This window comes from Panthera uncia (assembly GCF_023721935.1).
Source record: "Panthera uncia isolate 11264 chromosome C1 unlocalized genomic scaffold, Puncia_PCG_1.0 HiC_scaffold_4, whole genome shotgun sequence".
Taxonomy (NCBI): Eukaryota; Metazoa; Chordata; class Mammalia; order Carnivora; family Felidae; genus Panthera; species Panthera uncia.
In genome coordinates, this window is record NW_026057585.1 from 78,390,518 (window position 1) to 78,460,386 (window position 69,869).

At 48.6% G+C, this 69,869-nt stretch overlaps 3 protein-coding genes across 5 annotated transcripts; 2 read left to right on the forward strand and 1 right to left on the reverse strand.

The window, feature by feature from the left end:
- Positions 1-11,604: 11,604 nt before the first annotated feature.
- On the forward strand, positions 11,605-53,069 carry DLGAP3 (DLG associated protein 3). Its single transcript, XM_049618732.1, has 11 exons — positions 11,605-11,700; positions 12,985-14,142; positions 18,783-18,988; positions 19,302-19,374; positions 30,021-30,234; positions 30,518-30,831; positions 31,163-31,248; positions 49,248-49,732; positions 50,668-50,759; positions 50,991-51,134; positions 51,863-53,069. Exons 2-11 carry the CDS (start codon positions 13,036-13,038, stop codon positions 52,079-52,081), a joined length of 2,940 nt encoding a protein of 979 aa, XP_049474689.1. The 5' UTR covers positions 11,605-11,700; positions 12,985-13,035; the 3' UTR covers positions 52,082-53,069.
- A 4,475-nt stretch (positions 53,070-57,544) lies between these two features.
- Positions 57,545-61,530, forward strand: SMIM12 (small integral membrane protein 12). Of its 3 annotated transcripts, XM_049618754.1 has the most exons (3): positions 57,545-57,677; positions 57,835-57,904; positions 60,599-61,530. In XM_049618754.1, the coding sequence occupies exon 3, from the start codon at positions 60,604-60,606 to the stop codon at positions 60,880-60,882; it is 279 nt and encodes a 92-aa protein (XP_049474711.1). In that variant the 5' UTR covers positions 57,545-57,677; positions 57,835-57,904; positions 60,599-60,603; the 3' UTR covers positions 60,883-61,530. The 3 variants fall into 3 exon arrangements, with proteins under 3 accessions (XP_049474711.1, XP_049474709.1, XP_049474712.1); XM_049618752.1 differs by lacking the exon at positions 57,835-57,904 and having other exon boundaries at positions 57,548-57,677; XM_049618755.1 differs by lacking the exons at positions 57,545-57,677; positions 57,835-57,904 and adding an exon at positions 57,947-58,342.
- A 1,777-nt stretch (positions 61,531-63,307) lies between these two features.
- On the reverse strand, positions 63,308-64,581 carry LOC125913557 (heterogeneous nuclear ribonucleoprotein A1-like). Its single transcript, XM_049618743.1, has one exon. It carries the CDS (start codon positions 64,518-64,520, stop codon positions 63,558-63,560), a length of 963 nt encoding a protein of 320 aa, XP_049474700.1. The 5' UTR covers positions 64,521-64,581; the 3' UTR covers positions 63,308-63,557.
- Positions 64,582-69,869: the final 5,288 nt, after the last annotated feature.

Genomic DNA, 69,869 nt, shown 5'->3' on the forward strand with positions numbered 1-69,869 from the left:
TGAGTGGTTCCCCCAGGCTGTGATGTGAATTCAGGTATGTGGGGACATCCAGGGAAAAGGGACCCGTTTTCCAGAGGACGGAGGGGGGGGGTTGGTGGGGGTGGTAGGAGAGGAATCTCTCGGAGTCTCAACTTTGGCTGTTTTCCTCTCTCCCAAGAGACACGGGGAATCGCGCCGGTGTAGCAGAGTGCGGGACTGAGGTTAGACCTCAGGCGGGGCTGGTTGGCGGCCGGCGGGAAGGGACTGAGACTCGAGGCGTGGGGCAAGCCGGGAGGAGGGCCGGCGAGAAAGGGGAGAAGTGGGAGTGGTGGGCCAGCCCCGCCCCGTGCCGCTCCCCGAACTGGGGTAGGGCCGGTTAAGGCCTACAGCCCTCTTTGAGCTGCTCCCCCAGACCTCCAGGCTCGCGCCCGCGTTGCCTCATCCCCCCCGAGGCCAGTGCTAGAGCCCCCTGCAGGCTCTAGGTGTCTGGGGGCCTTCTGCCAATCTCCTCTCCATCTGGACTAGGGGCGGGGGCGCTGTCGCCGCTCCCCTCCCACCTGGGCTCCCAGCTTGGGGGTTGGGCCGAAGCTGCCGCCAGAGCCGCCCACCTGCCCGCGGTGTCATGGCAACGACTCTGCCCACGTGGACGAAGAGGAAAGGGAGAAGAGAGGAGGTATCACGACAGACGTGAGGATGGGAGGAGGCTCCTCAGGGTCCTATGTGCTGGAGCCCCCACCCTGCCCGTGGTTTGGCCCTAGCTGCTTTCACCCCAGGGCCCCCAGGGCAGGGTGGGGCTTGAGCTCCAGTCCTGGCCTCTGAGTGCCCGTGCCCTTGGGTGTCCTGAGTAATGCTGATGACCTTGGCCTCCTGTGCTGGGGGTCTCCCTGGCAGCGTCCTGGGGGAGATGGGGCCGGGCCGTGGCATGTGCAGATCTCTCCTCACCCCACCCGACAAGTCGGGGATGGTGCCTGGGGCTGAGGGGATGAGAGCCCGACCTACTTCTCCATTTTCTCACTATTTTTCAAAAGGAAAATGACCCACTTTTCAGCCAATGGGACTGGGGCCTGCTCCCAGGCTGATTCCGTGAGCCCCCCTGCCCAGGCCTCTGCCCCATTCTCAGCCTCTTAGCCACGTGCTGAACCCACTTCCTGAGGGAAGCAGGTGCACCTGTGTGGAGGGGTCCTTCCCTGCCATCTGCATCAGGCTGTGGAGGGGCCTGCTCTGAATGAGGCAGGGGTGTGCTAGTCCCCTACCGATGGTAGGATCAGCCCCACTTTGGGCGGACCCCATTGGCAGCCACAGTCCTGGGCAGTTTGAGTGTCTGTCTGCTATCCCCATGCACTCCCAGGATGCATCTGTGGAGGGGAAGGGAGGGGTTGGGGGCGGGGGCGCAATCCTCTCACTCTGTATCAATGGATGGTGGTAGGCTTTCTTCTCAAGCATGGAAAGGAAGAGCCTGTGGCCCTTGAGAACCATGTCTGTCTGTCTGTCTGTCTGTCTGCCGGCCTGCTAGAGCTCCTCCCCGAGAGCACTCCTGGAGGGTTCTGTCCATCTCTTTCTTCCCAAGCTCCTCCCCCTCTCTAGGATATTGGTCTGGGCCTCAGAGCCCCCTCCCTCCCTCAGCTATATTGGCCTGGGCTGGCTTGGGGGGGTGATTAGGGATTTAATTATTTAGTTTCTCCAGCTCAATAGATTAATTCCATCCATCACAGGCAGGCTGAGCCTTCTCCCCCTTTCAGGACTGCCTGGCCAACCCCAGAGGGAGGGAGCATCATTGCTCACCTGGGCCTAGTACTGGATCTGGGAACAATGGATAAAGTTCTTGTTGGGGGAGGATTTGGTGTACGACATTGAGCAGATGTGGGTGCCTGAGTGATGTGAAATGAACATGTATATTTGTTGTTTGGGGATAAACATGTGAATGAACATGTATGTGAGGTTTGTATCTGGGCAGCTTCTCTGTGTAGAAGCATCAATGTCCATTGGATAAAAATGCAGATGTGTGAACCCTTGTGGGAACAAGTTTGTGTGTATTTGTGCACATTATGTAGATGATGCCTATATATATGACAAATGCCACGTGAATTGTGTTGGATGATATGCATGGCTGTGTAATCTGACTCTGGATGAGCACATATGTTAAACTGTGAATAAGCAGCCTTGGCAACATGTGCCCATGTGCGAGGGAGGGATAGCAGGGATGGAGGTTTTCTGAGGCTGAGTGATGAGTCAGGACACACTGGGAGTCCACTTGGTGGCCTCATCAAATCCATTTGGTCAGAGAGACATGCTACTTTTGACCTGCTTGGGCTTGGTCTCCTAGTGGTTGAGAATGTTGGGCCTGGACTCAGACCAGATTTCAGTTCCTCTTCCTCCACCCTTGTGACCTTGGGCAATTTTCTTTATATTTTTCAATGAGCCTCAGTCCCTCATCTGTAAAATGGGAGTAAAAATGGTACCCACCGCAAAGGAGAGTTTGCGAGGATTGCATAAAGACGTGCATCAAAAGCACTTGACACAATGCCTGCTCCGTTGTAGGCATTCACAGAGCTGCACCTTGGACTTCAGAGTTGAAAGGCAGCAGAAGTTGTCTGTCTGAAATGTGTTCAGTGCTTGAATCCATTCTATAGCATCCCTCCAAAGTGGCCCTCCAACTTCTGCTAACACGCTTCGCTAGACAGAACATGCCCCGTTCTTCAGGAAACCCACATCACCCTGGTCCAGCTCTGCCTGCTGGGGAGTTCTGATCCAGCTGCAGGCAGTCATTTCCCTGCTGCCACCTTCTGTCTCTCCTCTACGCCCCGTGCCCCAGCTGAGGGGTACTACTTCTTGATGGCTCAATCACTTATTGAGCGTCTATTATATGCCAGGTCTTGTCCATACAGAAACAGATCAGATGAATCCTGGTTTCCAAGGAGCTCACAGGCCACAAACAAATATTTACCCTATTGGGTTGAAGTATGGGGCCTAAGAGGAGATAGCAACTGCTGTGTCCTGGGATTGATGGGGAGGGCACGCGTAAGTAAGGTTTCTTGGAAGAATGGATACCATTCTTCAGAGGGCAGAGCTGGGAGGGCAGGCCTTCCATATGGAGGGATCTCACAGTCTGTACTGTTTCCTCTCCCCATGCTGTCTCCCACTGTGGTTGTGGCTCCTGCTAAGCCTAGAAGTCCAGAGAGGAGAGCAGAGGCTAAGGTACCCTGGAGGCTGGGACAGGATCAGGCAGTGGTAAGGGGTGGGAGGTGTTACCACGTGAACTCTGACAGTCAGCCAACCAACCAGCCTTCATGGGGGCCCTGTGTGTGACTCCCCTGTAGGAGAAACCCAGAGGAGGAGACAGGTCTTGATGCAGGCAGCCCCCGTCCAAGCTGACACAGAGAGCTTACAGGACAGTGTGTTAACTCAGGAGGCAGACCTAAATTCTGGACTCCATGAGGAGACCAGACATCTGGGCCAGATGGTAGGAAAGGCCATGGGCCTAGCCTGCCTGAGAAGCTGCTGCCCAGTGGACCCCTGCCATGGGCTTGGGATCCTACCTGTTGTTCTCTAATGGCTCTGGCAGGGTGAAGTCTGGCAGCATCATGGAGGCCAGAGCAGCAGCAGCCCAAATTTTATCAAACACCTACAAATGGCAGAAGGTGCTGGGGTGCTAAAGTCAAAAGAAGCCACCATATGGAGACATAAGTGTCAGCTGCCTTGGTTAGATCAGCTTGTTTACTCATTGCCACAACCTTAGGAGGTAGGTATTATCCCTATTTTACAGATGAGCAAATTGAGACTCAGACAGATAAGCAAGTTTTTCAGCATCATGCAGGCAGGCTGCAATATAATGGTTTGAGGCAGATGACTGTCTTTCCAATACCCAGCAACAAGGTCACTGGGCTTTCCCTTTCAGATCCCTGGCGTTGGAAGAGAGACCACCAGCCCTGGCTTCAGGGTTTGGTGGTTCTGCAAATCAAGGGCCTCTAGTCTCAAATGCCACTATCTTTGACCGCTGGGGCTGCTCTGCTGTCTTCAGCATGCTCAAGGTGTAGGAAGTCTTCCAAAGGAGCTCAGGCAAACAGAAAGTCCTGGGTGAAACATGAAATAAATGAGTTTCCAGAGCACCCATTTCTGATCCAAACCTGAGTCAGGTATGGCTACAGCCTCTGCCCAAGGCCATTTGAGAATGGTCTTAGAGACCCTGCTTCCAGACCTCACACACTTTAGTGGTTTCTCCCTCGTTATCAATAGGATTGATGGACAGTTTGCCTGTATTATCTTAATCCTTGTGACAATGCGATGAGAAAGGAACTATTTTTGCCCCCATTTGGAAGTTGAGGTGAAGAGAGCTCAAGAGAGATGAAGGGCCTCCCTTAAGCCCACATGTCTAGTAAGTGGTGGACCTGGGACATGAACCCAAATAGTTTAACTCAAGACCCACAGTCTCTCTGACTAGCTGTGTCTGACCAGGGTCCTCTAGGAGTCTTGTCCTAAGAGTCCTGCCTTACAGCAGTGGGCAAGCATGACTTCCCCCAAAGGAGGCTTCTGGAGATCTTCAGGAGGGGGAACATGGACATGACAAGGCAGAAGAGCCTGAGAATGGGTTCACTTGGCAGGAAGGGAGGAGCAGGCCAAAAGCAGTTGGCCATGGCTGCAATTAGGAAGGAGGAGGGGGTGGTGGAGATCAGGCTGAATTGTGTCCCACAGGGCCTTTGGCAGCCCTGGAGAAGGAGGAAAACTGAACTTCGCTCTCTTTGTGTCTCTTGGCTATATGGCCCCAGCTGGGAGAGGAGCTGGAACCCAGAGAGTCTGAATAAAGAGACCTACTTGGTGTGGGTGGTGGACCCTGAGCCCTGAGATTCCCTCCTCAGAGTCTCATTCTTTTCTGCAGTGTGGGGAGAGTCATTTTCCCCACTCTTTCTTCCTCTTTCTCCCAAATGCCTTCCTTGAACTGTGCAAAGGGGCACATCTGGAGAGACCCAGATGCAGCTAGAAAAAAACCCATCTGTATCTGCCCAGTTGAGAGGGGCTAGATAGGTATGGTGAGCAGGGCTGGGTTTGGAGGCTGGACTTCTAATACTACATCCTTCAGGGGCTCTCTAAAGCTTTTAGATGGAAAGGAGTGGAGGTCCTTTCTCTGGGCTATTGGGCACAGGAGTAGAGTGGATGAGGGTAGCAAGTGAAGACTTTCATTCATACAGATACACAGATATATATGTCTATATTTGTATATCTATATATTTAGTTTATTTTTTGAGAGAGTTAGTTTATTTATAGGGAGAGAGAATGAGTGGGGGAGGGCCAGAGAGGCGGGTGGGGGGGTAGAGAATCCCAAGCAGGCTCTGTGCACTGTCAGCACAGAGCCCAGTGGGCTCCGATGTGGGGCTTGAACTCACAAACCGTGAGATCATGACCTGAGCCGAAATCAAGAGTTGGACACTTAACCAACTGAGCCACCCAGGTGCCCCCATGAAGGTATTTTTTTGAGCATCTGTTAATGTCAGGCATTGTTCGAGACACCCAGAATACTGCAGCACATGAAACAGACAAAGTCCATGCCGTCCTGCAGCTTATGTTCTACTATCAGGAGACATACTATAAACATGTAACAGATAAAGAAAATAATCTCAAAGAACAATAAGTGCTATGAAGGCAATGAAGCAGGCTGATGTAGAGCATACCTGGGGGATGGGGCTCAACTTTAGTTAGTGAGTGGTCAGGGAAGGACTCTCTGAGCTGAGACCTGAAAGATGAGGCAGAGGAAGCCATGGGAATATCTGGGGCAGAGCGTTCCAACAGAGAGAACATCAAGTGCAAAGCCCCCTGAGGTGGGATTTTCAAAGAGATTATAGGTAGTGTGGGTTATTCACAGACTGAGCACTGTCCAATGGGTCAGGAGATGGATTTAGACTTGCCTCTACCTAAATGTCTCGAGTGTTTTGGGGCAGTAAGCCTGTTTTCTGTAAAATTCCTACCCTAACCCCCCAGGAAGACTTGATTAAATAAAGCAATAAAGGGGAATGAAAAAGACCCCAAGCCTTCCTCCTAATATTCTGTTCCTCCTTCCTTCTCCATTTTCTGGGGGCAGTAAGTGTAGGAAGTTTTTCTCTGGGGTCCTAAGGGCTGGTGGTAGGATTGAGAGAGGTCAGGGACAAGGGCACCAGCCCAGCTACAAGAGATGCTGCCAAAGGCAGCTGGGCAAAGCCAAATGTTGAAATGGTCAAGGGGGCTCAGGCAGAACTGGATGCAGGAGGAGGCAGACAGCTGGGGGAGGAACGCCTACCCATGTACACAGGAGTATGGGCTACAGGTCATTGGCTGTGTGTTAAGGCTCCCCAGTAGTGAGCCCCCGCCACGTATGCTGCTGTTAAGACAGGGGGTGGTAGAGGACCGGACAGGAAAACTGAGGCAGAATCCTGGCCATGCTGGTTAAGTTGACACAGGGAAAGGGGATGGGTAGACAAAGCCTGAAACTTGCAGAAGCCCAGGACTACAGCAGCAAAATGAGTTCCAGGCCTTGCTTGTGGCAAGCTCTGTTGTGTTGGAACTGGTATGGGGATGACCTCATAGGTTCCAGGGTGAGGGGACTAGATAGGGCTGATCCCCAGCAAGAGAGCAACTGTACCCCTTTGCTGCCATCTGGACCATTGTGTCCAGCGTGTAGCTCTCCCAGACAGCTTCGTGGGGGGAGGCATGAATCAGTTAACATTTGATTTTTGAAATCTTTATCTTTGCTTTGCCCAAGGCATCGCTTTGTGTCTACCTCTGAGACATTGGCTTTTGCCAAACACGTCTGGCTCCCTGGTGCCCAGGTGTGGACAGCCTTGACTAAGAACTGCTTTTTTCCCAGCAGAATACCTTTGGTCTTATATGGTTGTCCTGGAGAGATTAAGTGACCCACCCAAGGTCACACTGTAAACCAATAGAGGAAGTTAAAAAAAAATTGAAAGGACAGATAATGAGAGCTACTTTTATTAAGTATTCTGTACGGTACAAGGGCTTTAAAGACTGCACTTTGTTAACCATCACATCACTATTACCTTTCTGATGGTTCTATTATTATTGCCATTTTACAGATGAGAGGCTAAGACCTGCCCAAGGACACACAGCAAGTGAGTAAGTGGAAAGGGACTTGAACCTAGAAAGTCTGACAACAGAGTCTGCACCCATAACTGCTTTGATCCAGGGAGTTTGTGAGTTGCCTGGGTCTCAGAAAATGAAAAGCAACTGATTTGGCTGGGCAGGGCCCTGGGGGAAAGAAAAAGAAAACACTCTGACTCTTTCCTCTGCAGCCCTTTTCCTTCCTCCATTTTCCATTCTTTTTCTGGAAGGTAATTGCTTGGGGCAGTGACAACCTCCTGGCGAATTACACAGCTGGTTTCCCAGTGAGATTTGTAACAACAACCCCGCCAGCCTGGCGGCCCGCAGCAAGTTCCGGTTTAAGAAACTAATTGCTGGATTGTGTAGTTGGTGCTAAATTGGGTAATTTCTTGGTGACGGCATGTGTGCCAGTTCTTCCATTCCCAGATAGATTCGAGCTGCATCAGAGAATTTGTCATACACGGCACCCTCCCAGACTCCTCCACTCTCCACTTCCCGAGCTAGCACAGGCAATTGCAAAAGTGGCTGTTTCCCTGGGCCCAGAGGTTCATCACCTGAGCAGCTCTCTGTGTCCTGGGATAGTAGGGAGGTGACTTCATGCAGTAAAATGGGGAACATACCACCAGCACCTACAATTGCCATAGGGCTTCAGGGAGCTTCCTTTACTCTGTACTTATCTGACCTTGGACTTGGAACAAACTCAGCACTCACCTTTGGGGAAAAGGCTAAACCATATACCACACTCTGGTTTGCTCTGGAGTGTGTGGGTACGTGTGAGGTTTTTGTTTGTTTGTTTTCTTCTTCTTTTGACAAATTCACTTTCATTACTGTGTTTACTTCAGAATGGCTTTTAATAAGGGTGTCTTCTCTGGGCTGACAGCACAGGTGGGAGGAAAGCTAAGGTGTTGGGGTGAGGCAACACTGAGTTTGACTTTGGGTTTTACCACCAACTCTGTGACCCAGGACAGATCAGTTAGCCTCTCCCAGCCTCAGTTTCTTTTTCTGTGAAATGGAAGTGGGGAGGATAGTACCTATCCCTTGGAATAATTGTGGAAATTAAATAAGATGTCATAAGTGAAATGCTCACATTCACTCAACAAACACCTGCCATATGCCAAGCATCATTCTAGGGGTGGGGGTGGGGGGTGAATAAGATGGATGAAATTTCTACACTCACATGGAGCTTACAGTGTAGTGGGAGAGACAGACAATCTCCAAATCACACACATTGAAAATGGTAATGATATAAGAGCTATACAGGTACCTAATGCCTTGAGAGCAAACAGCAGGGAGATCTGACCTAGTCGGGGAGGCCAGAGAAAGCTGCCCCGAGGAAGTAACAACGGGGCTGAGATCTGAAGGGTGTGTAGGAGTTAACAAGGCAGAGGTGGGCGGGAAGAGCTTTCTGGACAGGGGGAACAGGTCCCTGATGGGATCATGGGATTGCAAAAAGACTGGCCTGGTTGGAGCAGAGAAAGCAAGGGGGAGCATGTTGTGAGAGGGTGTTGGAAACGTAGGAAGGGCCGGACCCTGCAGGCCTTGTTGGACAGGTTATGGTGTTTTATCTTAAGAACATCAATAAGCCAATAAAGAGGTTTAAGCAGAAAAGTGACAATATCAGATTTCTGTTTCCAAGTGACCATTTGGATTGGAAGCTGGGTAGGAAAGGAAGCAGGGAGACCAGTTAGATTTTTCAGATGCTCAGGCAAGAGATGGTGTTCTGAGTTAGCTGGATTGGTTAGTGGTGCTTTCTACTTACAAATACAGAAAACCTGGCCAACGATGGTTTAAATAAAGAAGAGTTTATTTCTTACCACATTTAGGCCCAGAGGAAGGCAGACGGCTTATGTTGGTTCCATGGCTCAATGACTCCAGGACTAGCATTTCTGGGATTCTCTAGGCCTTTCTCTCATGGTGGCAAGACAGCCCGCCTTAGCTCCAGGCTTCATGGTTGTATTCAAGCCTAGAAGAAAGGGAGGAAGGATGGTACTAGCAAGCTCCACCCCTTTTATCACAAAGGCAGAATATTTTCCAGAAACCATCAGAGTTTTATGTATGTATCATTAGCCAAAAGTGAATCCTGTAGCCTCTAGTTACAGGTGCTGGGAAGGGGGAAGGGAGGTTGAGAGTGAGTTTTAGCTAGGCAGCCAACCATTGTTGGTGGATATGGAAATAGTGGGCAGATCTATTTTTAGGAAGCAAAATCCGTAGGTCTTGGTGATAGATGGAATTATTAGTCCCCTCCTTGCTTGTTTTGCCTCTCTATGGATTAGTATATAAGGTGACAGCAGGAGAATGTGATGGTAAAGCATACCATATAAGAGGAAGCCTGTATAATCCAATCTACATCAATGATGTCTTTTCTTTAGGAAATCCATAAATTGGGTATCTCCTTCCCTCAGCAGTTTGCATTTGATCATAGTTTAGTATTTGGACATTGGGGATTTTGCAAATTCAGAATAAAGGCTTCACATGAGGGATTACATTGTGTAATCTTTTAGAGTTCATAAAATGGTTTCATATACATTTTATCATTTGATATTAAGATCCTGGGAGATAGATGAGTGGGCATCATCTGGTCACTTTTCTAGTGTCACACACCTTCTGGTCTGAGAGCTTGTACTTTTTCCACTACCCAGTGCTACCCTATAGGACATGGGTAGTTTGTCTGAAGAGAAGCCCATCTCCCCTGAGACAGAGCTGGGAGAACATGGACTGATGCTAAAGGGACTGAAGTTTGATAATCTTGATGGAGGTTCAGAGGCTTCGCAGCAGCACCTGTGTGAGGCGGGGCCAAGGAGTAGGGGGAGCTTGGGAACATCTACCCTTGGGAAGCTCAGCATGACACTCCTTGATGTGACCACAAACAAAGCAAATGAGATGGTCTGAGCTTTTGCCAAAGTGGACTTTTGTGCTGTGAGTCTCAAACGTGGGTCCTGCCTGGGCAAGAGGAGGAGGATCATGATGTGGATGAAGGACCAGGCTATCAAAATTTCTTTCCAAAGCAAAGAGATGCTTCCAAGAGCTTTTCCAACAACTGCTTGTGAGGCCTCTTGGTCTGAAGTCACTTCTGCTTCCCCAGAGAAGGGCAGTGGAGAAGAATTGTTATCTAGAGCCAAGCAGTTGATATCTGTGAGGTCACCCCAGGTTCTCTCCAGGAAAGGTAACCAACAGCTTCTCCAGTCCAGGCCACAGGGTGGGCCAGGGGCTGGGCATGTCTCACCCTCTCCTCTGTGGAAGATTTCCAGGAGACTCCACCATTGTCTCCATTGTCTCACATTCCTCAGGGTCAGGAAGTTCTTCCTGATGTCTGACTGTGTCTCTTCCACTACTATTAATCATGCCTGCAAAGCTAGCTCTTCTTCCTGACATCCCTATGTCTAATAATGGCATCATTAGTCTTCCAGTCACGGCTGCTGCAAACTTCAGAGTTGTCTTCCTTCCTGACTCTCTCTCTCTCTCTCCCACCTCATCCCAGTATTTGCCAAACCCTAAATGTCTGCTGGAACTCCCACAGCCCACCCCTAAGAATTCCTTATTTGCCCACCTCTTCTGCCTTTGTGCCTCCTGTTTCCTCCTCTGGGAATTCTCTCTCCCCCACCACTTTGTCTTCAGAACACACAGCCATCTTGTTCTCCATCCCAAACACATCGTTCTCTGGGAAGCCTCCTCACTCTCCCTCTATTAAATCTGTTCCTGTCTTCATCTGAACTAGCATAATGTTTTGCTACCCCTTTCTAGTCCAGTCATTTATTCATCTACTTGGTGAACAATTTATTAAGCACCTGCTCTGGACAAAGCCCTGAGTGAGGTGTTGGAGATTCAGAGATAAATAGATATGGTTCCTACACTGCAAAAGACCACTTTCTAGTTAGGAGGACAGAAACTGAAACAGACAATTTCAATGCAGTATTATGTTTCTTTCATGGGGGAACCCAGGGTGTTATGAAAGCCCAATAGAGAGATATAACCCAGAATAAGAGTACAGAAAGTCTTTAAGGGACGGTGAAGCTTCATCTGGATAAGTGTTAGCCAAGAGAAAGGGTTGAAGGGAGTAGATGGAAGGAGATCTAGGAGGAGGGTACAGCTTGTGCAAAAATATAGCGACCTAAAATAACCCTGTCATGTGGGATTGGTCCCTTGTTAGACTATAAGCCTCTCAATGACAGAGACCACACTTAAATCACCTCTACACACTTCTTACTTAGAGTCTTACTTATGGTAGCTGCTCAACAAATATTTGTGGAATGGAGTTATATTTGAGGGCAATGGAGGAAAAAAAAAAAAAAAAAGCAGTGGCTTAGCACCATGGACAGATCACACAGACACCTGCAGTTGGAGGTAGTCCAACCTGTAAGCTCATTTGCATGTATTTGCATAATGAAGCCAACTTCATTTCCCGGGGGTCCAAAGGCTCTGCATCATGGGGGATCTAATCAGTCCTGGTTTGGGGGGGGGGGTTGGGAAGGGAAACTGTCAAGGCCAGAGGCTGGTCCTCTGAGGACTCTGGGAGAATCTCTTTCTTCCTTTGCTCACTACTCTTCTTTTCCATCAGGAGCCAGTGGTCCTGAGCCTTCTGAAGTTAGAATTCTGTTTGGTGGTGGGGATCCTGACACCAAGGATGGGAAACCCCGGATGGTGAGTTGTAGGAGTCTGGGAGATGAGGAGTAGATTGAGGTTCTGAAATCAGAATGACTTGAGTTATTCTGGATGCAACCTGAAACAGTGGATATGGAGAGGTGGTGGTGGGGAGGAATGGAGGATGGGTCTCGGAGGTGCTGCTGTCTGGAGTCTTTGAGGCTGTCATCCCCTCCTAGTCAGCAGATGGCCCAGGAGCCTGGTCTAGGATGAGGGAGGGCGCCGTCTGCCAGCTCCTCAGTCCCTGTCCCTCCTGCTGACACCCCCTCCTGCTGTAGCTCCTGTCCTGGCAGCTCTGGAGTCCTGATTGGAGGCAGTTCTTGCTGAGAGCTGACCTCTCTGTCCTGTAGCCTTGGCAAGCCTGGGATGGGGGCCAGGGGCACTGGTTCCAACGCTTTCTCTCCACCACCTCCCTGCCCTTCCAGCCTACTGTTCCTGGGAGGAGGAACTCCTGAGTTCCAATCCCAGTTTAGGATTTAGATGCTGCCTTGTACAACCAACGTTCTTCCTCTTTATGGTTTCTCCTCCCGGTGTGACTCCCCTACAGTGGAATGGGAGTGGCCAATGGGAGTGAGAGGCAAAAGGGGAAATTTCACTGGGGAACACTTGGAACCCAGAAGAAGAGGCAGTCATCTTAGGTTATTCCTTCCTGTCTCAGCCCTGGAGTGGGTGGGTGGGGGGGTGTGGGAGGGAGGAGAATGAGCCTGCAGCCAGATGGAAGGAACAGGGTGTGGAAAGAAGGGGAGGGGGTGGGTATGTAGATGCAGGTCCAGCGTTCTCTTTGGTTGCTGCTGCTAGAGGCCATGACCCTGAGACCTGGCTCCTGGAAGCAGTGGGTGTGGGTAGGGCTGGGGCAGAGGTGTGGCTCTGGATCAATTTGCCTACAGCCAGTTTGTTGAAAGCTAGTTCACCTAATGACTGGTTTTATATATATATATATATATATATATATATATATATATTCTGTTTGGGTATCCTTTTATTTTGGGTACCCTAAGGATTTTTAGAAACTCATTTGGCTGAGGGTATTTTATCTTGTGAATAAGTATTTATCGAATTTGCAGCATTTGACGAATGATGGCATTATTTTGTGCCCTTGTGAGTGTCTTTGTCTAGTATGACTGTTTTAAGGAATTTGAAGCTCATTTGTGGAAAGATAGTACAATTAATTACAATAAATTGATATGCATTACCTAAAGGGATACTGGAATACCTAATAATAGATAGTTTTAGGTGAAGTGGCCTGTTGTTCATTCCAAATCCTTTTTCTCTTTATTTTCCCAGGAGGTTCCTGGGGCCTGGCCCCCAACACTATGAAGAACACTTGCTGAGGCCATGAGGGGTTACCATGGCGACCGCGGTAGCCATCCCCGCCCAGCCCGCTTTGCCGACCAGCAGCATATGGACGTGGGCCCAGCTGCCAGGGCCCCGTACCTGCTGGGCTCCGGGGAGGCCTTCTCCACCGAGCCCCGCTTCTGTGCCCCGAGAGCTGGCCTGGGACACCTTTCTCCTGAAGGGCCCCTGAGCCTGAGTGAAGGGCCATCAGTAGGCCCTGAGGGAGGGCCAGGGGGGGCCGGGGTTGGTGGGGGGAGCAGCACCTTCCCCAGGATGTACCCCGGCCAGGGCCCCTTTGACACTTGTGAAGACTGTGTGGGCCACCCTCAGGGCAAGGGTGCCCCCCGCCTGCCTTCTACACTCCTGGACCAGTTTGAAAAGCAGTTGCCAGTTCAACAAGATGGCTTCCACACACTCCCATACCAGCGAGGTCCAGCAGGGGCCGGGCCCGGGTCAGGGCCAGCGTCTGGCACTGCCCCGGAGGCCCGCAGCGAGAGCCCCAGCCGTATCCGGCACCTGGTTCACTCTGTGCAGAAGCTCTTCGCCAAGTCCCACTCTTTGGAGGCCCCAGGGAAGCGGGACTATAATGGGCCCAAGGCTGAGGGAAGAGGTGGCTCCGGAGGAGACAGCTACCCCGGCCCGGGCTCTGGAGGCCCCCACACCTCCCACCACCACCATCACCACCACCACCACCACCACCACCAGTCCCGGCACGGCAAGAGGAGCAAGAGCAAGGACCGCAAGGGGGACGGGCGGCACCAGTCCAAGGCCGCTGGCTGGTGGAGCTCTGATGACAACTTGGACAGCGATAGCGGCTTCCTAGCGGGTGGGCGGCCCCCTGGGGAGCCTGGTGGTCCCTTCTGCCTGGAGGCTCCAGATGGGTCCTACCGGGACTTGAGCTTCAAGGGGCGCTCGGGCGGGTCGGAAGGCCGCTGTCTCGCCTGCACTGGCATGTCCATGTCACTGGATGGACAATCGGTCAAGCGAAGTGCCTGGCACACCATGATGGTCAGCCAGGGCCGGGATGGATACCCAGGGGCTGGGCCAGGCAAGGGACTCCTGGGTCCGGAGGCCAAGGCCAAAGCCAGGACTTATCACTATCTGCAGGTGAGGCTTTGGTGGGGGTGGGGAACAGGGTCCTCAGTCCTCATTGAGGTTGTCACCCGGGGAGCTATCAAAGGGGTTGGATGGGAGTCAATTGTCCCCATGATGGAAGCCTGGAGGCAGGGAGGTTCTGCCTGGCCTCACTGTGTCACCTCGAGCCCCTTTTGGGATCTCGGTTTCCCCATTTGTACAACGAAGAGGCCCTTCTATTCTGACATTATATGTCACTGCCAGGAAGACTTCCCTTCGACCTGCTGTTTGGACAAGCTGTGCTGGCCTCTGTCTCATGAGCTCGGAGGCAGAATGAGGTTGAGGGTAGGCAGTGGACAGGATAGTGTGGTACTCCCTGGCAGTTGCTTCCCTTGAGATTAGAGGTCAGCAGTTGGAAAGCAGTTCTCCTGCCCCCAGGCCTTCTCCAGACCTCTTTTCTGCTCAGATCTGGGTGGTCCAGATACTGTTTGAATATGAAGGTCAGTTATTTCCAGAATGTGCCTGTGCTGGGGTTTGTCATTCTGGGGTGCCTGCAGTAGGACACCACAAGGCTGTGGAAGAGCCTTGGGAGCCTGTCCTGTGGGTTTTCCTAGGCTGGGGACACACTGAAGTCTGAGGCCCAGATACAACACCAGGGCAGGGCTTCTAGGGAGTGGATTGTGCCCATGATAGTTGGCATGCTGTCTCCATCCTGTCTCACCACTTGTGTGGTCTCTGCAGGTGAGGCGAGGAGTTCTGACTCCTCCTTATGGAGCCCTTATCCATCCCACACTGTCCCCTCTCCATCTTCTCACTGAGGTGGGATCAGGTTCTTCTCACCATCTTCTCTCTCAACCTTCCTTTTCTCTGCCTCAGGACCCTCTCCCATACCCCTCATACCCCTGGTTTGCTTTTTTTTTTTTTTTTTAATTTCATTTATTTTATAATCTCTATGCCCAACATGGGGCTTGAACTCATGACCCTGAGATCAAGAGTCACATGTTTTTCCTACTGAGCCAGCCAGCCAACCCCCCCACCCCACCCCACCCTGGGCTTACTTTCTTGAGGCCTCCCATGGGTTTAGGAGGAAAAGTCATTACAAGGTCTGGAAGTCCAGCAGACTTAGAGTTATCCCCCAAACCCACATTCCACGTGTTTAATCCACAGTCATTCATTCAGTGAGCTTTCCTGGGTGCTGTGGATATAAAGAGGAAGACACAGACGCTGCTTGTGAGGAGCCCACAGGGTCGAGGTGGGATTGACAAGGAAGCAGGTAGAATAGAGTGATGAGGCTGTGATAGCACAGAGCCCCAGGCACCGTGGGGGCACAGAGGGGGCACCTCACCCACCTGGGGTGGTGGTGGCCAGGGGACTGCTCAGAGCAGCTTCGGGGGAGGATGGCCCCTGAGCTGAATCCTGGTGGAGCTGGAGTTGGTTGAATGCAGAAGAGGATTAAGGGTCTTCCAGGAAGAGGCTACAGCTTGTTCAAAGGTACAGAGAATTGACCTTGCATGTGTCTTTTGGGTGTCCCTGGCCTTGCTGGTAAGTTCTTCACACATTAGGGCTCTTCTGGGTGGAGAACTTACAAGAGCTCAAGGGAAAGCAAGAAGGAGGGGTAGACAGTAGGGAAGGTTAGAAACTTCTCAGATTCAGGACTTCTGGGTTGTCCTTGAATTGCCCCTTTCCTGGGTAGAGAGGTCCTCTAAGTTGGGATTTGAAGGGTCCAACAGAAAGGGCCAAGGAGGGAACACCAGCCCTTCTTCTGCTATAACTGAGCCCTGGCTGTCCCTGGAGCTTCACTGCCACTCCGCTGCCTCCTGCTGCTTCTCCAGGGCTGCCCTGACCTCTCTGGGGGCTTCCTTTTTAACATGCACCTCACAGTGTCCTGCAGAGGAGCGAGGAGCTGCAGTGGCTGTGGAGTGGGAGCCCTGCAGTGTGGCAGAGAGTGCCCTGGCTATCCCATCTGCTGGCCTGTCTCTCTCTGCTTGCTTGTGGCTCCTCTCTGTAGAGTGCAGAGACGGGAATGATTCCTTGGGGCCTGGGGTTCTAAGACATCTGAGGATTGCAAAGTCAGAGCCTGTTTGGGGGAGAACTAACAGATTGCAGGGACCTTGCACAAAAGCAAGGGAAGCTGGCCCCATCAGACCAGGTGTCTTTGTTGGATCCTTAACCCTTTTGTTGGGACCCTATTTCTCCCACTGGACCTCAGCTCTCCCTCAACCCTCTTTTGAACCCCTCTTTGTCCTCAGAGCCCTTGTTCCTTTATGTTCCTCCCTGCGTTACCCTCTTCTGATTGAGTTCCAGCATCTTCACTGAGCCCTGCTCCTCCTGGTGGGTTACTTCCATCCTGGGAACCCATTCCATCCCTGGGTCTCTGTTCTTGTATTTATCTCTGTCCCTTCACCTAGCCTCACCCCCAGAGTCTCTGTCCCTCCCCTGAACCCTATGCTGTCCCTGAATATTGACCTTCTTAGTCTCCATCCTCACCCCATTCAACCTGTTTCTTACAACAGGTGTTCGAAATCTTCCTTGCCTGCCCCAGCCCTCTCCCCCACGCCTCTATTTATATGTCATTCTTCCTAGTGTAGGCCAACCATCACAGGTTCCCTCACCTTCCTGTCAGCCACCTACGGATTCATCTAGATCCCTAGCCACCCCCATTGCCTTCCTTCTTGGCTCAGAGAAAAAGCCAAGACCACTCACCCAGACTGATCCCTCTAGCAGGGTTTGAGCCCATCTCCCCAGGATCCCGTCTATCCCTGAATTGACTGCCCCTTCTCCATCCTACATTTAAAGGCTAGCTTTGTCTTTACTGGCTCTTTCTCTTATTCTGAAAACATGCCCAAGTCTCTCATCCTACAAAATCTTTAACTCCATACCCCCTTCTGTCTACTGTCTTCTCTTCATACCCAAGTTCTTAAAGCATAGGTTCTACACCTTCACTTCCTTTCATTCTCCCTTTATTACAGTCTGACATCCACATTCCCTGTCCTCTAAAATGTTCTGGCATTGGTTCCCAGTAGTCTCTTGAGAGCTCTCCTTGAAAGGCACTTTTCAAGGCTTATAATAATAATAGCTAACATTTACTGAGGACTTACTATGTGCTGGGCATGTCATATTGACTTATTTATCCTTCCCACCAACCCTGGGATGTAGGCATAATTGTCATTACTGATTCATAGATGAGGAAACTGAGAGAGTAATCAGTTTTGCCCAAGTTTGCCTAGCAAGTGATGGGGCGAGATTTTGAACATGGATTTTAACTCCTGAGCCCGAATTACTAACCTCTGAATGCACTGTGGCATTTGACATTATCAACTCCTTTTATTCTGGAAATGTCTCCTGTTTCCATGACATGGCATTCTCCTGACTTCCCTCCTACCCCTCTGCCCACTCCTTCTCAGGTGACTTCATAGGCTTTTCTTCCTTTCTTTGCAGTCCCCTTTTTAAATGTCAGTGAATCCCTCCCCAGCTCTCTTTCTTCTTTCCCCTGGGCTGTTTCATTCACCCTTATGGATTCAGCTGCCGCCCATGACTCCCACGTGTCTGCCTCCAACCCAGATTTCTCCAGTGAACTCCAGAACTGAACATCCAACCACCTGCTCAGCAGTTCTCTGCCAGACTTAAGATGCTCAACCCTGACCTATCACCTCTTCCCCAAACCTGCTTCTCTGGGATTCTGTGGCTCAGTGAACAACAGCACCATCCCCCAGGTCCTCAGCCAGCAGCCTCCCAGTCATCTGTGACTCCTCCCAGCGCACCCCCCACCACCCCCTCACCCCCTACATCTAATCAGGCTCACTGATGCTCCTTAACACCTCATTTCCATCTCCTCGTCCCCCTCATTGTCATGGTCTTAATTTAGGCTCATCATCTCTTGCCTGGCTAACAGCATAAGCCTTTTAATTGGTCTCCCTCCTGCCACTCGATCCCCTGCCCTTCTCCCAGCGCTACACAGTGCATCCCCCCTTTGGACTGTCAGAGTGCTCTTTCTTTTTTTCAACATTTTTTATTTATTTTTGGGACAGAGAGAGACAGAGCATGAACGGGGGAGGGGCAGAGAGAGAGGGAGACACAGAATCGGAAACAGGCTCCAGGCTCCGAGCCATCAGCCCAGAGCCTGACGCGGGGCTCGAACTCACGGACCGCGAGATGGTGACCTGGCTGAAGTCGGACGCTTAACCGACTGCGCCACCCAGGCGCCCCTCAGAGTGCTCTTTCTGAACCAAATTTGATGGCACTTCCCTGCTTAGAGCCCTCTGTGACTCCTCAGAGAGGGAAGGAGGGAGAGTTGGAGGATTTAGGATGTCAGCAGGTTAAGAGAAGGAAGGAGCAGGAGGGGTGAAAGGTGAGGGCAGGTGATACTTCACTGCGGGGGGTGGGTCAACACAGGTCACTTTGGCCTCCGATATTCAACCTCTTGACACTTGGCATATCACCTCCAAGACTCCATAGGTGGCCCTCAATTAAGTAGTAAAAGGTCCATGGAGGATGATGAGGCATCTCCTGTAAGGGAGGGGACAGCCTGAAACCTTACTTCCAGCTCCGCTTCTGCATGCCCCTGAGCATGGCCTGCTCCAGCTAGCAGAGCGCCCCGGCAGTGGGGATAGAGGGTTCTGGCTTCTAGATTTCATAGGGATGTGTCTGAGAGACAGAAGCCCCTGTCCCTGCAGGTGCCGCAAGATGACTGGGGGGGTTACCCCACTGGGGGCAAGGATGGGGAGATCCCCTGCCGCAGGATGCGGAGCGGCAGCTACATCAAAGCCATGGGGGATGAGGAGAGTGGAGACTCAGAAGGCAGCCCCAAGACGTCCCCCAAAGCAGTCGCCCGGCGCTTCACCTCCCGCCGCTCCTCCAGCGTGGACCAGGCCCGGATCAAGTAAGGACAGGGAGGGCTGGGGGCGGAGAGTGGGAAGCTGATGCTGGGTCCCTGCAGGAGGTGTGCACCAGAGGGGTTCCCTGCCTAGGATTCAAATGGGGGAGTCTCGCTTTGCCCCACAGAAAGAGGGGGTCCCTGGTGAGATAGTGCCTCTCTGAGTGCCTCTTTAGGAGAGTCTCTTCGCCCAGGAGTCTCCTGGGAGGATGCCTGTCTGGGGGTTTCTGAGGTATAGAACCTGCTCAGAGGCCCCAGTGCTATTATTCCCCCTTCTAGCAGACCCCCATTCTGAATCTGGAATTTTGACCTTTCCCAGCTGCTGTGTCCCACCCCGGATCCATCCCCGGAGCTCCATCCCTGGCTACAGCCGTTCCCTCACCACCGGACAGGTAGGGATGGTCCAGCACACCTGAAGGAAAGGGTGGGAAGGAAGGGGGGTGGGGTCAGTCCCATACTCAGCCTATGCCTGCAAATCAGAGGTCTGCCCATGGAGAGAGCCCAGGTCTGGTTCTGGGGGGAGCTGGGAGGCCTTGGGACTCCTGGATCTGACTCAGCCTGGGGGTCTCAGTCACATCCTTCAAAACCACCGAGGGGCCTCTGATGAGTTTGCAGGGGCAACATCAGTTTTCTGAGGGTTTCCAGTCCTGTCATGGCCTGATTACTCCCAGTTCGCCCCATGCAAAAGGCAGGCTTGATTGTGCAGATGGTACAGGGATAGGCAGAGCTGCGGTCTGAGAGATGGCCTGTGCTTGAGTTCTCTCCCCGCCACTCCAACCATTGGAAGACACGGCAACGCCTCTGTTTTCTCACCTTTAAAATGACAGTAGTAGTGATATTTATCTCAGGGGCTTTGTGAGAGTTCCGTGAGAAAATGTATGCAAACACAAGGTACCTGGCTCCAAAGTGGTACTTTATAAATGTGAGTTCCATCCCTAAGTGTAGACTTTCCCCTTAGCTAAGCAGAGGCGGTGCAGTTTAGTAATTACATGTATGGCATGAATTGGAATTCTAGCTCAGCTCCTTACCAGCCGAGTGACCTGGGGCAAGTTACTTGACTTTTTTGAGCCCCACTTTCTCTATTTAAAAATAGGCATCGTAATAGTGCTCGTGGCACATAGCCAGCACTCAGTAAAGGTTAGCTATTTTTACTGTTTGCCAGGGAAAAAAGAGCAATGCAAAAAAGCAGTGCAGAAGAATGTCCACATTGGCTCCTATTGTTTGCTGCTGAGGTCTTTGTTACATTTCCTGAATCAGGGAATCTGATTGGCACAGCTGTTGTTTCTCATCAGACTAGCTTATGTTGCTCAACCCACTAGTTCAATGCTCAGTCCTCATTTTACTTGACCCATCAGCAGCATCTAACACAGATGAGGACTTTTGCCTTCCTGAAACACCTCAGTCAGTTGGCTTTGAGGACACCATACCTTTTAGGTTCTCCTAGATTCTCTCTGGCTGCTGACGCTTGGTCTTGCCACCAGTGCCTCTCCAACTCGCCAGGATCTGAACACTGGATTTTTTTCAGGGCTTGGTTTCTGGACTTCTCTCTACACTCACTCCTTAAGTGAGCTCATTTAGGCTCATGGCTTTGAATATTACTTTATTTTATTAAAATTTTTAAAAGTGTTTATTTGTTTTTGAAAGAGAGAGAGAGAGAGAGAGAGAGAGCAGGGGAGGGGCAGAGAGAGAGGGAGACACAGAATCCAAAGCAGGCTCCAGGCTCTGAGCTGTCAGCACAGAGCCTGATGCGGTGCTTAAACCCACAAACCGTGAGATCCTGACCTGAGCCAAAGTCAGATTCTTAACCAACTGAGCCACCCAGGCACCCTGGCTCTGAATATTATTGAGGGCCTGGTGACTTCCAAATGTGTATCTCCAGCCCCAATCCTCTCATAATTGCTGGGCATGTGTGTCTAACTGTGTACTGAAATCTCACTTGGATGTTTAGTAGACATTTCAAATTTAAGATATCCACAACGAAACTGCTAGTACCCTTACCCCATTCCCCCTACCTCCCCAAACGTACTCCTCCGTCCACTGTTGTCTCTGTTTCAGGTAATGACAACTTTATCCTTTTAGGAGTTCTGATCTAAAAGCCTGAAGTCAGTCTTGACTCCTTTCTCTGTCTCACGTGCCCCATCCAAGCTTTCGGCAAACCGTGTTGGTCCCATCTTCAAGTATATCCAGGACCAAAGCACTTCTCACCTCCGATGCCACCACTCCAGCCTAAGTCACCATGGCCTTTGTCTGGGCTTTGACACTGCCTCCTGAATGGTCTCCTGCACGTGCCCCTGCCCCACTTCATTCTCTCTCAGTACATCCCAGAGTGATCATTTCAAAATAGAATTACGTTCACTCAAAACCCTTACCTTACTCAGAGGACTTACAAGGCCCTGCACGATCTGTCCCTTGCTACCTGCGAATCCTGCTCCTAATGCTTCTCCGCCTGTTACCCGCTGCAGCCACAGTGGTCCTCTTGCTACCCTTCTGACACCACAGGTGTGCTCCAGCTTTTTGTCTCCTTATGTTTTAGGTAGGTCTTTTGTAAATAGTTTAAGGAATTTAGTTTATATCTATACTGACAATGGCTCGAGGGTTTGGTACATTTACATTTATTGTGGTTACTGATACACCTGTATCAATACAACAGTATTACTGCTGTTTCATTGTGTGCCTTCTATTTCTCCTGCCTTTTGAGTGATGCTTTTCTACTCCTTTCCTACCTTCTTTTGGATTAGTTTTCTTCTTCATTTTTCTTACTACCAAATCCCACACTGGTTTGGCAGTTCTATTTTCTATTTTCATTCTTTGTGGTCACTCTTATAATTTTCATGTGCATATTTGACTTAGCAAGGTCTAAATTTGACAATTTCTTCTTTCTTAGGATACTTTAGTTTTGATGACCTCTTCCCTTCTTATTGTACATGTTGCCTGGTATTTTGTTCCATGTTCTTTTTACCTCTCCAAATTAGTCTTTATTATTGTCACATTAAAATTTTTTTTTAACATTTTATTTATTTTTGAGAGAGAGAGAGAGAGAGATTGAACGGAGGAGGGGCAGAGAGAGAGGGAGACAAAGAATCTGAAGCAGGCTCCAGGCTCGGAGCTGTCAGCACAGAGCCTGACGCAGGGCTTGAACTCTTGAACTGTGAAATCATGACCTGAGCTGAAGTTGGAGGCTTAACCGACTGAGCCACCCAGGTGCCCAAATTTTATGCTGTTAGTACTTGATTATATAGACTCATATCTTTAACCCCTCCCCCCATAACTTCTTACGTTTCATTCCTTCCTTTTAAATATTCTTTAGTTACAATAAATTACGTTTAAAAAAATAAAAAAATAAATCTTCTTTAGTAATTTTTTCAGTGAATGTCTGTTAGTATAAAACTCTGCCTTAAACAAAAGATGTAGTCTGCCCTCGTTATTTAACATAAATTAGCTTATTATGGAATCTTAGGTCAACATTTATTTTCTCTCAGTGTTTTGAATGTATTCTTTTGTCATCTGTCTCTTCTTGTTGCTGTTGGGAAGTCTGCAATCAATCTAATTGTCTTTGTGCATAGTTTTTCATTTCTTTCTGATTGCTGTTGAGATCTTCTCTTTGATTTTGGTGTTCTGCAGTTTCATTGTGGTATGTGTGTGTGCTCCCTGAATCTGAAGATTAATGTCATTCATCAAATCTGGAAAATTCTCTCATGGTTACTGTTTGTTGGTACATCTTTTTTCATCCTTTTACTTTCAACCTACTTGTGCTTCAAAAAAAAAAAATCCAATCTAACAATTACCACCTTTCGAATGAGGCTTTCTTGTTCATTCACATTTAATGTGATTATTGATATGGTTGGATTGTGTCATATGTCATTTTTGCTCCTCTGTTCTTTCTTTACTGTCTTCTCTTGTATTAAATGAATGTTTTAGTGAACCATTTTAATTTCTTTGTTATTAACTCCCTTTTACTATATTATTTGAGTTATTAGAGTTGCTTAAGGAATTACAAAGTGTATCATAACTGATTAAAATCTAATTAATTCTGGTAAAAAAAATTAATTCTGGTAATTCTGCTCCAATGTGTCTCTTTTTTCTCTCCTCTCTTTGTGCTGTTATTGTCATGTACCTTTCCTATGCATATGCTATAAACTAACAGTTATTATAAAGGAATGTTGGTATTATAAATAATAGCTTTGTGAAATTTTGCACCTTTTAAAGAAGTTAGGAGAAAAAATGAGAAAAACATATCTATAGAGTTTTTTATATTTGCCATTTCTGGTCCCCTTCATCTCTTCCTGTGGATTTGAGTTACCATGAGGTATCACTTCCCTTTAGCCTGAACAACTTCCATTGTTTCTTGTAAGATAGGTCTGCAACAAATTCTTCAGTCTATATGTATTTGGAAACATCTTTAATTTTACTCCATTTTTGAAGAATAATTTTGCTGAATATAGAATTCCTGGCTGACAGTTTTTATTTTATTTTATTTTTTAAATATTTTTTAACATTTATTTATTATTGAGGGACAGAGCATGAGCATGGGAGGGGCAGAGAGAGGGGGAGACACAGAATCCGAAACAGGCTCCAGGCTCCGAGCTGTTAGCACAGAGCCCGACGCGGAGCTTGAACTCACAAACCGTGAGATCATGACCTGAGCCGAAGTCGGACGCCTAACCGACTGAGCCACCCAGGGGCCCCAGTGGCTGACAGTTTTTAATTTCAACATTTTGAATATACCATTCCACTGCCTTTAGCGCTCATTGCTTCTGATGAAAAGCCCGTTGTTAATCATATTGTTGTTTTCTTGTATGTGATGAATTGTTTTTCCCTTGTGCTATTAAGATTTTCTCTTGGTTTTTGGCTTTCAACATTTTGACTGTAATGTATCTGGCTATGGATCCCTTTGTGTTTAACCTACTTTGAATTTACTGAGCTTCTTTAATCTGTGGAATAATATTTTTTTTCATAACATTTGGAAAGTTTTGAGCTGTTATTTCTTTGTTCCTTTTTCTTCCCCTTTCTCTCTTCTTCTTTTGGAATTCCCATTACATGTATACTGCTTTACTTGTTATTGTCCTGTAGGTCTCTGAAGTTCTGTTTATTTTTATTATTTTTTTCTCTCCATTCTTCAGATAGGATAATTTATACTGATTAAGTTTACTGATTATTTCATATGCTGAGCCGTTCTAGTGAGTTTTTCACTTCAGTTATTGTACTTTTCAGCTCCAGAATATCTATTTGGTTCTTTAAAAAAATGTTTTTTTCTATCTTTTTGTTGTGATTTTTTATTCATGAAGTTATTGTGCTTTCTTTTAAATCTTTCAACATGATTTACTTTACTTCTTTTAACATATTTGTAATAGCTGCTTTGTAGTTTTTGTCTGTAAATCAAACATTTGGGAACATTCATATTTTCTTGTTTATTTGCATGTCTCATAATTTTTTTGTTATATTCTGAACATTTTAGATAGCGTATTGTAGCAACTCTGGATTCTTACTTTACCCCTTGATTGTTATTGCTTTGTTTATTATGTGTTTGTTAATCCCTGGACTAAATCTGTGAAATCTGTCTTCCATGCTAAACGTGGCCTCTGATGTATTCACTAAATTTCTTTTCTTTCTTGTTTTTATTTTTAAGCCTGCCTTCCTAGGAGTTGTCCTGTGTCTGTATAGCTTAGTGTTCAGCCAGAGATTGGTCAGAGATTGTGCTCAAAAACCTTAAGCCAGAAAGGCTTCTCTCTGCTTATGGTTGTGTGTGTGGACTTGGGAGTACAAACTTCAGGCTCTTTTTAAGCCTACCCTGAATTTTACTTTTTGCCAGTCTCTCTTGTGTTATCTCCTCACATGTGCACAAGTCCCATTGGCCAGAGAGGTGTGGGCAGCTCAAGACGTCTCTGGTCTCTGCTGTGTATGCACTCACCCCTACTTAACTCAAGATATGTGGAGAGCTCATCAAACCTTCTCTAGCTGTTTCATCCCCTGAAACTTCTCTGTTAAATCTCTGCCTCATCTCTTAGTCCATTGCTTGTCCCAAACAGCATTGAAATCTCAGCTTAGCAGTGCTGCTGGCTATTCCTGCTCTATTCCCCCCCCCCCCCCCCCCCATTCTTGATACTATACCTGACAATGTTCCAAATTAAGTGAGCCCAAATTAAGTGTCAGTGGCAATGAAGCAGCTGGTTTTCACAGCCTGCCTCACCCTGATTGAACTATTGCAACTGATAGAGCTGGGAACTTGAGTAATGGGAGCAGCCCCAGGCAAGGCCACCACGGACTCATGCTCTTCAGTAATTTTCATGTATATGTTTCTTTCTTGTATACCTTTGACTGATTTTCAGAGTGAGGAAATAGTTATTTTTGACAGTTTTGTCCAGCTTGTCACTCTGTCATGCTTGAAGTTAGAAGTGTGGAAAATTCTCCATCAGTATAATTATCTCCAAATATTGCCTCTTCTACATTCTCTCTATTCCCTCATCTGGAGCTCCTATTATTTGTTTTGTTTTAAGATTAAAAAAATGTTTATTTATTTTATTTTATTTTTTTGAGAGAGAGGCACAGCTCAAGTGGGGAAGGGGCAGAGAGAGAGGGAGACATAGAATCCAAAACAGGCTCCTGGCTCTGAGCTGTCAGCACAGAGCCTGACATGGGGCTTGAATCCACGAACTGCAAGATCCTATTCTTTCCTCCATGCATCTTAACCTCTCGTTCATATTTTCCATCTCTTTGCCTCTTTATGCTGCCTAAGTTCCTTAGATGTATCTTCTGATTCACTAATTTTCTTTTCAGTTGTGTCTCATCTACGATTTAACTCATTAATTATGTTTTTATTTGACTGACTTTTTCAGTTCTGGAAAGCTGGTTTGGTTTCTTTTAAATATTTCTAGTCTTCTTTTCAAAGTTTATGTTCTCTTCTTATATTTTCGGTTTTATCTTTTAAGTTTTAGAAGTTTTAAACATAGTTTAAAAGCTAATCTGTTTTAGCTAAGGTAACACGAGCTGCTGTAACAGATGAAGCTTGAATTCTCAATGGCTTAGCTCAATAAAAGCTTAGTTGTTTATGTCACAGTTTGTTTTAGTTATCTATTGCTGTGTGACGTATTATCCTCAAACATAGAGTCTTAAATCAACAAATATTTATTATCTCACCATTTCTGTGGGTCAGGAATCTCAGTGCAGCTTAGCTGGGTACCCTCTGGATCAGGTGACTCACATGGCTTCACTAAGATGTTGGTCAGGGCTGTAGTCATGTCACGGCTTGACTGGAGGAATATCTACTTCCTTACTCACTCATATGGCTGTTGCCGTGTGATGCTCACTGGCTATTGGCCAGAGTCATCAGTTTCTTGACATGTTGGACTCACCATAGGGCTACTCAGAACATAACAGCTTGCTTCTCCCAGAGCAAAGACACTGAGAGAGAGTGCCCGAGATGGAAGCCACAGTCTCTTTGTAATCTAATCTCAGAAGTGACATTCCATTGTATCTGCCATGTTCTATGTATTACAATAAGTATAGGCCATACTCAAGAGGAGGGAACTATACAAGGGTGTTAATGCTAGGAGGTGGACATCATTAGGGGCTGTGTCGTGGGTAGTGTACCACATGGTCTGGTATGAACTCATCTTCAGTGGAACTTTATCTGTGACAATCCTGAACAGCCTGGGTTAGAAATTTGTTCCTCAGAAAATACTTTGCAATCACTTCTGTTAGACTATTCTTGGTCTGGGACCATTTTATGTTAATTTTTAATTTGCAGGGAGGTGTCTGGGTCACCCAGGCCTATGCAGACAGAATCCTGTATCTATGTGAAGACCAGCTTGTGGCTACAAAAATCTTAGAACATTGGCCTACTTCTCCCTCCCTCCAGTGCCTAGATTACAGACTAGCTTCCTATTATCATCCTGTGCTGATAATTAATTTTTTTTTAGTCTACTTTTCATGAAAGGTTTCCCCTTTCCTACCTTTATGGAGGTTCTCATTTCCAATGCTGTGTTTCATGTGGGCCCAGCGCCTTACTCCTACACCCAAGTGAGTGTTAATACCTAAACCCGTTAGTCCCTGAGACCAGCAACCTGCACCCCCACCTTCCACCGCCCCTGGGCTGTTTGCAGCCCTGACTCACACAGTTAATATTCTGATTTTCTAGTCTCCTCTTTGCTTTTGTCCCCTGGGGACACATCGTGCTTTCTTGTGAGCTCAGCTATGCATATAAAACATTTCTTATATTTTATCCAGTGTTTTAGAGTGTTTTGAAATGGGAGTGTTTTCCAAGGTTAGCTAAACTAAATGACACAGGTAAACTATGGAGGATGTTGCGTAGCGCCCAGATGAACCTGCCAACTCCAGCACGGACAATTTCAGTTAGACCCAAGCAAAGCGTTTTCTGCTAAATATCCCACACCCTGGGAAATATTTACCGATTCTGAGTCTGATTTGGAAAAAGGCTAAGGTTCCTATTTTCTAAGAGGATTCTTTGACTTTGACTCTACTGAAAGTGGGGGCTGGGGGAAACAGGGTGGAAGACAGTGCAGGGATAATAGGAGAATTCACAGCACAATGTTACAATTTTATAATTCTAATACAGTAAAGATCAACACCGGTGCAATATTCCTCTGGGAGTCTATACAATTCTGTGTTTCCCTTAGGTCCTGGTCCCTTGTGGGAACACTTCAGAAGCTCCTCTTGGCCAGTAGAGATAGAAAGTGTGTCCCCAGGGAGTTTCTCACCTTCCCTCTGTCTGCCTTGGATAGAATTGGTCATAGGAATAGCATATGGTTGGGATTTCAAGAGCTTCAGAGACTCTGGGAAGGAGAGGCCTCTGAAAGGTACTGTCATTGTGATTTAAGACCCTCTGCTATATGCCAGATATTATGTCTAGAACTTTACACACAGAAGAGGCTTGGAGATACAGAGATGAGCTGCAAAATGAGATTCCTTCTATCTGTGGTATCCAGAATGCTCTCTACTGGAGTTAGATCAACTCTCCTATGCCCCAGAAGGGACTCTCTGAGCTGGATTGGTTCTAGTTGGGGAGTATCTTGAGCCTGGCCTAGAAACAGCAGGAGTTAGATCAGTTTCTGAGCTTTAGGAAATAAAACTGGTCCTTGGTACCCCAGAGGTCCAGAGATAGGAAACTTGCAGAAGTCATGATGAAAACCACAGCTGCCACAGAAGTGTGGCCTGTGCCAAACATGGCAGAACTTAACTTCTACAGGATCTTGGATTGATTTTTCCATGACCTGTGATTTCTGTACACTTGTAATGAAATTACTTTATTTTATTTTATTATTATTATTTTTAATGAAGTTACTTTAGAACAAGCCGCAGAAAGAAGTCCAGACACTCCTTTTTGATTACTGGGCCCACACTGGAACCACTGAATCCAAATTTTCACAAAATTTTGTCCCTGAGCTTTGAAGCAGCCAAAGCAAAGAGAGGCATATGGTTAGAGAGCCTTGGGTTCAGATCCTTGGAGTGGAGCTTGAGTTAAGGTAGGTTTAACAAGGTCCTCAGGAGATTCTGATGCTCAGTCAGCCTGGGAAAAGAGCCAGGAAACCTGGCATTTAACTTTGGTAAATCACTTACAAGCTGGGCATCTTTGGACAGTTCATCGGCTCTCTCTGAGCCTTAGTTTGGGCAAATTAAGATCAGTAGAATTGGATGGAAATTTCTGCTCAATTTGAGGTAGAATTTAGTGATGTCATGTTATGCTTTGGAGGTGGAGTTATGGAAATGTCAAGTTGCATTTTACACGTGAGCCAAGCCACTACTTTATCTGTTGATTGCACATAAATATGATGTCATGAATCTCCTGGGAGATGTCACAAGATGCAGCCATGGGACACTTGGTGTCATATTTACCATGTGGATGCTACCGAGGACCTTATCCATGACTTCCTCCAATGGTCTCTACGTAATCACTCATGGGGGGATTTCTCTTGGCCTCAATAACAGGGAATAGTTGTGGTTCTCAAGAGCAGTGGCTTGTTTCCAGGTAGGTCCTGAGACCTTCACATGTCATCCACTGAAGGCTTAGGATGTACCAGTACCTGCACCAAATGCCCCACATGTTTTTCTTTGAGTCCCCTAAGTATCCCCATGAAGATGGTACCATTATCATTCTCATTGGGCAGGTGATCAAACTGAGGCCCCAAAGCTTTAAGTAGTTAGTGCTAGGAAGGTGCAGAGCCAACATCTGAGTCCAGGCGGGTCTGGCTCTGTAGCCTGTGCTGCAGGCAACCTGCAAGCTACACTCCTTGATGCTTTGGCTGCTCTGAAGCTCAGGGTCAAACTTGTACTCATCCTGTGCTCTGGGTGTAGAACTTATCCCTGGACCACCTACCTTTATTTTTCCTTTGTGCCAGTTTTCTCATATAATACAAACGATGCTGCAATCTCTGCGGTACATTTAGTCTTAGTGCAGTGCTAGGGGACATGGTTCCATGAACAGAATTTTCGTTTTGCTTTTTTTCTTAGTTGCTTTAATTTTTTTTAAACCACCATGGATTCTGTACCACAAAATATCAAAACAAAAACTTTTGCTCCATCACTTACCCATTAATTTCTGCCCTGCCCCATGGTATATATATCTCTATAGGGTGCAATCAGTTTTGTAATGTAATGGATCATAAATAATAAAATAAAAGGCGCGCACTGCCTTCCCTGCAGTTCCCCACCTCCATACTGGGCAGGAGGGTGGATGTCCCTGGTCCTCTCCCTCTGGGTTAGGTGAGAGAAATGTGAGGGGCTGGCTGTAGGTGGAGAGAAAGATGACGCGGTCCCAGGTGTCCGGGAGAGGCATAGATGGGGTGGAAGGAGAAGTATGTAGGGTAAAGAACAGACCCCAAGACAGTGGAGGCAGGCCTGAAGAGCCGCACAGGGCATAGGATCCTCAATCCTTCTTTGCACAGAGTGAGGGTTTCTTTTCGTCCCAGTATCACACAGAGGCAGTCTCTGCAGATCCAGATATATTCCTAAGGCAATGCGCCTCAGAGACACCCGCTTTCATCCCAGCACCCCTGTAACTATCGTCCCTACCCCCTGCCCCCAGCTCAGTGAGGAGCTGAACCAGCAGCTGGAGGCCGTGTGCGGGTCTGTGTTTGGGGAACTCGAGTCCCAGGCAGTGGACGCCCTGGACCTGCCCGGCTGTTTCCGCATGCGGAGCCACAGCTACCTCCGGGCCATCCAGGCCGGCTGCTCTCAAGACGACGACTGCCTGCCCCTCCTTGCTGCCCCTGCCTCTGTCTCAGGGAGGCCCGGCTCCTGTGAGTGTGCCCTCTCTGCCCCCCCGCCCGGCCCTAGGTTGGAGAGCGCCCTGGGCTCTGGCGCTGGCCCCAGTCACAGCTGTGCTGTGTGATCTTGGGCAGCTGGCTTGCCTCTCTGGGCCGCATGATGGGGAGAACAAGCCTCGGCTCTGTACATAGCAGCGCTTGGAGGACGCGTGCCTGCTGCCTCCTCGGGCACCGCGTGGGTGTGGGGCGGTGGGTCACAAGACACCCGATGGGACGCGAGTTTCTCACCCGCTGCGTTTCTGCGTTCCGGCCACAGCCTTCAACTTCAGAAAGGCCCCGTCCCCCATCCCGCCGGGAAGCCAGGCCCCGCCCCGCATCTCCATCACGGCCCAGAGCAGCACCGACTCCGCCCACGAGAGCTTCACGGCCGCCGAGGGCCCCGCCCGGCGCTGCAGCTCCGCGGACGGGCTGGACGGCCCGGCCATGGGCGCGCGCACCCTGGAGTTGGCTCCGGTGCCACCCCGGGCCAGCCCCAAGCCCCCTACACTCATCATCAAGACCATTCCTGGCAGGGAGGAGCTGCGGAGCCTGGCGCGGCAGCGGAAGTGGCGGCCGTCCATTGGGGTGCAGGTACGGCAGGACGAGGCGCCGAAGCAAGCTCAGGCCCTGGCCGGTGGGGATGGGTTGACCTTTTCCTTGGTCTGCTCTGCGCCTGGTCATCGACAGGGCCCTTACAACCAGTCCCGGCCCACTCCCTTGTCACTTGTCGTGGAGCCATCGCCTCTACTGGTTGCCAGTACGATGCCTCTGACCTCCTGGGTCTCTTTTCTTGTTGGGTCAGATTGTCTTTGCAGAATCTGCCCACTGGCTTGGGGCTCAGCCTCTGCTCACCCCTCTGCCTGGGGAGAGCTTGTGTCCCTTGTCTAGCCCCGGCCACTGACTCCCGCTATCCTGCCGCCAGGTGGAGACTATCTCGGATTCGGACACGGAGAACAGGAGTCGAAGAGAGTTCCACTCCATTGGTGTTCAGGTGGAAGAGGACAAGAGGTAGGTCTGGGTGGGGCTATCTCAGGCTTCCTTGGGGGAGAAGAGGAGAGGAGGCTGCACAGTGCCCTTTTTGGTGCGGTCTGCCTGCACACCCTCTCTTTCTGGACTGCGACTAGAGCCCTCCTAATGGGGAGGAGTCTGGGCAGCCACAGAGGTTACCCTCGGAGATGTCAGCAGGGCAGCCATCAGATCTAAAGTGAGTTCTCCTTGTACCCGTGCCTGTCCCAGGTGTTCCGAGGCAACAGGAGTGGTTGGAGGAAGGGGCTGGTAGGGAGAGGTAACAGGTAGGTGCTGAGCAGGCCTCCAACAACTGTCCTTTATAGGGGATAGCAGGATTTTCCTAATCCCTCCTTATGACCTGTGGTGTACAAGTATGTGAGCTCAAAAAGAAACAAATAAACATGAAGATTGCCTCTCAGGGGCCTCTGGCAAATGTAATACTCCTCCTCACTTGGCTCACACAAGCATTTAACCAGTCAGGGGTACCTATTACATGCCTGAGATGGTAGAGTTACCAGCAGCCACTATTCTGGCATTAGGTGGCCTCAGAAACACTGCTTCCTTAATTTCCAGCTGAAAAATTAGCATTCAGCTCTGGAGGGGATACTGGGAGGAGTCCCTCTGTTGTTGGCTCCCTATGGGAAGATGCTTTCTCTAATGACCATGTGGCAGTGCCACAGTGGCCCATCTGCCCTCTGGGCTGCAATGCCACCAGGCCAGTGGCCCGAAGTACGGCGGCTGCAAGAGTTTCATGGTAATCTGTGTTGTCCAGGCCATACGCACTAGAGGAATAAAGCTAGAGTCTTAGTAGCAGCCCCTTGAGCTGTTCCTAGCTGCCACTGTTGGGCCTCTTGACCTCCCCTAAAGTTCTGTTAGCTGTTTCTGGGAACCCCTGGGAGTAGTGTGTGTGTGTGTGTGTGTGTGTGTGTGTGTGCGCCTGATCAAGTCGTGGGGTTCCTGTGGGCTGCACCAGTTTTCTTTATGCACGCTCCAGCTCCCTGCAGTTCCATATGCTCCTGAGGCTGTAAATGCTTCCACCAAGGGTGATCAATAGCTGCCTTGTTGCCTCCATTGCTCCTGAAAGCCACTGTCCTCCAAACTCTTAATATTCCACAAAGATCCCAGGAAAGGAGCACTTTATGGCAAACCCAATTCACAAGTCCATGACCTGAGTTCCTGATTGGTGGGGTAGGAGTCATGGAGGGAGGCAGCTCTGTGTTCAGAACTCTTCCCCCAACTCTAATGCTGCTCTGTGGACCATCAACCAAACCCACTACCCACACTCACTCCTTTATAAGGCTTCTTGGTCCCTCATCCAGTGAGACCCCTGGGGGTCCCCCTATTCTTCCTAACAAGCCTGAATCCTGGGAAGAGTGCAGTAGACATTCTACTGAGATTCTGGCTAAATCAGTAAACTTTCATTCATTCATTCATTCATTCATTCATTCAGAAAATGCTCATTGAGCATCTCTTATATGACTGTTCCTATTAAAGGCTCATGGAAACATCAAAGACATGAGTCTTGCCCTCACAGAAGTTATGGCTTGGAAGGGAACCAAGGCAGTGAATAAATACTCCACAGAAAGAAATATGATCATGCATTATGGTGTAATATGTAATGGGATATTATTACATGTTATGGTGGGAATATGAAAGAAAAAATCTAAGAGAGAAGGGATCTTATTTAGGGTAAGTGGGTAACTCAAGGATTGACTGGGAATACTCAGGTGATGATTGTTGGTGGAAGGGTACCAGGAAGAGGGAATAGCATATGTGAAGGCACTTGGGCAGGACAGAGTTTGACATGCATCAGGAACCAAAAGAAGGTTCTGGGGCTGGTGTGGAACGAGATGGGGCAGTGGTGAGGGAGTGGATTGGAGAATAGGCAGAGGTCAGGTCATGCAGAGCACGGGCATGATAAAGAACTGGAATTTAATTATAACTAATGAGTAGCCATTAAAAGGTGAAAGAAGCATGACAGGATCTAATTTGTGTTTACAAAAGATCACTAGCTGCTAAGTGGAGAATGAATTTGAGGGAAATAATAGTGAGTATGGGGAGGCTAGTAAGCAGGAATGTTTCCTGATACAGAAGAAAGGTGATAGCCTTTTGCATCATAGAGGACCTCTTTTTTCTATTTTATTTTCTAATTGGGCACTACCAGTGCACGGGAAGATTATAAAGTTTTATACGTTGATTTTTGTATTCAGCAGATTAGCTGCTGTCTCTTATTAGGACTCATAGTTTGTCTGAAAATCATGATGGATTTTCTATATAGTTGGTCATGTCTTCTGTAAATAAGGATATTTCTTTTAAATCTGTATTCTTTTAATTTCTGTTTCTTGCAATAATGCATTGTGTAGGACTTCTAGTTCACTGTGGAGTATAGCAGTCTTGTCCCATTCCTGACACTGTGGTTATCTTCTCAAATCCTGCTCACAAGTAAGGTGATGTTTGGTACAGATTTAGGTGGATACTATTTATCAGGTTAAGGAAATTCCCTTCTATTCCTAGTTGGCTAAGAAGTTTCATTTTTATTTTAAATAGAAAATGAGCTGGAATTTTATTGCATGCTTGTTCAGAATCTACTTGGATGATCATAGATTTTCTCCTTTCATCTGTAATGTGAATTATATTAATAGATTTTCCATGTTGATCCATTATTTCATTCCTGGGATGAACCCTGCTTGATGCTATTGTCAGTTTGGATTAAGTTTTGCTGGAAGTAGCAGAGCCTCAATAGAATCTTTAAAAAAATTTTTTTAATGTTTATTTTTGAGGGAGTGCAGAGAGAGAGGGAGACAGAGAGGATCCAAAGTGGGCTCTGTGCTGACCAGAGAGTTCAGTGCGGGGCTCGAACTTGTGAACTGCAAGATCATGACCTAAGCCAAAGTCGGACGCTGAACTGACAGAACCACTCAGGTGCCTGGAACCTCAATAGTATCTTAAGTGAATTTCTCCTTCACTTAGAAAAAGAAAAGCCTGGAGGTAGAAGTGCAGTGTCAGGATCCAGGCTTTTTCTATCTTGCTGGTCTTGCACTCTGTGCATCACCTCCTTCCCAGGAGCTGATGCCCAAGCTCCAGCCAGTCCTATCTGTATTCTGAGAAGTACCAAGGAGGAAGAGAGGAGGGACACAGTCCTTCCTTGTAAAAAAGACTTTCTGAAAATTACATATGACATGCTCAGGTACATCACATTGGCTAAAACCTCATCATGTGGCATCTAGCTGCAAGGGAGGCTATGAGATGTATAGTCTCAGTTGGGAAGCAATGTACAACGAGCAGGGCACATTGCTGAAAATCAGGGTTCTTCTGGCTAAAGACAAAGAGAAGAATGGACATACGGAACTCTAGTGGCTTTTGTCACAGTCTTGCTGTATTATTTTTATATACATTACTGGATTTTTGAATAGCTACTACTTTAAGATGGTTTTTTTTTTTTTTAACTTTATTTATTTTTGAGACAGAGAGAGACAGAGCATGAACAGGGGAGGGTCAGAGAGAGAGGGAACACAGAATCGGAAGCAGGCTCCAGGCTCTGAGCCATCAGCCCAGAGCCCGACGCGGGGCTCGAACTCACGGACCGCGAGATCGTGACCTGAGCCGAAGTCGGACGCTCAACCGACTGAGCCACCCAGGCGCCCCTGAGATGTTTTTTGGGTTTATTTTTGAGAGAGAGAAAGAGAGAGAGTGTGAGTGGGGTAGGGGCAGAGATGGGGGACAGAGGATCTGAAGTGGGCTCTGTGCTGACAGCAGCGAGCGAGATATGGGGTTCGAACTCATGAACCATGAGATGAACTTGGATGCTCAACTGACTGAGCCACCCAGGTGCCCCTACTTTAAGATTTTTATATCTGTGTTCATAAGTGATATTAGATGACGGTTTTGCTTTATTGTTGTTATTCAGTTCAGGCATTTAGGTTATGCTGGAGTCCTAAAATGAGTTTGGAAGCCTTATCTGTGGTTCTGTTCTTTGGAACAATTTGTGTAAAGTAGGAATTATCTATTTCTTAACGTTTTGGTAAAAGTTGCCCATAAAACTATCTAGGCCTGATGCCTTTGGGGCTAGGAGAAACTTTTTGAACTACAGCTTTAGTTTCTTTCATGGTTATTGACCTATTCAGGTTTTCTTTTTCTTCTTGAGTCAGTTTTGGTGATTTATATTTTTCTAAGAAATGGGCCATTATACAAAAAAAAAAGTTTAAAAAAATTTTTTATAACATTTATTTATTTTTGAGAGAGAGAGAAACAGAGCATGAGTGGGGGAGGGGCAGAGAGAGAGGGATACAGAATCGGAAGCAGGCTCCAGTCTCCGAACTGTCAGCACAGAGCCTGACATGGGGCTTGAACCCACAAGCTGTGAGATCATGACCTGAGCTGAAGTTGGATGCTTAACCAACTGAGCCACCCAGGCACCCCAAAATGACAGTTTTAAAACATTTTTGGCACAAATATTCTTTGTCATAGTGTTATAATTTTATAAGTTTTTATTGTATCTGTAGCTTATGCCCCTTCTTTTCATTCCTAATACCATATATGTATGTCCGATCTCTATTTCTTGATCAATGTTGTCTGAGGTTTGTATAGTTTATCATTTTAATATATTTTAAAGATATATATATTTTTAGAAGAAGTTATTTATTTATTTTGGGGGGGGCGCAGAGAGAGAGAGGAAGAGAGAGAGAATCCCGAGCACGATGTGGGGCTCAAACTCACAAACCGGGAGATCATGACCTGAGCTGAAACCAAGAGCCAGATGCTTAACCAGCTGAGTCACCCAGGTGCCCCTTAAAGTTATATTTTATCAGTCTTTAAGAAAACTAGCTTTTGGGTCATTAGCATCTCTATTCTTTCTTTTTTATCTTTAATGTTTCCTTTTTTTTTTTTTTTTTTTACTTTTGTGTTATTATTTTTCTTTTTCCTATCTTCTGTGACTTTTTTACAGGTTCCTTAACACTATTTCTTATTTTTTAACATGGTTTTTAAGGCTATAAATTTTCCTTTTAACTATGCTGCTATAACTGTACTTCATAAATTTTGAGATGCAGTATTTTTATTGTTCAGTTCTAAATAGTTTGTAACTTTTATCATAATTTCCTTTTTCACCTGTGAATTCCATGAATTATTTACAAGTTTTTGTTTTGTTTTGTTTTAGTTTCCAAATTATTTTGTGGGGGGTGGTGGGGAGCTCTCTTTCCACTACTAATTTCTAAATTTGCTGCATGTGGTAATAGTATGCATTCTGTATGATATTTTTTATTCCTTAAAATTTGTTGAGACTTCCTCTCTCATATATACATTTATTATATAAATGGTCAGACTTCTAAATTATATTTTTCAAATGTTTAGCTTTGATTTCTGTTTAAATTTTTTAGCCAGGTCTGAGAGAGTTGTATTAAAAATGTCTCACCATGATTGTGGATGTATCATTTTCCCTGGTACTTTTATTAGTTTTTTCTTCAGTTTGAGAGTGCTACTTAGAAGTATTCAGGCTTATGATTGTTACGTCTTCTTGGTGGGTTGCCCCTTTGATCATTAAATAGGCTGCTGATCATCCTCACTAAAGTTTTTTGCCTTGACGTCTATTTTGCTTGATTTTATCATTATGGTTGTTTTCTTTTGGTTAATTTTCCAAAATCTCCTTTTTCATACTTTGATTTTCAACCTCCTTATATCCTTTTTAGATCTGTTGCTTGTAAACAGTGTAGGGCTAACATTTAGTAGATGTATTTAGTCTATTTCTATATATATACATATACATATATATATATATATATATGTATATATATATATTGATTACTCATTTATTTGGATTTATTTTTATCTCTTTAACAATGCCTTTTCTACACCCCCCCCACCTTTTTTCTTTTTTAAAGTAAGCATAGATGCCCCACATGGGACTTGAACTCATGACCCTGAGATCAAGAGTCACATGCTGTATTGACTGAGCCAGCTAGGCACCCCGTCATGCTTTTTCTTTGCTTTCCTCCTCTCCTACTTCTCTGCCTTCTATTGAACTGATCAAATTTACTTTATTTCTTTTTTCCTTCTACTGCTTTGGAAGTTTACATTTTAGTAGTGATTTTCCTCAAATGTTTAGCAAATATACTTAATTTCATATTTTTCTACTAAAGTCTAAAACCAGTGAGTATTTCTACCCTTCATGGGCAAACACCAAGAAGCTTGGAACACCTTAATTTCCTTCTTAACTCCCTCTTCCCATCTTCCATGTTGTATTTGTCTAGTATTTTGACTATACCTCCTTAAAAAAAAAAACTCTGCTAAAGCAGCTGTTCTTGTATCTTTCATGGTCTAATAGTTTAGATTTACAGCATATTTTAGACCAACTTACATGTTCACTATTACTTGTTACTGCCCACTCTGTCCTCGTGCGTTCAGCGTTTTCTGTGCTGAAGTACTGCTTCAGCTTGGGACCAGTTGTAGAGCCCATGTCTCTTCTTGAGGTTTCTGGATTTCAGTGCTAGCACTCACTGTAACTCATACCCACACACAAAACGGACTTCCAGGCCACATTTCTGAAGCATGACCTGCATTTTCTAGTCCACGTTTGTAAGTAAAATGACCCTTCGTGGCTGCTGGCTTTGTACATGGGGTCTCCTTCCAGCTCCCCAGGATGCACGGGTTTGGGGGCTTTCCTCTCTTCCTCCCTGAGCATTACCATCTAGCCTCTAGCATATGTCTGGCCCACTATTCCTGTGGCTCACTTGGCTTAGATTCCCTCTCACTTCTTAGGTTTTGAATTTCCTTTTTGTCTCTAGTACCTGATGATTTCTCTCTTTCTATTTTCAAGCTTGGCACTATAGCAGAAACACCGTTTGGCTTTATTTTATCCAGTATTTCTCTGTGTTTCAGTGTGTGTGTGAGTGGGAGCTTTTCAAGTTAGTTCAGTCTGCCGTATTGATCAGTTGTCTGGACTAGGCTGATAGCAGTAGATACAGAGAGAAGCGGACCAATTTGAGAAGCATTTTGGAGCAAAGTCATGGAAGGACAGGGACAGGCTGAGGGGAGGTCCTTCTTGCTCTTGTGTAGGTATTCGTGGGGTCTTGGTGGGGTGAGCTGGTGAGGGGGAGAAGGTGTTGGATAAATGTCTAAAGAGCTGAATTGCCCGGGACAGGTGATCATGCTGGGAATCCAAGGGGGTGACAGGTGGGGAGAGAAGAAATCTGGCGCATCTCTCTGGCCAGGCTCCCTTGCTTGTCTGCTGCAGGCATCCTTAGTTGTCCACCTGCACTGTCCTTTCTGTCCCTTATGTCCCTGGCACTTTAAGTCTGACTTACCACACACCATGCCCCAAATGGTACATAAAAGCGAGCCATGACTACCAGCAGCCTTTCCAGGCAGACATCCAGGAGCCCCCACCTGCTGCCGCCCCATTTTCTTGGACTCTCTTGTTCTTACTCCTGTCTCACTGGCCCCAGTATCTGTCATCTCTCTCTGCCCGTTGGTTTTAGAAATTGCCAGAAAGGAAAGGTCTCTCCTCTTCTGCCTTTCAGTGTGTTCCCTGCCAACCTGTTGGGTGAAGAGTTCAGATTTATTGCCCCTTAGACCTGTTGTCAGTGGGTTTTTCCAGTTGCCCATATCCGTGGTGACTTGGCTTAGAACTACACAGGGATGGGTGGCTGTGGGTGCTTCTCCAGTTCCATCTCTGCTGCACCCCCAACTAAGATTCATTTGTCCACAGACATTTATTAGACCCCTATTATTTGTCAAGTACTATGCTAGGCACTGAGGATACAAAGGTAAGTGGAACCAGACAGCCCCTGCCCTGTGAAGCATACTGCCATGTTAAATCTAAGTAGCTCATAAATGATGTAGAAGTACAGCTGTGGTGGTGCCACAAAGGAGAGGTATGTGCACAGTTGAGAGTGTATTGTAGGGGGCTTTGACCTAGTCAGGGTTTGGCGTGGCTTTCCTGAGGAAGTGACATTTGGGTAGAGATCTCGATGAATGGTTAATACAATTTAACTAGGTGAAAGTGGGAGATAAGAGTGTTCTAGGCAGAAGGAACAGTATGTGCTAAGTCCCTGTGGTGGGAGGGAGCATACTTAAGAAACAGTTACCAGGGCTGTTTTAGGGCATCCTACAGCACCTGTCTACCCAGACCCAGCATACTCTAGGCCAGGATAAAAGAATGCATGGGAGGGCACCTGGGTGGCTCAGGCGGTTAAGTGCTTGACTTCAGCTCAGGTCACGATCTCACGGTTCGTGGGTTCGAGCCCCGCGTCGGGCTCCGTGCTAACAGCTCGGAGCCTGGAGCCTGCTTCGGATTCTGTGTCTCCCTCTCTCTCTGCCCCTCCCCCACTCACACTCTGTCTCTCTGTCTCAAAAATGAATAAACGTTAAAAAAAAAAAAGAATGCACGGGGATGCCTGGGTGGCTCAGTTGGGTAAGTGTCTGACTTCAGCTCAGGTCTTGATCTCATAGTTCATGAGTTTGAGCCCCATAATGGGCTCGCTGATGTCAGCACACAGAACCTTCTTCGGACCCTTTGTCTCCTTCTCTCTCTGCCCCTCCCCTACTCATGCTCTGTCTCAAAAATAAAAATAAACATAAAAAAAGAATGTATTACATGACCTTGCTAAATGTTAGAAGACTATTCCTGGGGCCCTTTAAGAACATAGAAACCATATGAGTTTTGCTTCAAACTCTAACTATGGGAATCCCCTCCTATCTTTTACCAGTAGATCTTCCTATTAAGAGCTTATCTTAAATTCCAGATTTAACAAAAAGAAAACAAAATAAAGAAAAAACACCAGAATGCTCAGTTAAGTCTGGTTGTCAGATAAACGATGAAGAGGTTTTAGTATATGGAGTTCCCCCAAATTGCATGAAATATACTAAAAAATTACCTGTTATTTATCTGAAATTCAAATTCAACAGGGGCTCCTGTATTTTATCTAACAACCCTACTTATACCCAGTTGTGCCCAAACAGGGCCACCTGGAGAACTCTATGGGAGGAAGGCAGCCCCCTCCCCCCCCACCCCCCCCACCCCCCCCTTTCCTTAGCATCATGGTAATTTCTGACTTTGGGGCCTTGGGAATGGCATGTACTGAAAGAATAGAAGCCCCTGAGCCCTGGGAAGGAAGTTTCCATCCTCATGAATTTGTACTCCCAGAGCAGTCATGCGAAAGCAATGCACTGCTGATTGACCACAAGCCCTGGATGTGGATGCGGCCTCCATTCCTCAGTCTTTAACTGCTCTTCTTAAATCTCCTACCTTGGCCCCACCTGTTACTGTCTTAGTCCCCAGGTTGGGGTGGTGGACTCAAGGCCCCTGATTGATGATATGTATAAGCCTTTAGCTGCTTTCTCAGAGAGGGAGCCAGTACAATAGGTGTACCTTGCTGAAATGTCAGTGCCCTTCCCCCTCCCTGCCCAGTTCCCTCCTTACACCCCCGCCAGCCTGCTGCCAAATACTCCTGGCAAAACCTCTTGACAACTCCTGAATGCTGAGCATTCCTTGGACGCGGTGTCTCTTGGGATAAACCAGTTTCTTCCCAGAGCCCTTTGTGTTATCCCTTAGAGAATCACAGTAGAAATGTCTCCCTGAAGTAACCATGTAACAACTTCCAGAATCATCAGGAATGTGATCATTGTCACCCCAAAGAGCTCGAGGGGGGAGGCTTCCTCAACCTTGTTAAAAAGCTTGGGGAGATGGGGCGCCTGGGTGGCTCAGTTAGTTAAATGTCCGACTTTGGCTCAGGTCATGATCTCACGGTTTGTGGGTTCGAGCCCCGCATCACGCTCTGTGCTGACAGCTCAGAGCCTGGAGCCTGCTTCGGATTCTTTCTCTCTCTCTCTCTCTCTCTCTGCCCCTCCCCCACTTGTGCTCTGTCTCTCTCTCTCAAAAATAAATAAAGTGTAAAAAAAAAAAATTAAAAAAAAAAAAGCTTGGGGAGAAAATATTGTGACAGGCATTGTTAAGAAGTAGTGATGATTCACAACTGAAGCCAGTTTATATCCTGTGTTTACAGCTATTGGTGAGACCACAGCAAATACTGCCAAGAACAGAATTAAGTAGGGACATAAGCCCTGGACTGAAAATTCATCTGTTAGAGTTAGGATTAGGTTTGGCTGTAAGTTCCAGAAAACCCCCAGTATGACAGAAGTTTATTTTCCTCTTGCTTACAAGAAGTCTAGAGAGATTAGGTTGAGAGCTGGTAGGTGCTGTGCAGTGTCGGGACCCAGGCTTCTTCTATCTCATTACTTCTCCATCCTTAGCACTTGGCTTCCATCTCATATTCCCAGATGGCTGCTTGAGTCCAGCCATCACATCTGCATTCCAGTCAGCAGGGAGGAGGAAGGAACAAAGAAGGGTACATTTTCCTTTTAAGAACATTTCCTGGGAGTTGCACATACCCCTTCTGCTTATATCCTGTGAGCTAGACCTTAGCTATATGGCTATCCCTAGCTGCAAGGGAGACTGGTAAGAGAATCGTTATTCAAAGTGGCCATGTGTCCAGCTTAAAACTGTGGTATTCTATTACTAAGGAAGAAAGGGAGGATGGATATTGGGGGATGATTAGTGGTCTCTACCATCCTTCCTTCCAACCAGCCTACCCACCCACCCACCCATCCACCAACCAACCAACCACTCAGCCAACGTTCATGTGAGGAATGGCTCTATTTATAAGGGAGACAGAAATGCAAATAACTAACTATAATACAATGTGCTTTGGAGTACAAAAGAGGTTTTATTCAGAATGCCCTGTGAGAACAGATGGAAGTGATCAGCAGCAATCACAATAATTAATAACTACAATCCCTCACTGGGTTCTCAGTGCTACATTCCCACTATTGTATTTGTCTAGCTCCCTTTCTTTTCAGTGAGAGCTATAAACCTCCCTGCCTCTCCATACAATAGCTAACGCTTACAATGGGTAGGCCAGGTGCTGTTCTAAGTTCTTTACATATATTATCTCACCAGAATCCTGTGATCATTCTCATTGATAGACAAGGAAACTGAGGCACAAGCTGTAGAGCTGAGTTTTGGATCCAGGCAGTCTGGCTCCAGGGAGCATGCGCTTAGCCACTTTGCTGGGCCGCGTCCCCCTAAAGCTGCTCATTCACATTTCTTCCCCCGACCCCCCCACCCCCAAATATCCAGCCCACTCACTTCATTGTAATGATTGGGGTCATCTGTGGGACCTCTCTCCACTTCTGCACCGACCCCCACCTATTTGCATCCCTCCCCTCCTCTGCCATCAGTCCTGCCTGAGGTTAGGGCACTCCTCTTCCTGATTAAAGCTGCCCCTCTCCCACAATCCTGGGGAGGCAATGGAGTGTACTGCTGTAAGAGCTGTTCTCCACAACCAGACTGTACTAAAAATTGTTTTTGATCTTTAAAAAAATTGTTTTGAATTGTTATTTATTTTTTAATTTACATTCAAGTTAGTTAGCATATAGTACAACAATGATTTCAGGAGTAGATTCCTTAATGCCTCTTACTCATTTAGCCCATCCCCCCTCCCACAACTCCTCCAGTAACCTCTGTTTGTTCTCCATATTTAAGAGTCTCTTATGTTTTTCCCCCTCCCTGTTTTTATATTTTTGCTTCCCTTCCCTTGTGTTCATCTGCTTTATGTCTTAAAGTCCTCATATGAGTGAAGTCATAGGATATTTGTCTTTCTCTGACTGACTAATTTCGCTTAGCATAATACCCTCCAGTTCCATCCATGTAGTTGCAAATGGGAAGAGGTCATTCTTTTTGACTGCTGAGTAATATTCCATTATATATATATATATATACACCACATCTTCTTGGTATATATTCATCCATCGATGGACATTTGGGCTTTTTCATACTTTGGCTATTGTCGATAGCACTGCTAGAAACATTGGGGTGCATGTGCCCCTTCGAAACAGCATAGCTGTATCCCTTGGATAAATACCTAGTAGAGCAATTGTAGGGTAGTTCTATTTTTAATTTTTTGAGGAACCTCCATACTGTTTTCTAGAGTGGCTACACCAGCTTGCATTCCCACCAGAAGTGCAAAAGAGATCCTCTTTCTCCGCATCCTCGCCAATATCTGTTGTTGCCTGAGTTGTTAATGTTAGCCTTTCTGACAGGCGTGAGGTGGTATCTCATTGTGGTTTTGATTTGTATTTCCCTAATGATGAGTGATTTGGAGCATTTTTTCATGTGTTGGGTGGCCATCTGGATGTCTTCTTTGGAGAAGTGTCTATTCATGTCTTTTGCCCATCTCTTCACTGGATTATTTGTTTTTTGGGTGTTGAGTTTGATAAGTTCTTTGTAGATTTTGTATACTAACCCTTTATCTGATATGTCATTTGTAAATATCTTCTCCCATTCTGTCAGTTGCCTTTTAGTTTTGCTGATTGTTTCCTTTGCTGTGCAGAAGCTTTTTATTTTGATGAGGTCCCAATAGTTCATTTTTGCTTTTGTTTCCCTTGCCTCTGGAGACATGTTGAGTAAGAAGTTGCTGCGGCCAAGGTCAAAGAGGTTTTTGCCTGCTTTCTCCTCGAGGATTTTGATGGCTTCCTGTCTTACATTTAGGTCTTTCATCCATTTTGAGTTTATTTTTGTGTATGGTGTAAGAAAGTGGTCCAGGTTCATTCTTCTGCATGTCACTGTCCAGTTTTCCCAGCACCACTTGCTGAAGAGACTGTCTTTATTCCATTGGATATTCTTTCCTACTTTGTCAAAGATTAGTTGGCCATATGTTTATGGGAAAATTTTTTAAACATTTTTTTAGTGTTCATTTATTTGAGAGAGAGGGAGAGAGAGAGAGAGAGAGAGAGAGAGAGAGAGAGAATCTGAAACAGGCTCCAGGCTCTGAGCTGTCAGCACAGAGCCTGATGCGGGGCTCGAACCCGCAAACTGTGAGATCATGACCTAAGCTGAAGTCAGATGCTTCACTGACTGAGCAACCCAGGCGCCCTCCCCCCCCAATTTTTTTTAATGTTTATTTATTTTTTAGAGAGAGATGGAGACAGAGCATGAGTGGGAGAAGGGGCAGAGAGAGAGAGGGAGACACAGAATCTGAAGCAGTTTCCAGGTTCTGAGCTGTCAGCACAGAGCCCAACGCAGGGCTTGAACTCACAAACTGTGAGATCATGACCTGAGCCAAAGTTGGGCACTCAACTGGCTGAGCCACACAGGCACCCCGATAACGGTCTAATCTTAAGAGGCCACTTGTTCTCTTTAAGCCTCAGTATTCTCATCTGTAAGTAGGGATGATACTGACACTCTTATCGTGGGACTGTTTTTGAGGACTTAGCATGTTTTTATGCAAAATGCTAAGTCTAGCACACACTAAGTGCTCAAAGCATGTTAGTTATTATTTATTGCCCTTATGTTTGGTCCTTTGACTACTGCCTCTTTCCTCTCCAATCAGTTTTTCTTTACAGGTTGTGTTAGTTTCCTATTGCTGCTATAATCAATTATCACAGATTTAGCAGCATTGAAGAATACATTTAAATTTTTTTTAAAGTATTTATTTACTTACTTATTTACTTATTTATTTATTTAGAGAACATGCATGTGAGTAGGAGGGAGGGGCAGAGAGAGAGGGTGGCAGAGAATCCCAAGCAGGCTTCTCGCTTGGGAGAAGCGTTGGCAGAGCCCAATGTAGGGCTCAGACTCATGAATGGTGAGATCATGACCTGAGCCAAAATCAAGAGTTGGACAGTTAACCAACTGAGCCACCCAGGTGCCGCAATACATTTTTATTATATTACTTTTCTAGGGGTCAGAAGTCTGAACTGTGTTTCACTGGGCTAAAATCAAGGTATTGGCAGGACTCCTGGAAGCTCTGGGAAGAATCCATTGTGTCACTTTTTCCTGGTTTATAGAGGTTATCCACATTCCTTGCCTTGTAGCCCACTTCTGTCTTCAGAGAGCCACAATGGCAGGTTGAGTCCCCACATTACATCACTCCAGCCTTGATCCTCTCATCCCATCTCCTTTGGTTCTGACTTTCCAGTCTCCCTCTTTCACTTATAAGGACCTTTGTGATTAAATTGGACACACCAGGATAATCCAGACTTTTCTCCTCATCTCAAGATACTTAATATAACCATATCTGCAAAGTCCCTTTTGCCACAGAAGGTAACCTATTCAGAGGTTCCAGGAGCTAGGACGTGGACCTCTTTGACCATTATGCTGCTTCCCCTGTAGGTTCTCTCCTGTCAAGATATGGCATGGGAGAACCATTCTAGACAAAATATCCCTCTCTTCCCCTCCCCCCGGGTTTATTGAGATACAATTGACAAATAGCCAAAATATCGCTCCCTTAAAGGTATACTGTTTTCTCTCTTCCTCGTTTCTCAACTAACCTTTTTGAAAGAATTGCCTTTCCTAGTTTTCTCCACCTCCTGACAACCTCCTGCCATCTGCCTCAGCCTCCATGCTCCACCAAACTGGCTCTTGCCCTGGTCTCCCGAGGCTTCCATATTGCCAAATCAGTAGACACTTTTAATTCTCAACTGGCTGTATTTTCCATGTCAATTGCTCATTCCTTTTTGAGACCCTTCTGTCCTCTCTCTGCCTTTAGGTGACTCTCCCCTGGTTTTCTTCCTCTTCCTCTGTGGCTTAGATGCCTCTGGGGCATCCACTTGTCTCCATCCACTCATGAAATGTCCATGTTCCCCAGAGCTTTGCATCTCTGTTCCATTGCTCTTTTCTTAGGTGATCATGTCCCACACTGCTGGTTTTATTCTCTATTTTTATTTTTAATTTTAAAAAATATTTTATTCTTTTCTTTTTTTAAATGTTTACTCTTTTTTTTTTTTTTTTTGAGAGAGAGAGAGAGAGAGAGTGAGTTGGGGAGGGGCAGAGAGAGAGGGAGACACAGAATCCGAAGCAGGCTCCAGGCTCTGAGCTGTCAGCACAAAGCCCGGTGGGGAGCTCGAACTCATGAACCATGAGACCATGACCTGAACTGAAGCTGGATGCTTAACCGACAGCCACCCAGGCGCCCCTAAAAGATTTTATTCTTAAGTCATCTCTACACCCCACATGGGGCTTGAACCTAACAACCCCCAGATCAAGAGCTGCATGCTCCACTGACTGAGCCAGCCAGGTGCTTTACACTGCTGGTTTTAAATACTACTTGCACGGGGTGCCTGGGTGGCTCAGTCGGTTGGGCGACCAAATTCGGCTCAGGTCATGATCTCACAGTTCATGGTTTTGAGCCCTGCGTCGGGCTGTGTGCTGAAAGCTCGGAGCCCGGAGCCTGCTTCAGATTCTGTGTCTCCCTCTCTCTGCCCCTCTCTTGCTTGTGCTCTGTCTCTGTCTCTCTCTCAAAAATAAACAAATATTTTTAAAAATTAAAGAAAAATACCACTTGCACAAGGTTGACTGACTCCTGCTGAAACTCTGCCACTTTCTGGCCCCCTGCTGGGAGTATTGGTAAAGACTGTGCTTCTAGGATTCCCATAAGCTCTAACTTTTTTGGTCTTCCTCAAGGTAGACATGGTGAAGAGGCTTCATTGAGGCAGCCTGGGGCACTTATGCAAGCTTCTGTTCCAGCCCATGTGGCCTGTTTCCATCAAGACAGAATGTAATCTTCTCAGGATCCCCTCAGAGGTGAAAGGCAGCACACCAGTGGTGCTGAAGGACAGAGCCATGTTCCATGAGGGTACCAGGGAGGCAAACAGGGAAGGCAGGTCTTCAATAATGTCTTTTACTGGGGTAAGCCCCACCTTTACCTGTGTGGTTTGCAACTGCTGGAGCTCTGAAGGAGCCAAAGGTTAACGGGAGCTCAGAGGCACAGAAATATTCAAGATGGATATTTTGAAAGTGCATCCCAACAGTTCAGTTAGACACACAAGACTCTCACCTGAAACCGAGAACAATTTAACTGAACTTGGGGTGGGGAGTGGGGGGGCTGTCTCCAAATGCAAGAAGGCTGCTGAGGGAGATACAGTGCTGAGGATGGTCTTGGGGGCAATCAGGAGGCTCACAGAGGAAGACATGACTTGAGTAGGGAATGGACAGGGAGGGATGGAGGAGGAGGAGGAGGAGGAGGAGGAGGAGGAGGAGGAGGAGGGAGACCATTTCAGAAAGGCTTAGAGTCAGGGCCAGTGTAATTGACTTGGGGAATAAGGAGAATGCAGGGGGCGGTGAGGTTAGAGAAGAGGACTGCTTCCAGACTAGATGCTACCATTGGGGAAATGCCAGCAGAGGAAACCTGAACTTTATGTTGTTGGCAGTGGGGAGCTATGGAAGAGTTTGGGGCATGGGAATGAGCTGGGCAGAGATCAGCTTTAGGAAGACTGCTCCAATCCTGAGTGGATTGGAGGGAGGGAACATTCCCTCAGTGGTGAGGGAATGTTGGGCCCCTGATCTGAAAATATGCAAGGTATAATTTTTGAGAGAGGAAGTACCTTAGTGATTATTGGTCCATTCCTATCATTTTATATAGGATGTATGTGTGCATGTATGCTTATGTATAATTACATATATTGTATGATATATTTTACACACTAGATGGAGGGGAGTAACTCCCCAAAGGCACACAGCAACAAAGCCAGCGTTAGAACTCAGATCTGGTTCCTCATCTAGTGCTTCTCTTTGGTGCTGTGCTGAGTGGAGACGGAAGTGTCTTAAAAGGAGTCTGGTCCAACATCAAGGCAGAGGCTGATAGAAATCTTGACCAGGGCAGGACAGAGCAGATGCCAGGGTAAAGATCATGTGGGAGGCAGTGCGGATATGTTCTTGCTTTCTCTGTCTCTCTGGGTGGGGGTTGGGACATAGGGCTTGTTGGAGACTGCACATGAGTGCATCTCTCTTTCCTGGGTCCTGCAGCATCCTTCTGGGCCTGGTTTCTATGGCAACAGGCTCCCAGCAGGCAGCCCGCCAGCTGGAGGGAAGCAGGCAGGCAAGGCAGGCAGGGAGAGGAGGCCTGGGCAGCAAGAGGAAGGCTGAAGTTGTGGGGGTTGGAGGAGACTCCTGGGAAGCTTGAGGGGTCCCTAGAGCTGGTCCCCCAAGTTCCCCTCTCTTTAGACCGTAATGGGGTGGAGGTAGCTTAGGACATATGGGTCTTTCTTTTTTGGTCTGGAAACTTCCAGACGTCAAACTTCTGTTCACCCCTCCCCACCACCCCCACATCTCCTGACTCCCACTTCTTCAAGCATTGTCTGACCCCAGCTCCATGCACTTCAGAGGCTACTGACTTCTTCATAGGAAAGAACTCTGAACTGAGGAGGGGGTGAAACAGAAGAAAGCCAACTGACTTTCTGTTTTGCAGAGGATTTGCATATTAACTCAAAGACAAGAAATTTCCAGGCCCTATGTCATTCCTGCCAACAACTTAATTCAACTCCACTGGCACTGGCTGACTGTGTCTGGCCAGGCTCTGGGCTGAGCTGTGGGGCTCCCTAGAGAAGTCCTTTCAGCTGCAGGCTCCCCCCACCCTCCGGCCGCTCCAAGGCAGTTCTTCCTGATGTTCCAGCAGCTGGTGTGCTGGGAGATGCTTGGGCTGTGGAGCCAGCAGCCGTGGGTCCAAATCCTGGCTCAGCTGTTTTGTAGCTGGGTGACCAATGCCTCTCTGGGCCTTAGTTTACTCGTTTCTGAAGGGCTGAAGACAAACCCGGGCAGTTGTTGTAAACTAGCAAAGGCATGCTGTTTGTCCAAATGCTGAAATGTTTCTGTGTTCATTGGTAAAGAGCCACCACCCTGGTCCCTCTCTCGCCCTACTGCTTTGCCCCTTGCTTCTGCAAGGCCGTGCTCTAAGCACTTTGGGTGCGTCCATCCTGATTGCTGTATGCCAGCATCTTTTCTGCCCACCGAGTTCAGATTGTTAAATATTCTGAATACCACCCCTGTCCAGAGGCAGTGCAACAGGAATTCTGTACCCACCTGCAAGGGCTAGTATAGTTCAAGGTCGTGGATTCGTGTCCATCACATTGTAGGTTTCTTTTCTTCTTCCTTTTCCTTTGGGCCTGGGGTGGGGGTGAGGATGGCGATGAGAGCAGGAAGGGGCAGGGATGACAGCCACCTCTCTCACCAGGCGGGCAAGGTTCAAGCGCTCCAACAGTGTGACGGCGGGTGTGCAGGCAGACCTGGAGCTGGAGGGCCTGGCTGGCCTGGCCACAGTGGCCACAGAAGACAAGGCCCTGCAGTTCGGACGTTCCTTCCAGAGGCACGCTTCTGAGCCCCAGCCCGGGCCCCGGGCCCCCACCTACTCAGTCTTCCGCACGGTCCACACACAGGGCCAGTGGGCCTACCGCGAGGGCTACCCACTGCCGTACGAGCCGCCGGCCACCGATGGGTCACCAGGCCCTGCCCCTGCCCCCACCCCTGGCCCCGGGTCCAGCCGTCGGGACTCCTGGATGGAGCGCGGCTCACGTAGCCTCCCCGACTCAGGCCGCACGTCCCCCTGCCCTCGGGATGGCGAGTGGTTCATCAAGATGCTGAGAGCGGAGGTGGAGAAGCTGGAGCACTGGTGCCAGCAGATGGAGCGCGAGGCGGAGGACTATGAGCTGCCGGAGGAGAGTGAGTGGGGGACCCTGTGTGCGCAAAGAGATCACCACTGGGGGTGGGCGGAGAGCCGTGGAACAGGGGGGCCCTCTGGTTGGGCTTGAGTGTGCCTCTGTGAGGACGTTGACCTCCATAGGTCTCCCCTTGGCAGCATGGCATGCTGGGAGCTCTTGGAAGGAAGTGGGGAGCAGCTTCAGAGGCTGAGGTCAAGGTCGGACAGGGAAAGTGACCAGATGAAGGAGCTGGGCCTCTTAGGAGATGGCTGCCAGTCCAAGTCACCCAGTCCATGGGGATCAAGGGGACTCTGTTCTCATCTGAGCTGGTGTGGGAGTCCAGGTCTGATCTAGCGAGTGGGACCATACTTCAAGGCAGAGGGCAAGGCAGTGCATGATGTTAGATCACTGTCTGAGGCCTAGGTGAAGGAGACACAGCCCTGGACTGAGGGAAGCCATGGCCCTTCTCTGCAAATCCGAGGGGAGACAGTCATATGTCAGAATCCCTACATTTATGGAGTAGTGACTAAGAAGAGTCAGGCATATGAAAATTTCCATAATTCTTAATGAGCCAAGGAGTCCTATACTGATGAGTGACAAAATTCGACCGATGGTGGTCATCGAGCTAGTGCCTGGCTAAGCCTAAAGGGCCAGGTTGGGGCTGGCTTCCGTCTGTTCCATGACATGGGAGGGAAGAGAGACACAGGAGGATAGGTGCTTACGAAATGGAGGTTGTATGAAGGAAGAAACACTGGTGTCTGAGGATACAGCTGGCCTGGTGAAACGGGGTAGGAGCTGTTTGTTAGGAACTTGAGGATGGGATGGGGAGGGGACTGGAGGAGACAGACAGACAGAGAGTGCCAGATAAGGGAAGGTTGAGTCATTCAGGGCAGACATCTTGGAGGCTGGGAAAGGAGAATCATCCGGCCCCTCCCTGAATCTCCTTCTGCTCTCCAGTCCTGGAGAAGATCCGCAGTGCCGTGGGCAGTACACAACTTCTCCTGTCCCAGAAAGTTCAGCAGTTCTTCCGGCTGTGTCAGCAAAGCATGGTGAGTGCCCATGGGCTAGAGCCTACCAGGTGTGCGTATGCCTGGAGGTACGTGTTTGTGCCCAACAGGGAGAGGCCTGGGCTCGCTCTTGTCTCCCTGTCTCTCATCCCCCCACCCCACTGTCCCAGGTTGAACTTCCTGACAGTGAGGGTGGATGGGGCTTTCTCTGGTCCTGGCTGGGGCACAGATCTTCCTGACTGGCTGCCTCTCGTCTGTCTCTCTCCACTAAAGGACCCCACTGCGTTCCCCGTGCCCACCTTCCAGGACCTGGCGGGTTTTTGGGATCTCCTGCAGCTCTCTATCGAGGATGTGACCCTCAAGTTCCTGGAGCTACAGCAACTTAAGGCCAACAGCTGGAAACTCCTGGAGCCTAAGGTAGGGGAGAGTCCCTTCAAGCCAAAAGGACAGACTCTGGAAAATGCCCTTCCCCAGACAGACCTGTTGTGGGGAGAGGCAGGCGAACAGAGGACATTCACAGGGAGCAAAGGCAGTCCTGGACAGGTGATGGTGACCATCTTCTTTCAATATGATCCCACTCTTGGTCACTGCCATCTGCTTGGCCCTGTGCTCATCACTGCCTGAGCTGCCAGAGCCCCGAGGTGGCTGCAGCCGCCTAGGACCAGCTGTAGTTTGAAGAAACAGAGGAGCGAAATTCCAGACTGCCCTTAGCTTGGACCTAGGCACAGCGGGGACCTTGGCGGGCCCGTCAGCCCTCACTTCACTAGAGGTTGTCTGTGATGAGGCCCAGACGTCTAGTAGCGAACCCCCATTTCCTTGCACGAGTCAGGGAAGCCGCACTCCTCCCGACTGGGGGGATATCGCTCACTTCCCACCGTCTCGGAGGAGCGAGCGCTCTGATGCGAGTAGTCGCGAACGGCGACACCAGGGGGCGCCCGGTTTCCTAATTTTTAATGAAAAGTGGCTTTTGACCTTGCCGCAAGCACCCCCGGGACTTCTTGGCCGGCGTCGGTGGCGACGCCTTCAGACGGTTCTCCCGCGCGGGAGCCTGGTGTCAGTCCCACGGGAGGCGGGAGCGTGAGCTGGGGATCGGGGGTGGGGGGACCCCGACCTCCAGACTGAGCCGCCGCCCCCTCTCCCGGCAGGAGGAGAAGAAGGTCCCTCCGCCGATACCAAAGAAGCCCTCGCGGGGCCGGGGCGTGCCGGTGAAGGAGCGCTCCCTGGACTCGGTGGACCGGCAGCGGCAGGAAGCGCGCAAGCGGCTCCTGGCGGCCAAGCGCGCCGCCTCCTTCCGCCACAGCTCGGCCACAGAGAGCGCCGACAGCATCGAGATCTACATCCCCGAGGCCCAGACCAGGCTGTGACCGGCCCGGCCCGCCCAGCCTGGGCCCGGGCCCGCGGTTTTCTACCCGTACTGTACACCCAGCGTCGAGGTCACTGTGAACGCGGGCCGCCCCGTGCGCCCGCCCCGCCGGCACCGCACGCCCCGGCCCCTCCTGCCCGTCACACTCTCGTGGGTTTTTTACCTTCCTGACCCCACGCGAAGGCGCCCGGGCTGGGCTGGGGGCCGTGCCTCTCCGCCCTGCGCCCCCACCTGGACTCCCCTCCCTCCTGGTCCGACGCTTCGTCCCCACCTCCTCCCCACGGGCACCATCTCTGCCATTACTACCCCCCACGGGCCAGGCCGGGCCGGGTCCCCCATCTGGGCTCTGCGTCCCCCCCACCCCTCCCCCCACCCCGCGGGGCTGGGCTTCGTGGGGATCAAGCTTCGTGGCTTTTTATGAAGAATCCCGAACCCCACCTAGGAGCCTGCCCCACCCTCCCAGGGGCTCCACCCTCAGCCCTCAGCCCACCGGGCCCAGGGACCACAGTGGCTGGACCAACCCAGGACCAGGGCGCCTGGGCCTCTCCCCTTTCCCAGCTGCTGGGGAGGGGAGACGGGGCTTCCCTTCACCACACCTGTGGCTGTTCCCACATCCCCTTGAGTATCCCAGGAAAAATAAAACGGCAGAACTGCACTCGAGCCGGCTGCTCTCTCCAGAAGGAGCCACCTCTGCCCCGTGCATGGGAGCCGGGGGTGGTCGGGAAGTGGGTGGTGGGAGGGGAGGCCGGTAGCCGCTCTTTTGATATGGGGAGAGCCCAGTCGCCTGAGCCAGCTGGGGCAAAGGGGATTCGGCCCCCTGGTGGCTGCGAAGGATCTGAGCCCTACTGGAGGGGCCCGGGGGCAGTGAAGAAGGGTTTCCTCCTCACTCTTCCTCCTAGTTTAGTCCATTTCTCTGCCTCTCAATGCTCCCAGGCTTCCCTCCACCAACAGGGCAGCCCAGAGTCCAAAGCCTGGTTCACCGGCAGGCCTGCGCTCAATAAACAGGGTTTGCTGTTATTCTTAGACATGGATGGATATTGGTTTCCCTTCCCCGAAGGGTCCGGTGTTCCCTCTGTTCCACTCACTACTGATCAGCAGCAGAAACATTATTCAATTTAGTGTTGTCACATTTTTCTGATGCCTCCTCTGGGTGGGCACTTTGGTGGGGGGGTGCTGGGGGGGGGGCAACAGAACTTTCCTGGGAAGCTAAGAAGAAACCCAGACCTGGTAGTGATGGCTAATGTTTATGGGATGTTTGCTCCGGGTCAGGCAGGGGGAGAGCGATTTACATGCATAGAGCTCATCCTTATGACAGGTGAGAGAGCTGAAACCCCGGACAGGTTCAGTGACCCGTCCAAAGTCACAGGCAGGGCTCAGAGTGGTGGACCCAGGTCTGTCTAATGCCAAACCGTGAGCTTTTAGCTCTACAGCTTTCCCAGTCCAGAAAGGGTTTGATGACAGCTCCCACCCTGTCTGGCAACCCCTTCTGGTCCTTGGGGTTGATGTGTCACCCTGAGGCAGGAAGAAGAGCCATCCAAGTCTCTGACTACCTTTTTGGGCCACATTGGACTAGCCAGTTCCCATTCATTTATTTAGCAGGTATTTATCAAGAACCACTGTTGGCACTGGCCAGCACCTGGAACATAGCCCTGAACAAGTGTAGTTGCTATCCTATGGCACTAACGGTCTTATGGGAAAAACAGATAAGTAAACAAGCAGTTACAGAATGAGGGTGAATGCTGGAAAGAGCCACTGGAGCAGTGCCAGGGCTGGGAAGAATGTTCCAAGGTCTGATAACAGCTGTGCAAAGGCCAGGAGGAGGGAAAGCATTGGGAGTGCAAAGGCTTGACCATGCTGGGCTTTTGGGTCAACTTGAGGAGAGTGGGTCTGGGTCCTGAGAGCCACGGGGAGCCACGGAAGGGTTTTGAATAGGAGAGTGGCAGAAGCAGCTATTTTCCAGGCTGGTGTGGGAGACCACCTGAAAAGCATGAGGTCGTACACACACACACGCCTAGATGAGGCCACTGGAAGGTGGAGAGGAGCCCTATATGTTCCAAATTCCCCAAAGTGAGTCAGCTTGGAGCTGATCCCAAACAGATTCCTGGGCCCTGTCCAAGACTGTGAATAGACTCTCTGCCCCCAAATGAGTCTTTAACAAGTGTGCCAGGTGATTTTGATGGGCAGCCAGGTTTGAGAACATTTAGATTGGATGACTGTCCAAAAGTTTCAACTAGAAATGCCCATTTGTCTATTTCCCCTGGACTTGCCAAGTGAGCCTTTGGCTGGGTCACTTTACTTCTCTGAGATGGAGTTTTCTCATCTCTAAAATTGGGTTTGAACTGGATGATAGAGCAATCCTCTGGAGTGGATATTGTTACCATCATTTACAGCTGAGAAAACAGGCTTTCAGAATTTAAACTTACCCCAAATCACAAAGCTGAGAAGTGGCTTCGTCTGAGTTTTACCATCTGCACTATACAGCTCTTTATGGGTCGATGTCTTTTCCCAGAAACTGGGCTGGGTTTTCCAGGACCATGAGGTATATGGGACTGGCATAGAGGAACAGGACAGCCCTGAACAAGTGTAATGGGCATCTTGCTACAGACAGGACGTCTAAATCTCCCCATGTGGGGCTGATGTGGCAGCAAGTCCCTGGATGTTGAGGCCTGGGGAGATGTGCTGGGCTCCATGGGCAAGTGAAGGGTTAGATCCAGTCCCTTTGCTTAAATTGCTCCCTGTTTGGCCATAGCCAGACATATAAACAGACAGGTACATACAAAGGGAGGCCTCTCCCAGAGGGGCTGAGGAGACCAGAAGATAGAGCCTCCAGCAGCCAGTTGATTCTAGGAAAGCTTTCTGCAAGAGGGGCATTTTGAACTGGGTCTTGCAGAATAAGTTAGAGTTTTGCAGCAGAGGAAGAGAGGGAGGACGTTCATTTCAGGCAAAGGGACCAGCTGGGGCAAACGAATGGTAGGGTAAGTGTATGTGGGGTCATGGGAAGAGCAGAGACTGGCAGTAGGTGACAGGCTCAGAGAGAGGCCAGAAGGGACCCATGGGAAGAGAGGGAGTTTTAGCTGGAGATTTCAAGGTTTTATTTAAGGTTTTGAAAGACCCTTTGGCTAAGAGTGGAAATGGACTGGGGGGAACAATGGAAAGCAGGAAGACCACTCAGGGAATTGCTAAGGTGGTCCAGGTAAGAGATGATGAAGAACTTCAGAGACATTCCAGAAGGCATAAGCTGGGTTTGGGGAATAATGCAAAGATGAAGAGATTTTGAAGGTGTCATTTAGGTTTTTGGCTTAGGGAATAAGTAAAGCCTTCAGTGGACACAGACATTACAGAAGGAGGAAGCAATTTGGGGAATACTGAACATACCAGTGACCGTTTACTGAGCACTCGGGGCGGGGGGGGGGGGGGGGCAAGCACTGTGCCAAGCACTTTATACACAGAAGGTGATATAATACTCAGAACCACCCTAGGAGATGGGAACTTATTGCCTGTGTTTAAACAAAGAATGTAAACAGCTTTTCTGAGATTAGCAGGCAGCAGGGCCAGAATTTGAACCCACATTTGATTCCTAAGTCTGTACGCTAGAGCTCCACTCAGTTCTGCTTGACGGAACTACCAGCCATCCCTTAAGACTCAGCTCAAGGGTAGGTGCCTCTGGTGAGCACTCTCTGATTCTTCTTGGGCTCCTCCTCTGGGCTACTTGTGCATGCTTCTGTTGTCACTCCCTTGGCAGTTCATAGACCCCTCTGCTTTCAGGGCCGGGCAATCTCTTCAGAAAACTCCTGGGACAGGGGTAGTCACAGTCAATTTTGCATCCCCATTGCCTAGAACATGTGGATTGGCTGACTGAATGCTAATTATTCTAGGCAATTCTATTTCCTTCTCCTCTCTTTTGAGGAACAAGTTCTGCTAATAATGGTTTCTTACACATTTACGTGTTTCTTTATACTGTTCCTTTCTCCCTATCTCCACTTCCAGAGCGTAGCACTTTTTTTTAAAAAAAGTTTATTTATTTATTTTGACAGAGAGGGTGGGAGAGGCAGAGAGAGAGGGAGAGAGAGAATCCCAAGCAGGCTCCAGGCTGTTAGTGCAGAGCCTGACACGGGGCTCTATCTCATGAACCGTGAGATTACAACCTGAGCTGAAATCAAGAGTCGGACGCTCAACTGACTGAACCACTCAGGCACTCCAGCACTGACTTCTTTGAGATCATAGAGGAAGGGCAGCTAATGTGATGCCCTAAGCAATCTAGGAGGCTTCCTATTTGGAGGTGTCCCTGAAGCTGGAAAAATGAGCCAGAGCTACTTTGGTAAAGAAAGGTGGGAGGGGCACTCCAGGTAGATGAAAAAGCATAGTAAAAGAAGGCACAGAGGTGTGAACTGTTTGGTCTGCATGGAGGAATATGAGTTTAGCCTGCGTCCTACAGATAAACATGCTTGGCTGAGACTCGTGGAACAGATGTCAGAGGGGCTAGTGGGGGGTTACGGAACTTGAGCTTTGGTATTTTTCTCTACACAGTTGACCCCTGAACAATGAGGGCATTAGGGGTACCCACCTCCTGAGCAGTCGAAAATCCGTGTGTAACTTTTGATTCGCCCAAAACTGAACTACCAATAGCCTACTTTTCACCACAAGCTTTACAGATAACCGTTGATTAACACATATCTTGTATATTATATATATATATATATAATGTACTGTCTTCCTACAATAAAATAAGCTGGAGAAAAGAAAATGTGATTAAGAAAACCATAAGGAAGAAAAAATATATTTATGGTACTGTGCTGTATTTATTGCAAAAAATCCGTGTATAAGTGGACCCACACAGTTTCAAACCCCTGTGGTTCGAAGGTCAACTGTATGTGATCAAATACGTGTCTGTACAGGGCATAGTGGATACAGGGGGAGTGAATACTTGTATCTGAGGGGTCAGGTAAGACTTAGGTTTTACTGCATTTCAATTTTTTGTATACCAACGATAGTACCATTTATTTCCCTGTTGCTCTGTGCCTGGCACAGCACTTTACATGCATTATCTCATCAAACCCTCACAACTTTCTGTGAAATAGGTGTTATTACCTTTATGCATAAGCTGGAAAGGAGGCGCAGGCTGATTAATAATGCCCCCAAGGTCACATGGCTAGAAAGCTAGCCCAGCTCTGAAGCGTTCTTAGAGTTCTAGACTATATTCTGCTAAGAAGATCTTGAAGTCAAGGAATCTGTCTTTAATTTTTGTGTGCCCAGACCTAGGTCTTAGAAGACGCCTAATAAACATCAGTTGAATAAAGAATGGATGACCTTCCACTTTCTCCCCGCGACAAGCACGTGCTAACGTCACTGGGAAACCTCCACACCACCAGGGGGCGCAGTACCCTTCTCTGTGCAGCGGGGCCTGCTGAGGACGCCTAGCTTCCTCTGGTTCTCTGGCTGGAGCTCAGCCAATCGCCGCGCTCCGAGAGAGCAGGCGCCGGTGGGCGGGATCCCGGGGCGAGGGCCTGCGGGCCGCTGGGAGTGGAGACGTCGGTGCTCCAGGCGAGTGAGCGGGCGGAGGACGGGGCCCCGACGGTGCAGTGCGGGCTGCGGCGCAGGTGAGCACGCGGTCCCGGCGGGCAGTTCCCTCCCCCAGAGCGGCCGCCGGGGCCGCCCGTTGCCGGGGGCACGGCTCCAGGCAGTGACCTCTGAATTAGGGAAGGGTGATCGCGAGTGTCTGCTCCCGCCCCGGCCTGACAGCTCCTCTCTTCCCAGGGCTCGGAAGCTGAGTCTGGGCTCCCAGCAGACCCTTTGCGACCAGGGCTTCTCGGCCTCAGGCACGTGGGTGAGAACGGACGCCGACAAGGCCACGAGCGTGGTGGGATAACGGGCAGGGCCTGGGAGCCCAGAGGAGGGAGAAGGGCAGATACTTGGACGTGGACCTCAGTTGCGCTCCCATCTCTGGGCTGGTCTCGAGTGACGGTCAGGGTCGGTCCTTCCACCCTGTCAGATCTCATCTGCCCTTGTTTACAGTTCTCAAATCTCGGAACTGCGGCTTCGGGTCTCATTGGGTCTCCAGGGCGCCGGCACAAGGACAGGCTTCCCGGGAACCCACTTGACCTTTACCGGACATTCAGGCTCCCTCTGTGTTGGGCCGGAAAGAATACGTTCCAGTATTTGCTGCTTTCATTTTGATACCCCAGGGATGACTTGGAGAGTATATAGCTTCTTGGAATCAGAAAAGTAGCCTGCTGTATTCCTGCCGCCTTTTGAGGGCGAGGGGGTGGGTGACTGCTGTGATTTTACACTGGCGGGTTGTCTGAGCTGTCATTCATTCATTCAACAAACTGTTTTGGGGAGCTTTGTACCAGGCCGGGGGGGGGGGGGGGGTGGTGGTGGTGGTGCACACAGACATGGTCCTTGCTCTCTTGGAGCTGAAGTGTTTTGAGAAATGCAGGTAAGTAGGGTAGGCTGCCAGCCCAACATCTGTCACAGAGAAAGTGGTTCTAAGGGTTGAATAAATGAATGAATTGACTAGTTGGGGAATGATTAGAATGTGGGCAGGACGACAGAGAGACCTTTGCTGCATGTGGGGAGTGATATGAATTGTGGACTCATGCTTGCTATGTTTGACGGCAAATGAGGGATCTGAATGGAGGATTGCTGTTTAGAGTAAGTGTTTACTTATAGGGAATTTGCATAAAAGGAAAGAAAATGAAGTATTAGGTTTGAGGTTCTTCAGCGGAGTTTTAACAACTTCTAAGTCTTATGATTTCACAAATCTGAGTAATCTTAGAGTTTGCCCAAGAGGGAAGCTCTTCCAGATAGTGACATGCCAAGTAGATGGGGAGAAATTGCCGGAAGCTCTCCCCAAGTCCAGGACTTGGAGGAAACAATACACCTGTCTGCACTGTGTTCTTACCACTAGAAAGAGCACAAGCATTGAAGTTTGGAGAGGCCTGGATTCAAAAGCTGTGGCTGTGTCACTTCTAGTGATCCTGGACAAGTTAACATAATGTCCCTGAGCCACTGTGGCCTTAGACACAAATCTGGGCTGATAATTCCTGCCTCATAGAGGTGTTGTAAAGATCAGGTGATGACTAGTGTGTGACTTGTCCAGCATAGGGCCTGGTGCTAAGACAAAGGACCCAGAGGGGAACCTTGAGGCTGCTGCAGTTTTTTTTCCTTGATGATGATCCATTATAGTCTTGGTGCACAGAACACTGGATTTCTCCAAAGAGAATTGGAACCCAAAAGAGAGAATCATTTTATCCTTGGTGACGTTTCAGTTGTACACTTTAGACCAGAGATAGCCAAGTTGGAGAAACACCTACAGAGTGCAAATGGAATGATCTTTTAGTTGAGACTTTGGGCAAGTTAGTTAACCCTCTGATAATGCCATCCACTTCTTAGAGTAGACATGACGATTAAAGGGAATACTATATATAAACTGCTTAGCCCAAGGACTGGCATATAAGAGCTTAATTTACTTACTTTCAGGATGCTCCAGAGCCATTCCACCTTTTTTTTTTTCTGCCATGGGCTTGTACAGTGTTTTTTTTTGTTTTTTTGTTTTGTTTTTTTTTTTACAGAAAAACTCAAGCCCTAGTTTTTCAGTGTTGGTGATATTTTTAGTTTATTATGCAAAATGAGGGTATGGGCTTGGTTGAAGAGAATGTATATTGTTATTTATCTATCTATCTATTTTTGAGAGGGGGTGGAGGGGCAGAGAGAGGGAGAGAATCCCAAGCAGGCTCCACGCTCAGCAAGGAGCCCAACGTGGGGCTTGATCTCCTGACTGTGAGATCATGACCTGAGTCGAGATCAAGAGTTGGATGCTTAACCAACTGAGCTACCCAGGTGCCCCGAAGAGAACGTATTTTGAAAGAGGTTTGGGCAGCAGTTTTGTAAAGTATACATATGTCTTGTTAGGGAAATCAAGGTCAGAATAGGAAAAAATCATCATTATATAACATCCAGAATGGTTGAATTAGGGTTTTGGCCACTTAAATATGCTCCTTATTATTTTTGTGAGGCGAAGAAACTACTTCTCATTATCTTGGAGCCAGGAGACTCACAGTGGGACTACACATGGTAGGAAAATTATGGCTGGCTGTGTTCATGGAGAAACTGCATAGAGCAGAGAAAGGTTCTTGTCCATTTCTGTAATGTTGGCAAACTGTGGAGGCAGGGCCTGGGGTCAGTAACAGACTTGAATCTTTGGTAGGTAAGCTCAGAGGTTCCCTTGTGGGGAACACTGCCATGCATGGTTGTGTAATTGTCAAAGAGCATAGTACATAAAAGAGATTCTTCCCCCTTTCCCTAACAATCATGTCTTTGAAAACTGCCTAGGTTGTTTCAGGGCCCAAACTGTTGCCTAAAGCAAGGTACCCTCTTGGATTACTCTGCCTGGGGTGGATGCTCAGTAAATTGTGCCAGGCTGCCTGGGAAGTGGAGAGCCCCAGTGGGTTGGGTTGTCCATATTCGGGGAAGAGGGGGTGCTGGTTTCTCCCTAATGCGGCCTTGTGCTCTTCTGCAGATGTCATGTGGCCTGTGCTCTGGACCGTGGTGCGTACCTATGCTCCCTATGTCACATTTCCTGTGGCCTTTGTGGTCGGGGCTGTGGGTTACCACCTGGAATGGTTCATCCGGGGAAAGGATCCCCAGCCCGCGGAGGAGGAGAAGAGCATCTCTGAGCGCCGGGAGGACCGCAAGCTGGATGAACTGCTAGGCAAGGACCACACCCAGGTGGTGAGCCTTAAGGACAAGCTGGAATTTGCCCCTAAAGCTGTCCTGAACAGAAACCGCCCGGAGAAGAACTAATGGAGGACACAGAGCCCCATGGGTCCTTCTGTGGGCCATGAGTGGCCCTGCCACCGTGTCTACCCGGCTCCAGAACCCACATGTCATTTGCTTTGTTGCTTCTTCTGGCCCTTCCCGCACCACCCAGCCTTGCACATACTGGCTGCTGTTCTGTTGCCAGGCAGACACGTGAGCAGCCGAGGGGCCAGTGAAGAGGAAAGGCCCTTGGGGGTTCTGGCCTGAAGGTTGCATCCGTTGTGTGGTGCGCAGGCTTCTGCGCTTCTGGGCGTGCTGCTGGGAGAAGTGTTATAAACGATGGCCGTCTGCTTCTGCGGGGAGGCTCTTCGGCCTCGAGGGGGAGGGGCTGGAGTTGGGGCTGCCTTAGGAGGCATGCCTGCAGGCCTAGTTCCTGTGTGCACTGGGAAGAATTCAAAAAGCTGCCTGGCTTCTTTCACTAGTTTGCCCTCTTCCTGTGCTCATTCTTCCTGAAATCCTATCCTATCAGGTCAGGAAAGAGACTCCTCGGGGAGGAAAGCCTTTTTCTGTTCTTGGAAGTCCAGGCAGTTTGCCTTGGGACAGGTGAATTTGCTTGAAAACAGTCATGATTTTTCACCGCCCCCCCCCCCATCACTGTATGGTACAAAACTTGATTAAAGTGGCATCTGAGAACCATATTGATTGAATCCTATCTTCCAGATAGTGTTGGGGTCTCCTTAGGAGTTATGCAAGTGCAGGCACTTCAGGGGTGGATAATACTGGCCTTTAACTAAGGGCTCCGGGGCCCAGGTAGTGAGTCCTGGACGTGCAGGTTCCCAGCAGCCTTTTTATCATGATGGGAAGAGGCTTATAGGATATTTCAAAGTGTGAATTCAGTGTAGACCAGGGAGCTTAAGAATTGCTATCAAATTTCCCAGTTGTACACAGAACTACATTTTTCCCTATAAAAATAATATATATACATTAAAGAACATTTGGTAGAGATTTAAAAAGGGTCAGCCCCATGCCCAACCCCAGCTAGGGCTCTAGTACAACTACAAAGGTAGCATTTTGTTCCCTTTCACTAATTCTTGGCATAGGTTTTTAAGATTTTTACATTATTGTCCACTTAATTTTATATTCTTTCTTTACATAGTTTCTCATATCGTAATCATTTTTTCTATCTTATCACATGGTCTTCACAATCCTACTTTAATAGCTTCACAACTGCCCATCAAGTGGGAAAAATGTAGTTTTCAGTAATTTCCCAGTTGCTGGACATTTGGATTGTTTCTGGTGGTTCACTAGTGTAAATATTGCAATACATATCTTTCATAAAGCTTTTCCTGCATTTTGGAGTCAATGGCAGGAACCACAAATGGCATTTTGGGTGAAATGGATGTGCAGTGTTGAGGACCTTGATGCATAATACCGAAGGTCTTTCTTAAATGGCTGCAGGAATTTATACTAAATGCTGCCGCTGAAGATGTCACTAGTGCTGTTGGAAGGGCAGTGAGAGCAGAGGGTGGGAAGAGGTGTAAGAACCTATTGTCCATGAAGTCAACTGACATTTAACCTAAGTGAGCAAAAGCAAGTAAGGAGCATATGATGAAGAATGAACTGTCTTTCAAGGTGATGATGGTGGTGGTGGGGGGGGGGGGGGTGGGTTTGTCCTGCTTCTCTTCTCTTGGGATCTGAGGCCTGCTGGTATAACAGGTGGGTGGAGGTGGAATTCCTGAACAGGTGGGGTGGGCGGAGCTGGGAAGATGTGGAGGGGGGTGGCCCGAGGAGAGAGCAAGTCGTCAGTGGCCCTCCTCAGTCCCTGAAGCGAGTGGCAATGCTGAAATGAGCCACTGTTGCTTTTAGGGAATAAATCTAATGAGTGTGTGAGTGTCTACCACTGAGGTAAGCATGAGATGTCTGGTTCTGCAAGGGTGTGCCGAGCTCAGCTTGGTTAGCCTGCTGGCGGGTGACAGACCAGTGCTGCCGCCCTGTGGTGGTCCTGAGCATGACCAAGCCTGGCAGCCCTTCCCTGGCAGCCCTTCCCTGGGCTTAACAAGGAGCGGCAAAGGCTCATGCCCCCAGGGGTCAGTCGGGGGAGGGGGGGGGGCTTAAGTGAGCGGGGCTTAAGTGAACAGGCCAGGCCAGGAATTACAGGGACCGGCCTGCCTAAAGGGGGCAGTGGCCATGCAGCATCTTCCAATTTGTGATGCCAAATTTTTCGTTTTTTTTTTTCCTTTTTTCTAAAAGATGCTAGAAATTTAGAATATTATGCATTTTTTTTTTTTTTTTTGAAACTTGATTTTTAAATGTTGACATTTGATTTTTTAAAAAGAATTCAAAGCCTGCTAACATACCCGTGGATTTTTTTTTTTTTTTTTTTTTAAAGACACATTTATTCAGCGTCATGATCAGACTATTACATTTAGCAATCAACAGCATGGGTGCAAAAATAAAATCTACATTAAAACCCTTTGTTGGAATGCTTTACACTTTCCACAGAACAGAAACTAAAATAACCTGTTATACAATTAGTCACAAATACAGTCCTCGAGTTTTTTGCCCATACACATGAGTATTGTCTAAAACATGTCTTCTTTGTAGCAGCTAGGCCCTGCCACCACTGTGCTTGGCTGAGTTCACAAATCTGTTGTAACCTGTAGCTTCCCTGTCACTTCTCTGGCTCTCCTCTCCTGCTAAGCTTTGTTTCCTGGCAGTAATTAAAACCTTCTGCCACTGCCATAGCTACTGCTGCTGCTGGAACCGCCATAGCCACCTTGGTTTTGTGGTTTGGCAAAGTATTGACCTCCACCACCATAGGGGCCAGAGCTTCTGCCTCCAAAATTTCCTCCTTTCATGGGTCCAAAATTTGAAGATTGATTGTTGTAATTGCCAAAATCATTATAGCTTCCACCACCTCCAAAGTTGCTTCCATCGTTACCAAATCCGTTATAGCCATCCCCACTGCCACCATATCCACCACCACCTCGACTGCCGCCAAAGCCACCTCGCCCACTGAAGTTTCCTCCACGGCCAAAGTTGTCATTCCCACCAAAACCACCTCCACGACCACTACCGAAGTTCCCAGAACCACTTCGACCTCTTTGGCTGGAAGAAGCACTAGCCATCTCTTGCTTAGATAAAGCTTTCCTTACTTCACAGTTGTGGCCGTTCACAGTATGGTATTTTTGAATGACAATCTTGTCTACAGAGTCATGGTCGTCAAAGGTCACAAAAGCAAAGCCTCTCTTTTTGCCACTGCCTCGGTCAGTCATGATTTCAATCACTTCAATTTTCCCATACTGTTCAAAATAATCTCTTAGATGATGTTCTTCGGTGTCTTCTTTAATGCCACCGACAAAAATCTTTTTCACAGTTAAGTGGGCACCAGGTCTTTGAGAATCTTCTCTCGAGACAGCCCTCTTTGGTTCCACAACTCTTCCATCCACCTTGTGTGGCCTTGCATTCATGGCTGCATCCACCTCTTCCACAGTGGCATAGGTGACAAACCCAAAGCCTCTGGAGCGCTTGGTGTTTGGATCTCTCATTACCACACAGTCCGTAAGCGTTCCCCATTGCTCAAAATGGCTCCTCAGACTCTCATCGGTTGTTTCAAAGCTCAAACCTCCAATGAAAAGCTTCCGCAGCTGTTCAGGCTCTTTGGGAGACTCTGACTTAGACATGACGGCGGTGGGAGGGGAGACTTTCACGATGCTTACTCGGCGGCGTCCACGGGCAGAAAGAAAAAAAGCCATACCCGTGGATTTAATTTCATCCAGTAGCTGCCAATTTGTGACTTCTCAAACTGTCCCTTTCCTTTCAGTGAAATCTGCGAGGTATACATTTTTTTTTTTTTAAAGCAGTATAACAACTTGTGGCAAATATTAGGGCCCAGGATTAGTTTCTCTTGAAACCAGTCTAATAGATATTAGACACTTAATATCTAATATCAGTCTAAGCAGAACTTTAGAGGATAGAAAACCTACAGAAACCTCACCAAAAAAGTTTTCCCACAAACTAAGACATTTTTGGATTTGCAGATATTTCAGAATAACCCTGTCACTGCTGATGTAGCTCCGCCCAGGGCCTGGCTGCCGAAGCCCTGTCTTTGGAAACCTACATTGCTCCCTTCCAGGAGTCTCATTTTATGCCCCCTCTAGGGCAGTTTCATTTCCTAGGGTTTGCCCTCACTGAATCTCTGCCGCCAGCAGGTCTATTAATATCCCCAGCTGGCTCTTTCTTTCCCACGGCTGGCCGGGATCTGCTGCCGCGGTGGAACTCTGACACAGTGCATGCCTTCTTGCCTCTGCTCAGGTGACATCGAGTAGCAGGGTTCCTGTGGTTGTGGGCAAAGGCAGGCCAAGGTGGCTGGAATGAACCAGGGCACTGGTTTCTTCCATGCTTGCTGATTCACCTTGGAGGCACATGTCCCTCTTCTGGACTGGCCCAATTGTCACGACTCACTGAAACACATTATTAGTAAGGAGAGGTGCTTGGTGCTTGCTAAAGGTGCTTGGCCCCTTCTCGGGTGTTTTCTCGGTCCAGTGATGGTGGTGGCTTTAGAGCAGGGTTATCCTGTCTGAGCTTGGCAGGAATCACTTCTGTCACCTCAGAGGCCCAGTGTCTGGTGCTTTTCCACTCCCTCTAGAGCCTTTCCTGTGCCTGTTGCTGTGTTAGCACAAGTCAGCTGGGCAGCTGCCAGGATAAGCCTGCCAGGGAGCCCTTTGACTCTCGTCGGCTTCCCAGGGTCCCAGGCTGGTGGGACTGTTGGCCGAGTGAAACACGATGGGATTAGCCTCCCTGAAGCTGCCTGGGAGCCGGGCAGCAAACATGGAAAAGCTGTCTTGCCTCCCTTTTCCACTTTGGTGTGGACGTCTCTGCACTTGTAGAGTGGTGAGCCAGGGCAGCGTGGCAGAGTAAAAATAAAGTGCATTCTCGAGTCCAACAGTTGAGTTATGAATACTGCCTCCGCAACTAGCTGAATGACCTTGGGCAAGTCACTTAGCCTTTCTGAACCTCACTGTCCTCATCTGTAAAATGGGGATAAGAATACCTATATTTGCTGGGTGGCAGCAGGCTAAGGGAACATGTAAAGTTTTTAGCAGGGTCTATGACAACCAGTAGGTAGGTGCTCAATAATGTTAGCTGCTTTCATTTTACTGCAGGAAAAGCCTCCATTTCCTGCAATAGTTGCATGTGTCCTTGTGATCCTGGTGAAGTGGGGATCTGGAGGCAGGACCAGCCTTGGCTGGGAGAGTGATAACAGGACCCTGACAGGCCTGGTGGCTGAGGACTTCTTAGGAATATTTTACAGAAGGGACTGCCTTGGATAAGAACCAAGCTGGCCAGACCTGTGTCACTAAGTAGCAGTTCTGTTGGTGCCGTCTGCAGGGTCAGAGATGGGAAGTGGGGAGCAAGGGGTTGCAGAATCCCCAGGAGTCCTGTATCAGGAGCACAGGTAGAGGAAAGAGCCTTGGACTTGGGGACAAGGAAACTGGGTGACATGGGACATGACCTTTCACTTCCCCTGGCCTTGGCTTCTCCACCTGCAAACTGGGGACGTGCGTGTGTTCCCTGCTGATGGTGTAAAGAGAAGGAGAAACCAATCCCGAGGACGCTTTGAAAACCGCGAGTGCTAGGTGATAGTCCAGTGAAGCCTTACTTCTAGCGCACTGGATGGCAGCCAGTCTGAATAATGAAATGGAAATAAATGCTCTTCTATTCCTTTTCTGTACACAGTCTCCCAGAGTATTTGCTAAAGAGCAGTCTTTGGGATACCAGCTTTAAGAATGGAGAAGAGTAATTAGTCTGGATTTCCCTCCAGTATCGAATGATGGGTTTGCAGATAGCTCCGTAATCTAGTTGTGTGACTAGGAAAGTCACTTCACTTCTCCAAACATCATCTGTAAACTGGGGATGCTTCTGCCTCCCTCACAGAGTTGGGAAGATTGAGGGAATCCACCCCAGGTTTGGTGTGGAGCCCTCCCCCTCTGTCCTGTTTCTCCCTTGTTGTCTGACTCCCTCCCCCACCCCCCCTCTTGTGGGCTCCATTGAGCCAACCTGCAGTTACCCTCCTCTGTATCGCATCATCTTGCCTAAACTGTCAGTCTCTTCCTGGAAATTCTTCCTATTTCTGCCAGCATTTTCTTTCTGAAAGACATTTCTGATGAGGTCACTGCTTAAAGACCGCCATGGCTCCTCTCACCAGAGCCCCTGGCATGCCTCACTCCTTCTTTCACCAGCTTGCTCCAGCCTCCCTCCCATCATCCCTGGGACAGAGGCCAGCCTTTGCCGCTTCCTGAGCACACGATGCTTGTTCCAATCCTGATACCTCTATGTCCATCGTGTGTCCCTCCTCCTTGGCTACTTGGTGAACTCCTGTGACGCTGCAAGATATAGTACGGGCTCAAAGGCACTTTCCTAAGCGGAGGCTGTCCTTCCCTCCCTGCTTGTCCAGCCCTGTGGTCATTGTCCTGTGGCATTTGTTACAAGGCACTGTAATGGGTGTGTGTCTTCCCCCGTTAGACTGTGAGTTCCTTGAGGGCAGGCACCACGTCTTATCCACCTCTGCCCCTCGCAGGGGTCCTGGCACAGAGTCATTTTCAATAAATGTTGAGTGAATTAAGAGGCCCCCTGAGTGTTGATTCTGGGGTGGAGCGGACAACTGGGGCTGGGTGCGGAGACCAGCTTCTATGGAAGCTGAGGGGGCAAGACCACCGGGCGTGTGCTTTGAGACGCCTGGCCGCCTTGAGCTAATGGCGGCACTGTGTTGCTACTGCTTTGTCTTCCCCGAGGCTGGTCATGAGTGAAACCAAAAGAAGCCACTGGCTTCATTTTCCCAGGGGAAGTGGGGCTTGGGCAGAGGGCTGGCTTTCCCCACTGGGTGGGACCTGGACCAGCATAGCCCATGATGAATTTGACCCTGATGACTCTGTAGTGGGGAACAATGTCCTCAGGAAAGCATTCAGGAAACCCTTCGTGTAGTAGTGATCAAAGCCCTGCAGCAGCTCAGCAGGGTGGATGGGAACGCTCCAAGGAACCGGCAAGGCCCTGGGATGGAGCCCAGGGAATCCCTTAATGCCCTTACCAGGTGGGGCTCTCCCTCAGCCTCAGCAGAACCCTGGGCCAACCCTGGGGGACACGGAAATCCTAGGGAGGCCTGGGAGTGCCGGGGGGTCTGAGGGAGCCCCTGCTTTGGGAGTGTCTCCGTTTTGTCTCCATTCATCCCTTAGGCCGGGGAGGGCAGGTGGGCTGCTAGGTGAGGCAGGCTTCCGTTTCCTCATTTCACCTAAAAGCTGAGGTAAACCTTGTATTCACAAGAAGCCCTCTTTGTTTGTCCCTCATCCCCAGTGAGTTCAACCAGAAGGGAGAAGAGCACTGGTTCCTGTTAGGCTGACAGGGGATCTGAGGCCCCGAGCGGGAAATGGCTCACCCCAGATAACCAGCAGAGCTGGGTTTGTAGCCACCCGGTGCCCCCTCCCCTTCCCAGTTTACATGTTGTCATCAGACCAAAGCAAGGTCAGCTGGCCTGCAGACGGGTAGACCCGATGAGGGAAGCACCCTTTGAGTGCAGGCTGGCCATAGGGCACAGCTGGGGCCCTCTGTGGGCAGCTCACGTGACATACCTCGGATGGAGGCCGCAGCCTGCTTTTCCTGCCCCTTCCCACTTTCGTTTTCCCAGTGCACGGACCACAGACAAACCTTTAGGGGTAGCTCTGCCTCTCTGACGCTCTCCAGGCTGTTTTCCCCACGCGCAGGAGGGTAGGAGGTCACAGACTTTCCCACAGATGGAGCCCTGTGTGTTTATAATTTGGTCAATTGATGACAAGGTTTGTTTATCTACTGTTGTCCCTAAAGCCCTGTCCTTGGCTGGCTGTCACTTCCCTGACATATGCTGGGGCCTCGAAGGGCTCCGATCCCAGCCCTCCCCGCTTCCCCTCCAAGAAACTCAGCTCTGGAGTTAGGCTGCTTGGGTTCAAAACCCAACATAGCCACTTAGAACTCTGAGGCCTCGTCCAAGCTTCCCAGCTTCTCTGTTTCAATTCCACGTGTCAGGTGGGCTAATACAGGACTTATCTCAGGGGGTCATTGTGAAGATTAAGAGAAAACATGCAAGGCATTTGGAACTGAGACTCACTGATAGCCCTCAGGAAAGGTGGTTATTTTGATTCATAGCAGTTTTTTTGTGTTCCACGCATGTACTCTTGCAACAAGGCCCTGTTCTCTGGGCTTTAAGAGGAGGTTCCTGAGTGTAGAGGGGAAATGGGCCTACAGTAATGCCATGACAGGAGGCTGGGGAGTGGTGAGGGCATTCTGATCCTCAGCTCTGAGGCCCTTTGGCTTTGCCATTTGGTGCTTTTCTGCCCCAACCCCTGCTTCACTGCCTCCCCCACCCCCCAGCCTCTTCTGCATTGCTTTGGCATCTCGCAGCATCCCCCGGTTCCAGCTGGGTCCCCGACACCCACACAGCCCTGCCTTGGTTAGCCCACTCATTGGCCTGTAGGCAGGTGGAGGTTTCTGGAGGAGGCTGTAGAAGCTGGGCATCTGAGGGGAAGGGCCAAGCTGAAGGGGTCCTTCCTCGGTTATCGTGGCTCTCGGAGCACCAACCCAGCTGACAGTGTGTGAGGAGGAAGTCCCCCCAGACCCCTCATCAAGAGGAGGGTCTTAATTTGCTAGGGTGGCTGCAACAAAATACCACAGTCCAGGTGGCTTGAACGCAGGCATTACTTTTCTCACAGTTCTGGAGGCTAAAAGTCTGAGATCAGGTGCCTGCAGTGTTGCTTCCCTCTGAGGTCTCTCTCCTTGACTTGGAGATAGCTGCCTTCTTGCTCTACCCATGGTGGTCCCCCTGTGCACTTGCGTGACACCGCGTCCCGGGTGTCTTTTGTATCCAAATCTGTTCTTGTAAAGACAACAGATTGGATTAGGGCCCACTCTTAATGGCCTCTTCTAATTTAATCACCTCATTAAAGGCCTTATGTCCAAACACAGTCACATTCTGAGGTACTGGGGGTCAGGACTTCAACATGAAT

What these genes read in the sequence shown, in the direction of transcription:
- DLGAP3 (XM_049618732.1), top strand. Translation starts at nt 13,036, where the DNA reads ATGAGGGGTTACCATGGCGACCGCGGTAGCCATCCCCGCCCAGCCCGC. An exon ending in GTTCCCTCACCACCGGACAG is followed by an intron (nt 19,375 to 30,020) that starts GTAGGGATGGTC and finishes CCCTGCCCCCAG; the next exon opens with CTCAGTGAGGAGCTGAACCA. An exon ending in CTCAGGGAGGCCCGGCTCCT is followed by an intron (nt 30,235 to 30,517) that starts GTGAGTGTGCCC and finishes TTCCGGCCACAG; the next exon opens with CCTTCAACTTCAGAAAGGCC.
- SMIM12 (XM_049618754.1), top strand. Translation starts at nt 60,604, where the DNA reads ATGTGGCCTGTGCTCTGGACCGTGGTGCGTACCTATGCTCCCTATGTC.
- LOC125913557 (XM_049618743.1), bottom strand. Translation starts at nt 64,520, where the DNA reads ATGTCTAAGTCAGAGTCTCCCAAAGAGCCTGAACAGCTGCGGAAGCTT.